The following is a 72,089-nucleotide window of genomic DNA, read 5'->3' as shown; positions in this document are numbered from 1 at the left end:
TCTGGGCCTTCAGCCTGATTGGTCCGCCTCGCAGGCCTTAAGTCTATCCAGACCGTCCCTGGGTATCTTGGCCTTCATTCTAGTCATTGGTTCGCCTCAAACCAGTAAACCATAACTATATCAATACATAACATTATCAATCAATAATAGTAAACACGGGTGGTCCTATAGATCTACCAGTCTAATCACATAACCAGTAACCACATATGTCTACATAACAGTATACAACAAATCAGGATATCTAATTCAAAAGGGCCGGCCTTGGTGCCTTTGACCCATAAGTAAAATGAGGAAAACTCACCTCTCAGACAGAAAACAATTTGAATGAATCTCTGCTCTGACAACCGGCACTACCCAACTCATAATAATCAAAACATTTCCCAATCTAAATTATTATCAATTTCCCAAAATACCCTTGGTCAAAATTGTATAAAGTCGACAAACTCCCAAGAAGACGCGAACCCACTGTTGGGACGTTTCCCGAACTCCCAACTCACACAATCCCCAATCCATACAGCCACTTGGGCCGCCTTCCTCCCCAATAGGGATGCGAAACTCATCCTAGTTTCACACCTGCTTCTGTCTTGAATACCTGAACGATTCTCCGCCACTTTGACTCGACTAAGTCCTCATAGCACACGAGAATTGAAGGATTCCCAATCCTTCTTACCCTCCAATCATCGATCTGCTGACAACCAGCACTTTCCAATGCTAGTGTTCCATCACTATCCATCCCAAAGACTGCACAACCCCTAAACACCAGTTGAACACTTCCCGAATCCCAACAACACTAATAACCCTAAATGCTTAAAATGATATCACACTCGAATCCTAAATCACCGAGGATGAATGCTCCAACCTGAACCTCAGCAACTAACCACTTCCCTCGGCACCCCCAAAATCCAATCCACACACTAATGCTAAAATTACTGAATCCTGACAATATTGGATAACTAACCTGTTGAATCCTAACCATAAACCTTCCACACAATGCCCCCGAACCGATCTCAACTACAAACCAAGATAACACAGAACACTCCAAACCCGCTATAAGAGAAACACCCCTTCACTAAACCACTAATGATTCATGGCATGCAAAAGGCATATAACTTTTCTTGAAGATATAACCCAAACATAAGTAGAGAAATAAACTAAAGATACGCTTACCCAAACCGATGCAAGATTCCAAACAACACAATTTAGATAAAACCGAAAAGAAAGCAAAAGATACATACTCGCAACATCGCCTACTGGAGTCCTAACCTCCTCTGTGTGACACTGTAAAGCCCGACTCCTCTCCGCTAGGGCTCCTTCCCTACCTTCTCGTCCATTGGTAATCCTCAAAGTAGCCGGAGCAGGCGCACTCACTGCTCCTCCCCTCAACTTCAGACAATCGTCCTTCTTGTGGCCCATCTGATCGTAGTGAAAACATAACGGGCTTGCCTCCCGAGGACAATCTCTGTTGATGTGACCAACCTTTCCACACTTGTAGCAACCGAAACCCCTGGAACGAAAAACTCCACCATGCAGATTCCTACACGTGCAGCACTGACTCCGACCCTGTTGGCCTCTCAAATGTTGATCAGAAGTCTTGGGACCCTCCACTACATGCACCTGATATGCTCCCCTCTTCCCGAGGTGCTCCAAATCGATCTCCCGCTCTCGGGCTCTAGAAACCATATCATCCAGGGTCTCGCATCCTAAAATACTCATAAACTCCCTAATGTCATCCCACAACATATCATGATATCTCACCTTCTTCATTCCCTCATCTGTTGCATACTGTGGTACCAATAAAGCCCTCTCCCGAAACTTGGCAGTGATCTCTGCCACAGTCTCAGTAGTCTGGAAGAGATCCATAAAATCTCATGCCAACTGTTGTATCTCAATCGTAGGTGAAAACTCAGCTCGGAACCTGGTCAAGAAGTCATCCCATGACATAACATCGACAACATCATCACCTAACTCACTACCAACCTCTTCCCACAAATCTTGTGCCATGTCCTTCAATAGGCTGGAAGCATATCTGACATTCGCCTCCTCGGGGGAGAAACCCATCCTAAACGTGTTAGCCATATCTGCTAACCACCTCCTACTAATAATGAGGTCACTCTCCCCATGGAATGCAGGAGATCCACAAGCACGAAACTCCTTGAAAGAAAGAGTGTGAGCTCCAACAATAGCCATAATCTCAGCACGGAACACGCCCAAGTGCTCATCCAAGATCTTTGAAATACTGCGAGAAATCTCTGATGAGATGAACTTCTGTAACTGCTTGCTAATCGACTCGGTACCTGCACCTGAGCCGGAACCCGAACCAGAACCTGAACCACCTTCCTGACTGCTCCTCTCCAAACTGAAATACAACATGTCAGCGATCAAAACATGCCCACGAGTCCTCCTTCCATAAGCTTCTTAGATTCTCCAAGACTCTCACCGGTTCGAGTATGGACCCTATGCTTTCAGTAGTACGGGCCCAATAATACCTTCCACACATATCCATATTTTGCTCAACAATCCTCCAGAATCCTCTAAGTTACTTCCTCAAACCAATGCGCCAAAACTTCCTAAAACACACTACTAACCCACTGAAGCATATCATAGGCTCTCCTAGGTTCCCGACCTTACCCTACCCTCAGTTGCTGAAGGATTCCCATTAATGTCAACTAGCTACCCCATAAATATAGTCACATGCAACAGAGATCGGATAATCCTTCGAGTAAAGGACTCAATCCTATAACGGTTGGACTCAAATGAGAGTTGCGCAATAGGTCAAAGTCCATCACTCTGAGATTATCCAGCCTATGCCACATGTAACTTAGCATATTCACTTAGTAGTTAACTCATATTGCTAAGAGTCCCATAAAGCACAAAGCAAGCAAAATTCATGCAATGAAAAATCTAAGCAGCATACACTAACCACACCATTCTATTCACTCATCAGGAATCCATACTATCATGCAATTCTACAGCTTATATATATATATATATATATATATATATATATATATATATATATATATATATATATATATATAACACCCGAGGATAAGGGCTAGTCAATTTAGAGACGAAAAGCGTCAAAAATGAATTTTTTTGTAGAAGATTATTTAGAATGAATAATCTTAACTAAGTTGTAGTGGTCGTGACAAGGATTCCGGATATATAAAGAATGCCGAAATCCAAGTTATAACAAAGAAGTTATGACTTGTCAAAGTTTCGTGACAGAACCGGCACGACGCTGTGTGACGTAAAAAATGAATTTATGATAAAATGTTTTTTAGCCTTATCGATCTAAATGAATGTTGTAGAGTTCGTTAAACCGAGAACGTGCATAAAAAGAACGTCCAAATCTGACTTTATATGAGGAAGTTATGATTTTTCTAAGTTTCGACTTAGCGGTATGTAGCCGAAGTTCGGATTTTAGATCGAGTGAGTTTTGGCCAAAACAATCTAAACGAGAATCGAAGATCTCATCGATAGTAGTCCAATAGTGAAAAGACAGACGAAAACTGACTTCGGGTGAAGAAGTGATGAATTTCTAAAGGAGTCTTCCTGGCCCGGCCTACTAAAAATAATATAATAAAAATAAAGTCAAAATTAGCCAACGGAGTCTAAACGAAAGTTGTAGAGCATAATCTCACCTACGCGTGGACATAAAGAACATAAAAAACAAAGATCGTATGCGAAAGTTATAAATTTCTGAAGTTCGAGGCACGCATCCCAAAGTGGGAACGCCCCGCGTTCAGTGCTTGGCTCCGGATTGGCCGCATCGATGCTGACTCAATGGATAAGGGATAGGATCGGAACCCCGCTCCTACGCACCGCATTCGAAGGGAATGCCCTGTGTTCGTTTGGGGAACGCTCTGCATTCGCGGCAGACTTCACCCTATAAATAGAACACAAAGGGTAGTCGTTTGTGGTTGCCAAATCTCTTCTCTCTCACCCTTATTTCATCGATCTACGTGCAAATTATACCCCTGAAGCCCCGGTATCATCCCGAGACCCGAAGCGAGTCCCAAAGCCCCAAAGATCCCAAGAAGAAAAGTTTCCGAGCTGAAACTCTGCCCGCGTAAAGCCTGGTCTTGGAGAAAACGTCCTGGTTTTTTATTGGAAAAGATTATTTTAAATGACGAGGTGTTGTCAGATCATCGTCTTATCAAGTGAGTGTATAGTCCCTTTCATAAACACGATTTTAATACAAGTATTGTTTGAAGGTATTAAGTATATGTTTTGGGTGAGCGTGTGGTCATTCTCTTCTAACACATAAATATGAAGTATTTGCTATGAAATACATGCTATGTGTTTATATATTGTTGTTTATTTCAGATGAGTGTGGAATGGATGTTTTATATAGTTTTAAATGAGTTAAACCGTATATGTATTTTATATCTACAAATATGTTGGGTAGAACATGGGTAGATGAGATAGTTGGTGTGTGATAAAAGATGAGTTGGATAATGAGATCAAGAGGTTAGTTTTAGATCTGGGAGTATGGATCAGGTAAAGAGATAAACTTGTTATTAGTCCGGGAGTATGGATTAAGATTAAGTTAATTGTCCCTAGTCCGGGAGTACAGATTGGGCACAGTTATTGATCCGGGAGTATGGATCAGATCAGGAGATTAGTTTTAGATCCAGGAGTATAGATCGGGTGAAGAGATTAGTTTTAGATCTGAGAGTATGGATCGAGTGAAGTGATTAGTTTTAGATCCGGGAGTATGGATCAGGTGAAGAGATTAGTTTTAGATCCGGGAGTATGGATCAGGTGAAGAGATTAGTTTTAGATCTGTGAGTAGGGATCATGTAAAGAGGAAGGTTTTAGATACGAGAGTTTAGATCGTGTTGTTGTGAGGATCGATGGGGGTGGGATAAGAGTTGCTTTTATATGGTGAAATTATATAAGTTTGTGAGTTCTAATATATATATATATATATATATATATATATATATATATATATATATATATATATATGATATAACATTGTGGCTGGGATGAAAACCCTATATGCTCACCAGGCTCCCAAGGCTGACCCACTCAGTTTTCTTTATATTACAGGTTATGGCACGAGAGCATAAGTTGGCTGACATAACGAGAGATTTTGGATTATAAAACTGTAGTTATGAATAACTGTTGTAAGGTCTATTTTGTTCTGTTTATGCTTTTGGTCTGTATTGAACATGACATCCCGAGATTTTGTTATATAATGAAAATACATTTCTTAAAGAAATGCTTTAATAAATTCTTATCATATGTTGTTTTGAGAACAAATTCTGCAACTGTTTTCTGTAAAAGAATACTCTGATTTTAAAAATAAAGCATAAACAAACCGGTCTTTTCTGGCCGTGAAATTAGGGATGTCACAGTTGGTATCGGAGCATTAGTTTAAGCGAACTAGGAATTTGTAGGATTTCTAGACTTAAACTTAGAATGCTAAGTGATGATTATGAGATGAGTGTCTACCATATTTTAGATACGAGCACTGTTATATTTTAGGAAAGATGCCTAAAATGCTTTTATGTGCTAAATGCTATTTGTTTTCCATATATGAAATTGTTTGTTCGGATCTATGGTCTGTTGCCGACCGGATCTGGAAACCTTATGTGTTTAGGATTCTAAGCGTACGACTACGGTATTGGAACAAGCATGTAAACGTTTCAGAGTGATAAGGATGATTTAATTATCTATCATGATTGAGGATCTAAATTCACCTTATTTGGTGTGTAGATAAAAATGGTAAGAACCAGAAGTGGAGTTGGAAATGTGAACGAAGACAGGAATCAATCACCTGTGGTTGAGCGAGTACCTGTTGTAGCAGTAGCACCTGAGCCAATAACAATGGTTGGTGTACAATTGATGATTCAGACGATGTAGGATCGTCAAATGGATGAAACTAGATGTCTGTCTGCTTCGGCAGAATCGTGAAGAACTTTCAATGCCGATTACACAGCTCAAGTTGAATGAAGGGCATTCGGAAGGAGGTAACTTTAGTGGGACTATTGGTCAACCCAACCCACCGTTAGTTAGACAAAACAAACAAGAGGGAGGACTTGATGGACTTGGATGCAAGTACAAAGACTTTTTGACTTGCAAACCATCGACCTTCACTGGAAAAGAGGATCCGATCGGAGTGATGGATTGGATCTTAGAAATGGAGCTAGCCTTCATGACGTGTGGTTGCAGAGGCAAGTTGCAGACCATGTTCACAGTACGTCAATTCAGAGGTGGCGATGTTCTTTGGTGGAACACTCTGGGGAAGGCCATAAGCCCTAATGAGCCACTGCAACTGACTTGGGTAGAGTTCTTAGTGCAATTCAAGCGCAAGTTCTGCTCTACCCAAAATCTGCTAGAGTTGGAGAACAAGTTTCTGACATTAACAAAGGCAGCATGTCAGTTGATGAATACACTAAAGCCTTCACAGACAAGATGGATTTTGCCTTGCGCATCGTCCCAGACGAGCTGACTAAAGTTGACCGTTATGCAAAGGGACTCCCATGGGAGTATGCGGTGCCAGTACGTCAGGCACTTACTATGGAGGCAACTATCTGGGCTGCCAAGTCTGTTGAAGATATGATTAAGGGAAGAACCGCCAGCAAGGTTGAAGTTGGTGAGAAAAGAAAGTTTGAAGGATCCTCAAGGTCCGATGAGAAGAGAAAATTTTCGAAGTCTGGTTCGAAGAAGAAGCACAATTGTGTGATAAGTGCAAGAGGAAGCACATTGGGAGATGCTCTAAAGAAATGACCTGCTTCAAATGCGGGAAGACTGGTCATTATGCCAGCGAATGCACAAACAAAAGAGAAGCCTGCTTTAAGTGTGGAGAAAAAGGACACTTCAAGCAAAACTGCCCAAGAAGGGAAGAGATTACAAAGCCAAATGTGCTGCCAAAGCCAGAGGCAAGAGCATTTCAAATGATCAAGTTATGAAGTAGCAGTGTGAATAGTAGCTTATGGTGTAGCCTAATAGAGGCATAGTATAGGGTGAACTTGAACTTTTGTGTAATAGTTTCAAGGAGATAATATAAACCCTAGTTTTGTTATCTAGTGTGTTGAATGATTGTATGATTTTCTTGTATGGTGACTTGGTCAATTGCGGGATAATACTTGGGACGAGTATGAGTAGGTGTGAAAGGTAGTAGATGCATATACTATCGGAAGCATAGGACTCACACTTGGATCGGGGAAAGTCACAAGGTTACCAAGAAGCTAGTAATGGATTCTGTTTTGTTCAAGTGTGTCATTACCCTTGTTTTGGTAATGACTAGTAAGATGGTTGTTATTCGACTCTACAAGTCATATCAAATTGAATCCAATTACGATGGGTATGTTACATGGTTCAGAGAACCAAGTTCGAGGTAGCATCTGACTTAAGTCAGAAGATTGAAATCAATGCGATCAATTGTATCACGCTCGTTGTTAAAAGAAGTTGTAGCTAGGAATGCTACATGCTAAAAATGTGATTAGATCACGTTAGAATATAAAGGAAGGTATATTCCATTTTGGAATTTAACCCTAAAAGACATGAGTCTAAGCATTGCATCATGCGATGAGAGGTCATTTGTGCATGACCTATCGGTCTGTTACAATAGATAAAGGAAAGTATTTATCCTAAGAAGAAGAAGGAGTCCACAATAAGAACTTATTTTGTAACTTGAAGTTTATGATTGAAATTCCAACATAGGACGAAAGGCAGATGCAAGATTGAGCATCGTCTGCAGTCAAGAAGCCCTAGAGTTAGATACTCTTTCGAGGAAACATGGAAGTTATGGTTATTACCTAGGATGAAGATATAACTTATGGAATCATTATGCAAGCCCTATTTCATTGATGATTTCGGGATGTAATCATCCTAAGGGGGAGATAATTGTAACGCCCGTAGATCAGGGCTAGTCAATTTAGAGACGATAAGCGTCAAAAATGACTTTTTGGTAGAAGATTATTTAGAATGAATAATCTTAACTAAGTTGTAGTGGTCGTGACAAGGATTCCGAATATATAAAGAATGCCGAAATCCGAGTTATAACGAAGAAGTTATGACGTGTCAAAATTTCGCGACAAAACCGGCACGACGATGTGTGACGTAAAAAGTGAATTTACCATAAAATGATTTTTAGCCTTAGCGATCTAAATGAATTTTGTAGAGTTCGTTAAACCGAGAGTGTGCATAAAAAGAACGTCCAAATCTCACTTCGTATGAGGAAGTTATGATTTTTCTAAGTTTCGACTTAGCGGTATGTAGCCCAAAGTTCGGATTTGAGATCGAGTTTGGCCGAACAATCTAAACGAGAATCGAAGACCTCGTCGATAGTAGTCCAACAGTGAAAAGGCAGACGAAAACGGACGTCGGATGAAGAAGTTATGAATTTCTAATGGAGTTTTCCTGTCCCGGCCTACTAAAAGTAATATAATAAAAATAAAGTCAAAATTAGCCGACGGAGTCTAAACAAAAGTTGTAGATCATAATCTCACCTACACGTGGATATAAAGAACGTCGAAAATGGAGATCGTATGCAAAAGTTATAAATTTATGAAGTTCGAGGCACGCATCCCAAAGTGGGAACGCCCCGCGTTCAGTGCTTGGCTCCGGATTGGACACGTCGATGCTGACTCAACGGATAAGGGATATGATCGAAACCCCGCTCCTACGCACCACGTTCGAAAGGAACGCCCTGCGTTCGCGGCAGACTTCACCCTATAAATAGAACACAAAGGGCAGCCGTTTGTGGTTGCCAAATCTCTTATCTCTCACCCCTATTTCATCGATCTATGTGCAAATTATACCCCCGAAGCCCCAGTATCATCCCGAGACCCAAAGCGAATCCCGAAGCCCCGAAGATCCCAAGAAGTAATGTTTACGAGCCGAAACTCTGCCCGCGTAAAGCCTGGTCTTGGAGAAAACGTTCCGGTTTTATCGGAAAAGATTATTTTAATAGACGAGGTGCTGCCAGATCATCCTCTTATCAAGTGAGTGTATAGTCTATTTCATAAACACGATTTTAATACAAGTATTGTTTGAAGGTATTAAGTATATGTTTTGGGTGAGCGTGTAGTCACTCTCTTCTAACACATAAATATGAAGTATTTGCTATGAAATACGCGCTATGTGTTTATATATTATTGTTTATTTCAGATGAGTGCGGAATGGATGTTTTATATAGTTTTAAATGAGTTAAATAGTATATGTATTTTATATCTACAAATATGTTGGGTAGAACATGGGTAGATGAGATAGTTGATGTGTGATAAAAGATGAGTTGGATAATGAGATCAGGAGGTTAGTTGTAGATCCGGGACTATGGATCAGGTAAAGAGATAAACTTGTTATTAGTCCGGGAGTATGGATTAAGACTAAGTTTATTGTCCCTAGTCCGGGAGTATAAATTGGGCACAGTTATTGATCCGGGAGTATGGATCAGATCAGGAGATTAGTTTTAGATCCAGGAGTATGGATCGGGTGAAGAGATTAGTTTTAGATCTGGGAGTGTGGATCGAGTGAAGAGATTAGTTTTAGATCCGGGAGTATGGATCAGGTGAAGAGATTAGTTTTAGATCCGGGAGTATGGATCAGGTGAAGAGATTAGTTTTAGATCCGTGAGTAGGGATCAGGTAAAGAGGAAGGTTTTAGATACGAGAGTTTAGATCGTGTCATTGTGAGGATCGATGGGGTGGGATAAGAGTTGCTTTTATATGGTGAAATTATATAAGTTTGTGAGTTCTAATATATATATATATATATATATATATATATATATATATATATATATATATATATATATATGATATAACATTGTGGGATGAAAACCTTATATGCTCACCAGGCTCCCAAGGCTGACCCACTCAGTTTTCTTTATATTACAGGTTATGGCACGAGAGCATAAGTTGGCTGACATAACGAGTGATTTTGGATTATAGGTCTGTAGTTATGAATAACTGTTGTAAGGTCTATTTTGTTCTGTTTATGCTTTTGTTCTGTATTGAACATGATATCCCGAGATTTTGTTATATAATGAAAATACATTTCTTTAAAGAAATGCTTTGATAAATTCTTATCATATGTTGTTTTGGGAACAAATTCCGCAACTGTTTTTTGTAAAAGATTACTCTGATTTTAAAAACAAAGCATAAACAAATCGGTATTTTCTCGCCGTGAAATTGGGGATGTCACATTATACAATCAGGCATAAAAAGGCATATCTCCTATTATATTGTAACATCCTAATTTCCAGGTATGAGATTTATTCTTAAAGCAAGTTTTCCTTTGGAACTCAGCAAGTTGATAGCCTCAAATCGGCGTGTGGAATGGCTTTGGGTTGCGCATTTTCATGGACCAACTCGGCGAGTTGGTGTGGAGAACTCGACGTGTTGATTGTTGGGCGGGAAACCCTAAATTTTAGGTATTTGCACCCTATATAACCACCTTAAGTGCTTAAGGCTGATATTTTATCAGCCTCCAAACCCCCATATCGACCCTTGTGAACCCAAATCACTCTTCCCTCTCATTTTGTGAGCTAGTTTGTTATTTTTTGAGAAAAAGAAGAAGAAGTTGGAAGAAGGAGCAAGTAAAGCTCTCATCTTCAGTTTGGCACACTTCTAGACCTTTGTAAGTGTCCAAGATCTGATTTTTATTCCTCTATGTAGTTAGATCTTGAGTTTTGTCCCTTTTTCTCCTTATTCTTGGATGTTGCTATGGATAGATTTCACACAAGGTTGCAACCTTATGAATCTCCAGGTCAAGGTGACCTTATAGTGGTTTGGATCTGGTCTTTAGCCAAGTCCCGATGCTATGCATGGAGTTTAGGTCATATTTTCCCTTTTTGACCCATTTTTGGTTCAATACATGCATGTTTATAAAGCACCAACCTTTAGGATGTTTTTGAGGCCTAAATCTCTTTTGGAAAAGTTAAGTTTCAGATCTCAAGGATTTTGTGATTAATGGTTAAGCCCTTGAGTTTTCAAGCCTTGTGGAGGGGGTTTTTGAGCACTTGGAGTAGCCCTAAAGGATTAAGTTGGAAACTTTATCCTTCTAGACAACATTTGAGTTTAGATCTGAGCCTTATAGTCCTTGGAATCGAAGAAGCAACTGAATGTGTTAAGCTGGGGAAAACTCGACGACTTTTCCAGCAAACTCGGCGAGTTGGCCAGGGTTTTCCCGACCTTCTGAGTACTATAGAAACTTAACGAGTTCATTGGTGCACTTGACAAGTTGGGTCAACATGGACTGTTGACCTTGATCGTTGACTCTAACTTTGACCATGGTTGACCAAGTTTGACTTTTGAGGGCAATTTGGGCATTTTGAAATTTTAATGGAATTGATCATATGGTGGTTGTAGACATTCGAGTTGAGAGCTGAGATTCGGATTCATGCCTTATCAGTTCTGCACTACTAGTGAGGTGAGTTTTCCTCACTGTACTTTCTGGTCGAAGGCACCAAGTCCAGCCCATTGGTTTGATAAATGGATATCGTTGACATGCTGAGTATGGAATAGATATGCATGCTAGTTTTGATATGCTAGTTGGTAGATTTATAGGACTACCTATGATACTACTTGTTTATCTTTATATGATGCTATATGTTATATGTCGACATATTGTTGTTGCATTAATGTTTAAGTCCATAACTATAATTGGTATGTACTTGACCCGAACCGGCATGGTCCATTTGGGTTGCACTTCACCCGAACAATTTATATGGATAATCTTGTAAGAATAGTATAAGTTATGATTTATTAATATATTATAATCTCTAATATATTAATATGAAATCATATTATTTAATTAGTATTAATCTTAAATTAATTTGGAATCAATTTAGTGATCATAAGTATGACTAATTAAATATGGGCTCAAGTATTTATATAGTGTGGGCTAATGCTTATTTGGAATGGGCTAGGCTTACATGGTAAGTCCATGGATAGTTCATGGAGCTTAACTCATGGATCTCATGGAAATGAAAAGACATGGGTATTAGGGTTTACATGGATGTAACCCTAATCCACCACATTATATAAAGGAGTACTTGACACCTAAAATGGCACTAGTGTATGTGTAATACAAGGTGTGGCCGATTTCTACTTATGTGTTACTATTCTCTCAAGTTTCCAAGGTTTGTGGTGATTTGTGATTCCACTTGAGGCTTCCACACTATTGGGGCTAAGCTCTTAAATCACTAAGGAAACAACCACAATAAAAAAGGTATGTCATCTAACTTGTACTTTGTAGTATAAGAGCTTCATAATATGCTAGTTAGGATTAAAGCCTTGGAAAGTTCTTATTTGCATGTATGATAGAGAAAACATAGATCCAAGGTTTATAGGGTTGCATGTACACCATAGGAGTGTTAGAATGCTCAAAACCCAACAGTGGTATCAGAGCCAGGTTTGTTTTCTTGTTATACTTGCTTAAACTGCTTAAAAATCGAATTTTGGTGCTGTCTGCACAGCAGACTCGCTGAGTCCAAGGCAAAAAGCATCCAACTCGTCGAGTTTGTTCATGCACTCGACGAGTTGGATCCCCAGACAGCATATATTCAATTGTTTTGGCTGAAATTGGACTAGGAACATTACCCTAAGCTGTTTTTAGACTTATAAACTTATTTTTGATGTGGTAATGTTCATACTAATCCAATTTCAAAGATAATTGTCAATAGATTCATGTTTTGTATTAGTTTAAGTGTTATGCTAATTACATGGAAAGGTTTGGTTCCAATTATCTTGTTCATATGAGTTGCTTAGATTAATAGAAAAAGGTTGATTGATTATGTGTATTTGATCCATTTTAATCTAAGAATTGATTCTAAAATGTGTTTGTGTAACTTGTCCTCAAGTTACATGAAAAGTCACATTAAAGTTTCTTAAAACTTCTAAAAGTTGGCAATGGTTACAAAATGAAGAGTCTTGTCTTCATTAAATGGTTTTATGACTCCATAACTTGTCCTCAAGTTATGGAGGTTCAAGAGTCACTTCATTAAATCTTTAAAATGTGTAACCTTAATTAGTTCCATAATGTACAAAGAAGAAGAGTTACATTCATTTAATAGTTTAAAGTGTTCCATAACTTGTCCTCAAGTTATGGAACTTGAAGAGTTTTTAATTAAAAACCGCTTTAAACACATAAGTTATGGAATTAATTAGTTTTGAATATTTTCAAAACTTGCCCTCAAGTTTTGGAATTTGAAAAGTTTTCTCTTATGAATACTTTAATTCCAATTTTAGCCCTTAGAATTTTAAAAGTTAAAATTCAACCCTTATACTTTATAATATTATAAGTTAATATATATATATATATATATATATATATATATATATATATATATATATATATGTATAAGAGCAAGTCAGTCTTACTGTTAGTAGACCTCATTCACGAAGCCGGTCTATAAGGGGGTATAAGGTTACTGCCTATAAAATGGCAGTTTAATGGGTGTCCACTCTCACCCACCGCTTCCTTAACTGATGGAGGGTCGTTAGCCGAACGGGTAGGACAAAGACTATAAATTCTCCCTTCATTAAAAGTATTAATGATAAATACTAAGTAACTAAACCTTTTATAAATACCTAATCTTAGTTACTTAGGAAAATGTGAATAACGTGCTAATCCATGAAATTACACTTTGCACTTTGTTTGAGTCGGTTAGTGGAGCGTGTGTGGTTAACCGGCACACTAACTCGAATTTAACAAGGTAGGCAAATGGTAACTTAATGTTTATCATAATATCGATGGAGCGTGTGTGGTTAACCGGCACATCGATTGAGGGGTAAATATTAAGGGTACCAAATATATTTGCATGGTTATTCACACCTTGTTTTGTGATCCTCGGCATCCTAGTCACAAAACCTGAAGGGCACACTTGAGATTGAAACATGCCATTGAAAAGTTCAATGAATCTCAAAAGATCTAGGAGTTTCAAATCCAATTAAAAACCTAATAATTTATTTCGTTTTATGGTGGAAATTGGTGAATCGTCATTCACCTACCTTCAAATATTTTATAGCTTGGATTACGACATCTCTCTTCCAAGTTATAAAATATCGTGTTGGATCCTAGCCTTAATATTTCATATTGGGTGTTATATTAAGGACTTTAAATCAACTATCTTGAATATCTCCCAAAAAGATGTTTGGTTCAGACATCTATGATCTTCCCAAATCTCTTGGAACTTCTCTTCCTTTACCTCCTCCAATTATTCTCCCTAACCCACAAGTTCAAGGTCACTCAATCCCTATTGGCAAGCAAGGTCTATGTGTGATTGCATCTTGGAGATGAAGTCACATAATGACAAGCTGAGAGAGTAGGGTGTCAAAGTCTTGAGAAAGTTAGTGGTTCAATCACTTTCTAAGTCACATAGTGAGTTCCTTTGGGACTCCTATGAAATAGACTATGACAAGACCCTTAATGATCTTATCTATTTGCTTGGTGCTGCTAAATCAGCAATGATTTGGAAGGCTAGTAAATCAAATTTGATTAGAAGATCGACTTCCCAACACTTTATGGACATTGACAATGAAGACACTGGAAATCCAGAAAAAGCATTCTCTTCCCAATGGAAAGGGATCGGCCATAGTCAACTCGGTTGATCAAATGGTAAAGAGAAAAACTAAGTCTGTGATTGTCCCATGTAGCATTGACAAAGGGTCCATTTGTTAAAATTGCCAAAGGAAGGGGTACTATTTGCGAAGCTTCCAAAATTTACCTAAGGATGTTAAAGTCAATAAGTTTGACTCTACTTCAGCTAAAGTCCATTGTCTAACTCTATTAAGCTCCTATTTGGAGATTTTATTACATAATGTGACTAGGGTCACATGATGATGTTATAAGAATAAAAGAAAGAGAGAAAGCTTAAAGGAAGTATATGTTGATTCTGATCGCAAGATGGATTTCGATCGCATCAGAATTTTGAGCTATTACTTAGGAGTTATGACACGTTGCTTAGGAATAGATAACAACAAGGTTTTCATTTGCACTGTAAGGATATGTTTTTCCAGAAGTTTTAAAAAAATTAAAGGAAGAGTTTGATTTTATTTATTCTAAGTATCCTTACAATGGCATTTGTGAAAAATTCTTGCTTATATGATTCCATTGATAGCAATATTAGAAATATGAATTTGATTCTTTCATTTGTGGTAGTTTACCAAATAAGGAAAGATTCTCATCACCCAAGTTTCAATTGGACCGAAACTTGGAATCATACAAGGTGTTAAGTGTGATGTATGATAATTTTCAACTTTGGAAAATTAAGACTAGTTCCATGTTCACATGTATATGTGACTCAAGAGAAGGACTAAGGGATCAAGTACACATTCTTGTGCACTAGCCAAACTTCACCACAAAAGATGGATAAGACTATTCGTCATGATTTACTAAGGTTTAGTAAATATGATTATACTTACAAGCTTAAGTATAATTCGAAGACATTGGAAAAGTTTCAATGTATGACAGAACGAATAAGAAGAATCAAATTAGGCAGAAGGATAAAAGTTTCTCAAATCTGAAAAGATGGGAGAGTACTTTAGTATCATGTTTTAAGATCATCTTAATGATTTTGAGACCTTATCACAATTCATCCTCTAAGTGCATTCTAATAGTTAAGAAAAAGAGTTATGAATTGTTGAAGCGGTTAAATCAAGAAGATGATTCATACATCGTTCCAAAAACAATTTTTAGAGTTATACTCTAAGATTGTAACTTGAGTGACATGTCTTAAAGAAGGTTTAAAACACTTGTCAAATGTAAGAGTAAAAGTTTTCTACTCTTGTACATTTGAAATTGGTAAGTTGTGATATTTTGGATAAAACAAAGACTAACTTAGGCCAATTGTGTGAAGTGTTTGTCTTGATTAGAATCCACACTATCTATTGAATATTTGGCAAGAAAGTCTTATAAGTCAAGGAGACAGTGGGAGTCTAAAAGATCCTAAAAGGGTTTCAAGAAGTAATCAAGAATAAAAACCTGTATTTCATCACTAGCACACAACTAGAGGTTTATAACCTATCGTGTTGACATTTCTGTGCCCATTCCAGTTAAGTTGGCTATACATTTGAGGTCTACATGTTCTCAATTGCTTGCATAGCTACTTGGAAGCAATGGCAGGCACTTGAGCTGTCAGGTGGCAAGAAGTTAAGATTGCACAAGTTCAATCCATATGAGTTAGGATTTGTCACTAACCTAGTCTTGTGATTATGGTTTGACAAATTCACATGGATAAGAACACATATACCATAAAATCTAAGTGTCATAAGGTTTCTCTTCGATTCATGAAAATGATGGTAAGGAAACTCTTTCACTAAGTAGATTTTAAGTGGATAGTAATTGTGATATTTGAAGTTCTCAAAGTCGTTAGTGGAGCGTGCGTGGTTAACCGACACACTAACATTGACTTATGAGAAATGGAAAAAGGTATAAAAAATTGAGACTATGATTACGACATCCCTTTTCATAGTTCTGAAATTGTTTAGACACACCTGTGAGCTATCTAAGATAAGGTGCATAATTTTGATAAAGCCTTATCAAAGCAATCTAGTATCAGAAATCTAAAATTTGGTAAGAATGTCAATAAAGTATTGACTTCTAGAGGTCCAACTGTTTTCTGGATACATTTCAAAGCTAGTGGGAGCATAAGTGTTATGCTAATAATCATCATGTTAGTGGGAGCATGATAATTATGATAAGAATTGCAAGTTAGCAATGTTAATTATAGAAAACAAAAGTTTCAATTCGTGAGGTTGTAGGGGTTGGAAAAGTTGTTTTGCTATAATTAAGGGAGAGGAAATTATACTTCATCTCAAATCTAAAAGCTTAGATTGAGGTTTTAATTGTATTTAGTCAAGGATACATATATGAATTTCATGTTGGAATGGCTCAACATAAGGAAATTCTATATATGGGTCTATTATTTGCGTTCTAAAATTCGATTATGATTACGACATCCCTTTTCATAATCTGAAAATTTGAGAATATGGCAAACAAAAAATTATTATGGCAAAAGACTGGTCTAGAACCATGTCTTTATGTGAAACATCATGAATCGTGTCCCATTTACTTTAGGTACAAGATCGATTACGTGTGCTATAATATTTATCCTTTTTGAATTTTCCAAATGCCTTGGGGCATTAAGGAGGAAAATGTCGAGAATTGGATATGACTAAAGTGATTAAGCAATTGTCGAGGGCATTCTAAGGTTTACCAAAGATTGGTTGCTCAAGGACAGTTGGAAGTATACTGTTAATATTGGAAGGACCATATTGACATAGTCTGAAAAGAGGCAACTCTTGTTCAGAAGTGATAGTCAAAATGGGAATATAGAGTTGTCTTCATAGGTGGAAACAATCTGTGTAAGGTTAAAGAAACTTAATGCAAGAAGCATGTTCAAAGCAATGCGCTTTGAATTTGAGATATCGTTTCCGTGGAATTGCTTTCCGTTGGGATACTCTGTAATGATTGTTGCCAAGTTTTTGTGGCTTTGTGCATAATCATTACAAGAGGAACAGTGCATATAAGTTTAAAATCTAAACAAATTTCGATAAATGATAAGAATTTGGAATTCTTACATTTAAGACAAGGATTTGGGAGTGTGAAAAGAGAATCATTGAAATTATGTTCAATTGATCTAAGTTCACAAAGAAAAGGATCATAGACAAACATAGAGTTCATACTTGGTGTATGGCAAAGCTATTGTTTAGAAAACATAGTGTACATGCTTGGAGCATGGGACACCTAGTGTTTTAATTCAGGTATAAAGTTGATAAAACCGAAACAATGAAAAATGAGTAATCAGTATGGTGATAAATAGAAAGTGTTTTATTTATATTCATACGTTTTGATACCATATTAGATTCATTTATTCTTGTGTTTCACTTTGCATGTTTTGACTTCCATAATAACTAGGTTATTCTTCCGAAATGACTAAGGGGTCGTTTGATAATTGCTAACTGAGTTAGAACTGACTGAGTTAGAAGCTGACTGAGTTAGAATTTCTGACTGAGTTAACTTCTGATTGAAACTTGGTGTTTGATTTTGCATCTGACTGACTATGTAAAATGACTATATTACCCATCACAATATATTATTAACAAACTCCATTTATGCTATAATCTCAAGAACATGAAGATTAAAAGTAAAAAATATACACACAAATGATAAAAATTAAATGCAATCAACATTTAGATTCTATAAGCTATAGATCAATAATCTTCTTTTCAAAATTGATAATTTTTATTGAAAGGTTTTCGGTTTCTTCTTCTTTTATTAAAATACAATTAAACCTATTCTTAATGTCAACCAATAACTTCCCTTTAATGAAAAAATGTATTTTGCTCTCGAGACTTCACCATAAATGTCTGCCAAGTTTTGTTTTGTCATTCCATCAGATCACCATTAGTTTTGTTCCCCGGTCATCAAGGAATTGTTGCAACAGCCTGATAATATTCAAAATGGATATTTCATATGGAAATTAAGATACAACATCTTCTTGGGTTTTTGCTAATTTTACAGGAAACAAAACAATATCATTGAAGGGCAAAATAGACAACCCATTTCCCACTAATTACTTTAAAACGCAGATACAAACCCCAATGGTAACAATTTCATAGCTTTAAAATAACAGTCTTTCAACTTTGGGTCATGTAGAAGATAAAAGAAATTTGAGGATCAGAAGTGGCACTGTAGCAATCGCAGAGAAGAAGAAGGGAAGGGCACACATACCCGTGTCTTCATATGCCCTACGCTTGACCTCAATTTCATGAGGAAGATGATCGGTTTGGCTGATGGAGCTAATCGATTCAATTGAAGGAGATATAGAACATGGGTAAAGAGGGGAGGGTAAAGTGCGTCCATTTTTCTGGTCAACATCTTTCTCTAGTGGACTCAATTTCATGAGGAAGACGACCGATGGTAATGGACCCAATCAGGTGGTTGGCGATGCTGAAGACTGAAGATGATCGAGAGAGTTGTGATTGAGAGGATGGAGTGAACTCCGTTAAAAGAGAATGAGAAGGGCCTAATTGGGAAAATGAGTTTCTCTTTCCGGTCAGCTTCGTTTTTGAGGTGGACCGAGTCAGATGAAAACAGTTGACCGAGTCATCTTAGGCGTCTGACTCAATACAAATCAAACACACTGACTCGGACCGGGTCAGCTAAAATGTCTGACTGGACCCGGTCAGAAGCAAATCAAACAGCCCCTAAGTTATTCAAACCATCCACAGTCGGTCATATGTTGGAAGTAGATATGAATCAAGACTGTCATGGGTTGGCTTGTAGAGGTCCAAGTTGGTGGACAAAGCTGTGCTACAACACTCATGAGTGCTCATAAGTTCTAAGTATTGGATTCAACCCGCGCTCATTTGAATCACTTCATGGATTTTATCACAAGTGATCATGAGGCAATAATATCTTATATTCTTCAAACCTAGAGATATGAGCTGTTACTATGAGTTGGTTGTACATTGATTGCACGAAAATGCATTCGGTAACTCGGTGTTATAAAACGTGCCTTTGTGTATGATTCAACAAGTAGTAAAACAAGCCATATGAGTCGAAGTTTATCCATTCCTTTTACCTTCGGGGTAAAAGCGATATATGTGGGCCCCTCGATAATTTAGTGATGACACATGTGAGTGCTTGGCCAAGCCAGGACTGATTTGATTTGTTCAATCAGTCAGTCGTAATAAATCAGAAATCGGGAAACAACAAATGGACATAGAGAATGATTGATAATCCATGTTTCAATCCATATGATATCTAGAATGGAAGAATATATGATCCCTTATCTAATGGACAAGTCATTGACAAAGGTCAGAGTTCGTTGACAAGCTCAGAGTTCGACAACGGCTTTAAGAGCTACGATTGCCAGTTAGGTTTTGAAGTCATACTCAATAATAGTTTTAGACTTATCCAAGTGGGAGACTGTTGGATTAATGTCTAATTCCATAACTATAATTGGTATGTACTTGACCCGACCCGACATGGTCCATTTGGGTTGCACTTCACCCGAACAATTTATATGGATAATCTTGTAAGAATAGTATAAGTTATGATTTATTAATATATTATAAGTTCTAATATATTAATATGAAATCATATTATTTAATTAGTATTGATCTTAAATTAATTTGGAATTAATTTAGTGATCATAAGTATGACTAATTAAATATGGGCTCAAGTATTTATATAGTGTGGGCTAATGCTTATTTGGAATGGGCTACGCTTACATGGTAAGTCCATGGAGCTTAACCCATGGATCTCATGGAAATGAAAAGACATGGGTATTAGGGTTTACATGGATGTAACCCTAATCCACCATATTATATAAAGGAGTACTTGACACCTAAAATGGCACTAGTGTATGTGTAATACAAGGTGTGGCCGATTTCTACTTATGTATTACTGTTCTCTCAAGTTTCCAAGGTTTGTGGTGATTTGTGATTCCACTTGAGGCTTCCACACTATTGGGGCTAAGCTCTTAAAGCACTAAGGAAACAACCACAATAAAAAGGTATGTCATCTAACTAGTACTTTGTAGTATAAGAGCTTCATAATATACTAGTTAGGATTAAAGCCTTAGAAAGTTCTTATTTGCATGTATGATAGAGAAAACATAGATCCAAGGTTTATAGGGTTGCATGTACACCATAGGAGTGTTAGAATGCTCAAAACCCAACAATTGTGTGGGTTGGGTTGAGGTTGTACTGCTCCGTGCTATAGACAACAGACCCTGGAGCATACCATATATGAGCTGAGGGCCAGGGAGGACATGCCAGACTCATACTGAGGGCTCATGAGCATTCCAGATACGAGCTGAGGGCCAGGAAAGGCATACCAGACTCGTATTGAGGGCTTAGCGGTATTCAGTATGAGGACTGATCAGGCTGGGGAGCAAGCCAAACATAAGCTGCAGGCCAAGGGCAAACTAGACTTATGTTGTGGGCTCAGGGGTAATCTAGTCTGTTAGTTGTGGACCAATTGCATGCTGATATTATATTTGTACTATTTGCTATGTATTGGTATTTTGGGGGAACTCACTAAGCTTTTGGCTTACAGTTTTGAATTATGTTTCAGCTACCTCAGAGGATCGCGGTAAGGCAAAGGCGTGATCATGCACATCCTCATGTTTTGTTTCGTGATTTTTGGATTTCTCTGATGTTTAAACTTGTTTTGAAAACTACAATGTAAACAACTATGATTTTTGGTTGATTGAAAAAGTTTAAATTTTCATGTATTTTTATGAGTGTTACATATATAATACTGAGCAGATCTATAGTCCTAATCTAGCATGCAATTCTCATAATCATATAATAAACATGTATTGGTATTCTGGTAACCACTTACTTGAGCTCGGCCGATTGCATACATCACACCTCTTTCTTGATTAGAATTTTTTTTTTATTTAAATGCAATGTTTTAAAAACCGATTTTTTAGTTGAACCTGTATGGTGATCGGTTCCCGGTTCGACCGCCGAGTGAACCGGTTTCTATATTTTTCATGTTTTTTTTCTATTTTCCTACACATACATACATATATAAATTATGAATTTGATGTTTACAAGTTCAAACATTAAAAATATATATATAAATAAGTTGTAAATGAATCCAAATACATTAAAATAACAAATAACCATAAGTTTTAGTGTTTTACATCAAAACATATATGCAAAAAAGAAAAAAAATATAATACCGAAACGAAATAGAGTTTTAGACAATGTTCTAAAAGGTGCGCCATGGCGTGAGGTGTGGCTTCGCCCTTACGAAAAGCTTCATAACGTTGATGTTAGGCGTGACGCGTGGCAAGGCGTGATATGGCGCGCCATGGCGCATTATGGCGTGTTATGGCGCGTGTTTTTTCGTTTGAGACACAGCTTTTTGCTCTTTGTTATGTCTTTCCAAATCGGAGATACAAATATTGTGGTTTTTGTTAACTTTTTGTTATTAGTTATTGATCTAACACTTCTAAAAAGTAGTTATATTTAATATAAATTTATATTTGTGTGGTAATATAATTTTAAATTAATACAAAATCGCCGTCTTACATCACGCCTTGAAAAACGTCATGGCTCGCCATGGCTCGTTAAGCTTGAGGCTTGGCCTTGCCGCCACGCCACGCCTCACGCCATTTAGAACCTTGGTTTTAGATGAATACAAACACATCAAAAAACTTTATAACATTTACCATATGTTTTTATTTAGAGAAAAATACATATATTTGAAAAAAAATCACCAATGTTTATTATGTAAATGGTTCTTTTCATGTGTTTTTATTCGGTTTAATTGGTTCAACCGGTTTATTTTGACCGGTTCAACCAGGTTTTTCTAAAAACCGGCCGGTTCAATCCCGTTCAGAAATCAATGTAAAACCGGTGATAGTTCGGTTTTTAAAACATTGTTTAAATGTTTATTTTTATAAAAAATTTCACTAAATCCTTAGTTTGAGTCTAGGCACACCCGAGGGTATACCCGAATCCCTCAAACCAAGGCTCTGATACCAAATTGTAACATCCTAAAAATTGAGGGTAAGCATTTTATTTTTAATATATAGATTCAAACATCCATTTACATTTATCCAAACATTAAGGTATACCAAATTAAAACAATTATCATAGTAATTTCCAAAATCATAAGTTGCGGAAAAACATAGGTGTGTGCGTTGCGATCAAGCCGTGCCCTTCCCTTTCGAACCGGAAGTACCTGAAACCATAAACCATAAATTGTAAGCACAAAGCTTAGTGAGTTCCCCAACATACTACATACCATACATAACCATGAGTCCATGAGCCAAACATATGAGACATATCTAATCAATCAATAAAAGTGTTATGTGCCAACCATAGTCTTGCCATTATGCCACGGGCCACCTCGTGGTCTTCCTTGCCAGGCCGGGGGCCACAACCCTGGGTCTTACAGACAAGTGCCATGAGCCACCTCCGGGTACTCCATGCAAGCATCACAAAGACAACTAGCATACAATCTACATTACTTAACTAATTAACTGCCAGAGTTCAGACTTTGGTCTTGCATACAGTTTGTTAGGATTCGCCTCCTAGTCTTTTATACAAACTACCAAGGGCTACCCCCGTGTCTTCCTACAATACATAAACCAAATGGGTTGACATTGGTGCCTTTAACCCATATAACAGTGAGGAGACTCACCTCGAATGTAGAAGTTCACTGAAAGAAATCCCTAACTGCTGCCCTGACGATTCCTCCGGGCTATCAATACCAAGATAACACCCAATTAGCAATTGGGTTCCAAACTATGATCCATAATCCATACTTGGGGTAAAATGACCATTTTACCCCTAACCCAATTTGAACCAAATCTGAGGCCCAAGTCCAAAAACCATAAGGGACCAAAACCAAAAGTTCCACAAAGGCCCACTAATGGCCCAATTTTCCAAATTGGGCCCAACCCATATAGGCCTTATCCTAAAGCCCAAAAATTCCCTTAGTCCAACAGTTGATCTCAGATGGTCCAAAAGGCCTAAAGCAACAAAGCCCAAAACCGAAATGACACCACATGGCCCAAAAAGGCAAGGCACACATCCAAAGTTAAGTCCAAGCCCAACAACCAAAAACTTCACTGATCAAAGGAACGCGTTGCGTTCCCTGGAGGAGCGTTGGGCGATTTTCGCCTAACCGAGGATCAGGACCGCTTGCCGGAACACACCACGTTCCTGAGATGAGCGTGCGGTGTCATGACGTCCAAATTTCAGAATAGCATAACCTTAGAGACTTAATCCATAAAGTTAAAAGCTTTAAGCCTTTACATGGCTCAAAAAGGTCTAATCATGATTTCAAGCACTTAAACTCCACAAAGTGAGCAATAACTCAAGCATGGGAGGACTTAATGCATCAAGACTCCAACTTTATATCAAATCCAGCTCAGAAAAGGCAAGATCTACAATCCTAGGCTCTTGGAGTGACCCAAACTCATAAAGAGCCTTAAAAGACCATAACATGCATAATTCAAGCCCTAACTTAGATCTTATGATAAAGAAACATCAAGATGAGAACTTTATATCTTTCGTGGCTTGCAATTGTGATGAAGAATCTGGATCTAGAAGCTCAACTCTAACCAAGGCTTGATTACCAAGTTTCTTCTTCTTCAAGGTACAAAAACATATAAACTCAAGACCTAAATAAATCCATATGAGAAAACCAGCAAGGTTACGACTTTACACCTCCAAAGGTTAGATCTATCTAAATAAAGCTTAGTTCAAAAAGCTCCAAGCCAATCAATAACTATTGAGAAACTCCTTCTTCCTCAAGAACCAAAGCACACTTAAACCACAATAAAGCTTAAGAAATACTTAAATGGAGTCTAGGGTTTCATTCTTAGGGTTAGAGAGGATGTAGGCTGAAAGAAATGAGGGCTAGAGGTGAGTTAAGGTCTTTAAATAGGGTCCAAGACCCTAAATTAGGGTTTTAATCTAGCTTGACGAACACAACGCATTCCCTTAGGGAACACATGGCGTTCCCAAATGCTCTCACGTCCAAATTCCTGTGTGCACCATGCGTACCACCCTTGTACGCCATATGTACCAGGTTTGGTCCAAACCCTTCTAACTTCAAATGATCATAACTTTTGCTTCCCTTATCTGTTTTCGACGTTCTTTATATCCACAGAAAGGTAACGAGAAGCCCTACACTTCTATCAACTTTATTTAGCCTGAAAACCATCATAAATAAAATCCAAAATTCATAAAAGGCCCGAACCAACACCTTTACCGATACCCTTGGGCTCTAAAACACAAATCGAACCCTATCATCACATAACCAACACTACCCACATCCAAATGGGTCTAAAACTTTCTTCCCCAAGGCCCTAAGCCTTATGATAACTGATGATCGGGCCACAGTCTCGAATAATGAAGCGATTCGAAATCGGGCGTTACATTCGATCAAGGCCCAAATGTTAAGTTTACAGCCCGTGAAATTTTTAAATCTTATTCAAAGTTTATGTTAGTTTGGTTCTCATGATATAACTAATGCATATTTATACATAACATTATGCTTTGAATGTAAAACAAAAAAAATAAAACCTTGTATTTAAATAAAAATGTGGTTTTAAATGAAAAAAAATATATTTATACGGTTTAAAGTGTAATAATAATATATTTATACAATTTCAAACTGAAAATGGTAAACAATGAACAAATTGGAAAAAATGTTGTTCGGTTTGAAACAAAAAAAAAAGTGTCGAAATTGAAAGAAAAAAATAAACTTAATGTTAAAATTGAAAAAAAATGAAAACTTAGTGTCTTTTGTGGAAAAAAAATCAATTTTGACATATCAGCATGTCATGTCATCAATACTACTGAGACGTCGTTCTGCTACGTTAGCAAGTAACTGGGTTGACCGGTAAAGTGGTGAGAAATATAAAAAATCGAAAAATACAATGTTAAATTTGAGATAAAAAAAATAACACAATGTCAAATTAAAATTTTGATGTAAACTCTTTTATGCTAATTACTTTATAACAAATAAGTTAATAAGAATATATATTCGATCAAATAAAAAGTAGATGGATCTCAATTATTACTCTATAAACCTGTTTCATCTTGGATTATTTTGTGATTAGTTTTTATTATTATAATTTTTTTTTCCTCCTGGAGTTGTTGCTACCGGAGGAGGGGCCCTACTTCCACTTCCATAAGGAAATACCTTTCGTCTCTACGTCCGCTTTTTCTTCCTTCTTTCGACTTTCATCATTGCCTTTTTTACAAATTTAAGCTTACAAGTAACCTACCGATCACTAGTTTCTGTAGGGTATTTGTTTCATTTTATATACTGCTTCAGATTAACTTTCAGAGATTGCGTTAGTGTTAATTGGGAATCTTTATCGGTAAGTAACCATCAACATTCTCCGGTTTGATTCTGTTTCAACTATAATTCTGATAATTTTCCTTCGATCGTTTTTTCCATTGTAAAGTTTGAAAATGATTCGGGACGAGATTTTTGATTAATCGACCGACAACTCAACAGAACAACCCAATCATTCACTTTCCTCGGTTAATCAGCTTTAAACCTCTCACGTCCTGGTTTTGGGTTCATCAAGTTAGGGTAGGTGTCAATTCTTGTTAATTTGCCCTTTCGTATGGATATTCTTGTTAAGAATTTTTTCCATAGCTTACTAGAGGTTTGATGATGATCGGATGTTGTCATCTCGAATATAAAACTCCCCTTGACGATCTGTGTGTAATAATTTATTGATTCTTGCTATTCTAATTAAGAATTCTTGTGAATGCGCCCTTACCTGGAACTTCCATAATTTGTAACTATATAATGTTCATGTTGCAGTATGTTAATTTGTGAAGAGCTACTTTGTGATTCCAATTTGTTCATGTACACGAAGTGTTGGAGAATATGATGATGCATTAGTCTCATCAACTAATCAAGCTGTGTCTATGGCAAAGAGTGAAGGTGCTGTTTTGTGCTATAGTAATATTTTATATTTTACTGAACACATTTTTGTTGGTTGAATACATTTTTTCTTAAATGGAAGAACATAACATTTTTCCTTTAAGATTTTCTGCTTGTTTTAATTTTTTCTTTTTAAGTCCTGGATTTGACAATTATATAATTATATACATATATATCTCAGGTGATCATCATGTTGATGCTCCCCCAAACTACAGGTATTCAATAACCGACCCTAAACCTAATTTTACCTCATTTATCTTATGAACCAAGAATAAAGTAAGATGAAACATGTGGCTATTGGTATGTCCTTATATATAATTCTTTGGGCTAAATGCAAGAAATAGCAATGTACTTTCAGAAAATTTCTTATAATAGCATTTCTTACTTTCATTTGTTTTTATTACTACAATTCACTTTTGTAACTGTCTCCCTTAGGTCACTTGAGAAGGAAGGAAGGAATAACCTTGTGGAAATCAATAACATCAAAGGAGATTTAGAACATGAAAAAACTTCTGGTATACAAAGAGGAAGTTTTTTATTTTTGGTGATTTAATTCTTAGTACATTTCAATAACATAATTTAAAGATATTACAGTTAGTCTTGCACTATTTGAAGTCTGTTTGTTGTGTGAAAACAGAGGTCAATGAAACAGAGTCATGGTATCCTTGTATCAATGATTCCGATATTTGGCTTCCCCCTGAACCAGATGACCAAGAGGATGATGTTGAGGGTAGTTATGGTAAATATGACGATGATAATGATGATGACGATGATGATGATGAAGAGTTTAGTGATGACATAAAATGGGGCAAAACAAGTAATCTAACTAGCTTTGGTCAAGAAGGGAGTGTGAGTGGGAGCTTTAGTTTTAAAGAGGAAAAAAGAAAAGTAATGGATAAGGTTATGAGTGGAAAATTCAAGACTCTTGTGAAACATATTCTTAAATCAATGAATATTTCTTGCTTAAAAGACAATGGTGGTGATAATTGGGTTGATATAGTTACATCTTTATCATGGGAAGCTGCTTCTTTTTTGAAAGGGGAAGCAATGGATCCTGATGGTTATGTGAAAGTCAAATGTATTGCTACTGGCTCTCGAAGTCAAAGGTTGACTTCTGTCACTGTATTAATTCATTCCCTTTAACTTTTTATGTTTCTTGATGCTAATAATTTTGTTTTTGTAGTGAAGTATTCAACGGGTTGGTGTTTAAAAAGCATGCTGCTCACAAACACATGCCAACAAGATTCAAAAGACCAAAACTACTACTGATCAAGGGTACACTAAGTGATTCTGATGGATTTTCATCATTTGAGTCGATGAACCATGAAAAGAACAGACTTGATTCTGTTATTGGGATGATAGAGAAATGCAATCCAAATGTTATTTTAGTGGAAAAAACCGTTTCACGTGATATTCAAGAGTATATTCTTTCAAAAGGGATGACATTGGTTTTGGAAATGAAAATGAATCGGTTAGAGAGAATTGCTCGGTGTACAGGTGCATCAATCTTGTCATATGATCAATTGAGTGATGAAAAATTGAGACAATGTGATTCTTTTTATTTTGAAAAAATTATTGAAGAACATGGTGCTCTTTGTGAAAGTGGAAAGAAGCCAAACATGACTTTAATGTTTCTTGAGGGATTGCCTAAACGTATGGGCTGCACGGTAATTTTCATTAGCTTGTTTATATTAGTTTAATATATTCTCATGGTGATGATCTTAAAAATAGAGTTAACTTCAAAAATGGTCATTGTGTGTTTTTATTTTTCCGGTGCTTCGTCCAAAATTGATACCTTTTTCAGTTTTGGTTCTTATTTCAAAATTTTATATCGATTTTGGCATGTGGAATCTCAAATAAGGACCAAAATCAATATGAAACCTTGAAATATTGACTAAATTGAAAAATGTTTTCATTTTGGTCTGAACACGATAAAAATCAGAAAGCATAGGGACCATATGTGTAGTTTAAAATTTTAAAAGGAGTAAATTACATTTTTGGTCCCTGAGCATAACTGATTTTGCAATTTCGGTCCCCAAATGTTTTTTCGTGCAATTTTGGTCATGATTTGACCAAAATTTGAGGTTCTTGTAACGTTTTTTGGTCCATTTTCCAATTTGTCCCCGAGTATAGCTAATTTTGGTCCCACAAATAGTCATTTTACTAGGAACAGGGACCAAAAGGGTTACAAAAAGCTCAAATAAGGACCAAAACTGAAACAATCAGATATACTCAGGGACCAAAATGGTAATTTTCTCAATTAAAATTTTTTAGATTTTTCTGATGCTTTGGGGATTGACTTGCAGATTTTGCTGAAGGGATCTCACAGTGATGAACTTAAAAAAATCAAAACTGTTGTTCAGTTTGCAGTTGGTCTGGCATACCATTTGATCCTGGAGAATTCGTTTCTTCTAAATCAGAGAATAATGTTTTCCACCATTTCCCCTGATATATTTTCTACCAAAATCCCCACCGAAGAGATCATTCCATCAATCAGCAATCATGCTCTTGATTTAGGATTTGATGATTCAGATATTCCAGTTTCCAAGGAGGATTCTAATGAAGAAATCGAGAGTATCCCTATCTTTAAGGAACCATACAACCCGGTTTTCCTCTCAGGGTTATCATCTCTCACAGCTTCATTAAAGAAAGTAATTGCAATTCGTTTATTACATACTGCTCGTAGTATATCCACATACTTTGGATTTAATTGTATGAGCCCTCATCGTCAAGAATTACGCTCTTCTGAGGCTGTTGAGACTACTGCCAATATGGGTGAAAAGGTCATTTCTGATGAAGAGAAGACAGTTAATGGTGATGGAGTGAGTAATGATGATTCTTTGGAGACGAACAGTATAGAAGAAGAGATGGAAAGTAAGGATGATATGAACACAGTGTTGGAATCTGAAAGTATTTTGGTTTTGATGTCAAAGAGAAATGCGACAAAAGGGATCATTTGTGAACAGGATCGTTTTTCTTGTATCAAATTCTACCGATATTTTGATGTCCCTGTTGGAAAATTTTTGCAGGATTACTTGCTCAATCAGGTTTCTTCTAAATTCTTTAGACTGCGTTTGTTACATAATAGGATAGGATTGAACGAGCTTATATCTTTCATCTTTATGCAACACTCTTTTCATCAGAAGGCTAAAACAGTCATTTACTCTCATTCAGACGGGTCAGGTTCATTTTTTGTCCGTACATCACTTCTTTAAGACAGACATCAATTTCTACTGACCAACAAGGCTGTTTCGTTTTTTGATTGAATGAACTGAATAGTCAGCGAGAGAGTAATTCTGTTGAAAAGTGTGTTGCATGAACAAAGATTTTTTCTTTTTCCTGAGTGACATTAAATGACCATGTTACCCTTCTGTCTGTCTCAAATGCTGTCTTTCTAGTGTTGTATGAACAAAGACTTTCTTTTTTTACTGAATAAAATGAGAGTATTTGACCGTTTTAGTCTTCTGTCTGAAAAAAGTGTTGTATTAGCAAAGCTTTCTTTTTTTTTTTTCATTAAACTAAGAGTAAATGACCGTTTTAGCCTTCTATCTGAAAGAAGTGTTGCACAACAAAGGCTATTACTTTCCTTTAATTAATGGAAGTTCTGTCTTGTCATGTCTAGAACTTGGTATTTGAGTGCTGTATTGTTGAACTTGAACTATTTTAAGCGTAATTTTTTTTTTCATTTTAACTTATACAGAAACTCATGTGTACAACTTGTGGTGAAACACCAGAAGCTCATTCTTACTACTATGCACATCACGATATGCAACTCACAATTCAAATCAGACATCTTCCTGCAGACAAACATTTAGATGGTGAAAACGAAGGGAAGCTTTGGATGTGGAGTTTCTGTGGGAAATGTAAACCCTCCAATGGAAGCTTAAAATGTACAAAAAGAGTGTTAGTTTCTACAGCTGCTCGCAGTTTGTCATTTGGCAAGTTTTTGGAGCTTGGCTTTTCAAACCACTCTTCATGTGATATAACATCTAGCTGTGGACATCTCTTTTACAAGGACTACATCCACTTCTTCGGGTATATGCTATACCAATTTTTGTAAATTGATAACTTTAATAGGTGTGTAAATTATTGTGTGATTTGCAGATTAGGTTCCATGGTTGCAATGTTTAGATACTCTTCGGTATCTACTTACTCTGTGTCTCTACCACATTGGAAGGTGGAGTTCAGTGACTCAGTTGGGGAAGAATTTTTGAAAAAAGAAGTTGAAGATGTATGTATTTACGCAGTGACTTAGGAATTAAGATGATTGTGGCATTTGTATGTTGCTTACAGATTTGTGGTATTCAGGTGTATTGGGAAGGGCTTTCAGTGTTTGCTGAGGTTGAAAGCTCTTTGAAAAAGATGGAATTTGAGTTCGTGGGATCAATGTTGAAGCTTCAAGGATCATTGAAGAAGTTCTGTTATGTTGAAGAGATGCTGAACCAAGAACGTGATCGATTCCAGGTTAATCACTTATTGATCAGATCAAATCAAATCAAATATGCCAATATGCAAATTCAATTTTAACTGAAACTGACAAATTGTAGGATGAGATGAAGAACACAGCTAACGATGGTGGTTTTAGGAATAATTGGGTGTACAAGCCTCTGTGCTTAAATCATCTACAATGGGAACTTCTTCTTGAATCATGTATCTGGGACCACCGTATTCATTCACTTTTATCGTCTGATCTTAAAGTAGTCGACACCAAAACCATCGATAACACCTTGCCATTGAAAGAGATCTCCATTCAAGGAGATTCAGAAATCAATACGAATGGTGAATTTTCTTCCTCGATGTCTGCAAAATTATCCGATCCAAACGGATGGATGTGGACGCCGTTTCAGAAAATCCAAAGCTATTACACGAACGATCTTCAAAGAGGTTACTTACCGGAATTCGAACCGATCAATAGGTACACCACCGGATCAAAAATATATAAGAAAATCACCGAAGAAGGTTCGAAGCTTCATTTTCCGGTGGGTCCCGGGAACAATTACATGGTATCGGATTATGAAGAGGAGTTATCAAGTATAATCGCGTGTGCTTTGACTTTTCTCAAAGATCAAAATATCTCACCAGAAGGCCAGGGTGTCACCGATCGGAATATAGAATCACATTTTTTCAGCTTCGATGGACTTGAATTGTTGGATTCGGTGGATTCTTCAAGGCATCTTCATCCGGTGGTGTCGATGGGCCGGTTAACTAACAAGGTTAAATACTCGGTGGGTTGTTTATACGCGAATGAATTTAAGGATCTTAGAAGTCGGTGTGGTTTATCGGAACTGGATTTTATTGCCGCTTTAAGTCGCTGTAAACATTGGGATGCGAAAGGTGGAAAAAGTAAATCTTTTTTTGCTAAAACTTTTGATGGCCGGTTTATTATAAAGGAGATTAAAAAAACCGAGTTTTATTCTTTCTTGGAATTTGCTTCCAGTTATTTTGGGTACATGAAGGAGTGTTTTATGGCTGGGAATCAGACCTCTCTCGCAAAAATTCTGGGGATTTATCAGGTTTGTGGTTGATTGATTTTTGTTTATTATATTTGTAGTGTTCTACTTTTCTTATTAATATAAATTGCAGGTAAAGAAGAGGAAGAGTGGTGTGAAACATGATCTAATGGTGATGGAGAACATTACTTATTGTCGAAATATGATGAGACAATATGATCTGAAAGGAGCTCTGTATGCTCGTTTCAATTCTGCTGTTGGTGTCGTGGGAGATGTGCTTTTGGACCAAAATTTTGTGAACGATATGAATGTTTCTCCTTTATATGTTAACAGAAAAGCAAAAAGAAACTTGCAACGGGCCGTGTGGAATGACACTGTGTTCCTCAATGTGAGTTTACTTTGTCACAGTCTGAGTCTTAGTCCAATGTATGCCAAACACAGTATCAATAATGGTTTATATTTGTGAAATGCAGTCGATCAATGTGATGGATTATTCGTTGTTGGTTGGAGTGGATGTGGAAAAGAAGGAGCTTGTATGTGGCATCATAGATTATGTGAGACAGTATACATGGGACAAACAAGTGGAGAATTGGGTAAAGTCGTTTGTGGTTCCTAAAAACCAGATGCCAACAGTAATATCTCCAAAAGAGTATAAAAAGAGGTTTAGAAAGTTCATAGACACCCATTTTTTGAGTGTGCCTGACGATTGGTGCTCTCAACGCCCATCTAACCCTTGCACTCTTTGTGCCACAGACACAGAAGCAACTTCTCCTCATGCTTGTTCACATTCAACACAACCCTCACCTTATGTCTGAAAGTCACCTAGCGTGTACCTGATTTAAACCTCCGTTCATCAATTTTTGGATTATATATATCGTACATATATATAATTATTGCGTTCCCTACCCATATTTTGCAATTTTGAGCAAATTTTTGGGGTTTAGTGATAATTTGACTGATGTAGTTAGCTTATTAGGTGCATTTGTTGCATAGTTATTACTTCTATTTGGGTTTTATATGCTTTAAAGGTTTCTGTGATTGTTTGCAATGAATGAGAGAAATTTATGGTTGACCATTTCCTACCTTGTTCACAGGCCTTTCATCTTATTTCTCATGGTTATTTTGTTATTTATTTATTATTATTTTTTTTGACAATTACAAATTTGGTTATTTCTCTATTGTTTGTCAGATTTATTTATTTTGTTGATGATGACAAATTGGGTTATTTCTTTATTGTTTGTAAGCCACTTAGCCGTGGTGTATCAATGATTTTATACAAGACGATCCAATATTATTACGAACTTTTTTACATTTGCTGATTGCTTGAATTGATTTCGCCAACGTTGAAATCAATTATGGTGGAGGTTGCAATGTTGGTTCAAGTAGGTTAATTTGGGTGATACTTGTGAAATTAATAGTTATGCAAAATGACTTACACTAGTATGATAATTAATAGTGATTTAAGAGTTGTTTGATATGTCTTTGGATCCGGTAAGAAGTTGGATCTGACTCGGTCGTATTCAGACTGTTTGATATCACAATTAGAAACATTTGATTCGGTTTTCTAACCTCTGATATGTCTTTTGTTGGGTTTGATAAAATGTTGGGTCTAACTCAATCAGATTTGAATCACCATTAGAGGAGAATTTTTGGTTCAATGTATGTTAGAGAACAAAGGTGAGGTTTGTAAGGATGTCCTTGAATGATTGGAATTCTAAATTTTCATTTGCCAACTGAGTTTACGTATAAACAACCACCAAGTTATGCTACTATACATATACTCTTGAGGTAAAGTAAAATTGTTTGGGGTAAAACATTCCAAATGAGTTTCACACATGTTATACTCTCAAGGCTTTACTATCGCGTGAGGTTTATACTTGTTTTGTTTTTTTTTTTTTTTTTTTTTTTTTTTATTTATTATTATTTTGTTTTGATTAATCAATTCTTCTAACAACAAAATTAACGACATTGATACAACATGTTATTCCAAATAAAACCTTAACATAAATTTTTTAAATTCAATAATATTATAATTTAACTATTGAAAATCATACAATATTTGTTTGTTTTCTCTTCATAGATATATATTTGTAGCTATTCTAATGTTTTTCTTTCTCAATTTACTAACCGTTATTTGAATATAGTTATGATGTATTCCCTAGAATCACGCTTTTTATGTGGTTACAAACTACATCCAAATGGAACTCCAAATTAAGAGTTCTAGATAGAAGCTTATACGTCTTGTTTGGGCCAACATCCATGTTTTATTTATTATTGAAAATGAAAACTACCATTGGTCAAAGGGAATTAAAAGCTTTCCTCATATGGCCAATTTCAAATTTCATGACTTTAGAAAGGGATTTCACTTTCAGCCTATTATTCCTTGGGAAAAGACCAAAATACCATTTAAAAACCTAACTTCTCAAGATTACACATTTAAAAACCTAACTTCTCAAGATTATACTTTGTAATGAAATCTAAAATCAAATCAAATTAAAATTTAATTTATTACTAAACGTTGTAAATAATGTTTACTAATAATGCAACCAAGTCCATAGAGTGATATTGTATGAGGTCCTTCTGTGATATGTGAAGATATATCTCTGATACTTGGAATCACTAAATGAAAGATTGTATAACTATAATCCATGATGGGCACGAGATTGCGTGCTGACGCCCAAGTTAAATTATGAAGACTTAGAGGATATATCAACTAAAATCGCTCATGAAGATGATATTTATATAGTACTTTAGGGGAAAGAACTAGAATGTGTATTGGTCTTTGAAGTTTGTTGGTGCGGTGTGCTTTTAATAAGTTGTTTGATCTAAAAACTATAAATAACGATGTTAGTTGTGTCACTGCTCAACGTTTATCTTCTTAATATGACATGTAGTTATGACGTCTACTAAATACCAAACTTCATACTAGTGCGACAATGTTCTCACTAATCTTTTCATCTCTTACACACTTTCATTTTAGTAAAGGTGAAGATGAGATTTGAATAGTGGTGATGATTTTTGACTCAATCCGTAACGGATACGAAAATAAACGGGTTTGGCTTGAGATTTTTGACCCGCCAACCTGCTTATTTCATGGGTCGGGTTGGGTTATGTGTTTGGGTTCGTAGGTCAACTCGTCAATATATATATATATATATATATATATATATATATATATATATATATATATATATATATATATATTTAAATTAATATTTATTTATGAATTATGACTTACGAGAGCAGCGTGTCATACTCAATCAAAAACTCAATCTTTGATTCCTTGTTACTCAAAAAGACAATATACTACTCCTCATCCTTGCATTGCTACCTCATCGTCGCTCACCCCACTGGTATCACCTCTTATCAACGCCGTACACCACCAACCCACCAGTGCAAAGTTGCAAACCACTTGTATACCTGCGCTCCACCCAACCGGCCACCGCTCATTGCTCTATCCCTAAACCACTATCGTCGGTGAAACCTATCTATGAACCCACGAACTTATATAATTAAGCGGGTTATATGAGTTAGGTTAGGTTGATATTTGTGACCTGCCAACCTGTCAACCTTAATACATATATGGGTTGGGTTGGGTTGATGTATTTTTATCACAATTCATGACCCTCAAACCCAAACCATATCCATTTGTCACGTTTAGATTTGAGTATAGAAATGTAATAAGAAAAATATTTTGTTGTATTTAAGGAAAAAAATAATAATAAACTTTACAATTGCACGGACAGAAGGCCCCACAAACGCCTTCAAGTCAAACAAACCTCACAGTCAGCTGAACAAACTACACCAATCTTGATTCACATTTCACAATCGGCGAAGTAAATCACAAATGTTTGATTGATTTATCCTTCACGCTTTCCTTGGATTCCAATCCAATCAACATGGCGGATACTTTCTCAGATTCAATTGATGCATCGGCCCACGCCTTCAACCTCATCCTCCAGGGCTTGACATTGATACCAATAATCCATTATGAAATAGCTTTTGTGTGTTTCCTCATAATTTTCATCTACAATTTCTTAGAGTTCCATTTCTTTCATGATGTTCTCACTCTGTTCCGAGGGTCTCCGGTGTCCCTAACATACAATTCGGCTTCTGAGATTTACCACGGTGTGGCTTCAAAGTGTCGCCTTCTTCATGGCAGGTTCATTTTTTTTCTCTCCCATTTTATTCATGTTTCCCCCTATTTCTAGTGAACTGAGATTCCAAGAGATTTCGTATCCATTTTTTGAATAAAAGAACAATTACGTGCTGTGTTTTGTGCATGCTTTGTTTTTCAAAAGGAAAAAATGTCAATCTGTAAGCGGCAATGCAATTAGTGTGTAAGAAGACAACTGGCGGGTATAAAGCTGTAAATTAAGTCACAAACGGGAACAACAGCACACGATTGATTATATTTACTGATTAGGTTCTGCAAAGAGTAACATAAATTCCATGTTCATTCCTTGAATCCTTCTAATAACACATCTAAATGCTCATGTATTTGAAGTAGAAATTCGGATGATTATCACATAGTAAATAACTAAATACAAATAAAACATAAACTTCAGAGGAATTTTTTATATTGCAGAATAATTTCTAGGAATACAGTAGGTCCTTACCTTCATTTGTACAGCCATAATCTTCAATGTTCAAAATTATGCCTAAATAACTAACGTTAACTGCCTAAGATAGCTAGTGATTGACAGAATCCTCGATGTCACACTATATACATATATATTAAAAACGAAATAAAATAAAAGGAAAATAAAATTCTAAAATACAAAGTAATATTTGTTCCTCATGAAATTCATATGTCATGAGAAGTTTGATCATGACTTAGGCATCTTTGGGATCCTAAAACTACTCATTTAAAACGTTCTCTGTTATGAAAGAGTAAGATATGAGTTTTATTCTTAGTTCATTTTGTCATTGAGAATGTGAGGTAGATGTGATGGAGTTAGTTTGTCCTTATTTGTTCACATATATAGTCACATTTAATATAAACACTTTATTTTGTGGTGCTATGGATAAAAAGGGTAAATCACAATGTCCTAAGAGTAAAGAAGGTGATTAACCTGAGAACTCACTTATGGATTTTCACTTGTGGTGCTATGGGTTTCAAGGAATTTAACATTGTTTGCACATGATTATAGTTCAAAAAATTTAAGCATCTTGTTGTATTAAGTCAAAAGATTTACTCGTTTAACGATTCTTAACCTTGGCTTATATAAGTCAGGGACTTATGTTGTTTTGTGCTGATTGCTTCATTAATAAGGTACATGGCTACACCTTGGCTTTCAAGTCCTCACATTCAAACAACTTTTCTGAATTTCCATGGAAGACCTCCTGCAGTAAATTATAGAAGGTATGCCTTCTTGCTCAGGTTTTGCCAGATAGACCTAACTAATTGAAAAAGATGTTTAGTGAAAAGTATTTTTTGACAAGTGTTCACATGAAACACCTGAATAACTTGAATTTACCATTTTAACCCTTTGAACTATTTGAAACAAAGTTATGTTTGATAAAACTAAGTTATATAATAGAACGGACCTAATTATTGCCCTTTAGTTAAGATCTAAGCCTTGAATTCCTGAATGTGGGCATATTATCTGGTAATTTTTGTTTGCAGTTGTTATCATCTGATATTTGTTGCACAATTTTTGAGAGTGATAATTAGGAGGATGAATATTTCTTTGAGTAACTAGGATTTATACTCGGTGGATGAAATGAAAAGCAAGAAGTTGTTCCAAATAGATAAAAAAGAAAAAAGAAACTTAATTGAAAATGAACATCATCCAAGTTTTGTACTGGAAAGGATAATTACTAATTTATGTTTTATTTACAATTACAAAAAAATTAAAATATTTTTTGGTCAAACTAAAAATGAAAAGTACAAGTAGTACTGCAGTAGGTACAAGTAATAAAAAAATTGAACAGATGATGGTAGTGGGGTAAATAATTTTTTGTCGGGTATTGAAATTACTTTTTTTACTATATCAACAGATCAATGAAAGTAGCCAAAAGTTATATCACTTTTATTGACCTCATCAGAAATGGATTCTATATGTTTTGGAACAGAATTCAGTTTTTTTTTATATTTTGGTTATTCTTGTAATGTTTTTCTACTCTTTCAGAAAATTATTCCATGCATCTGATGGTGGAACTTTTGCTCTGGATTGGCTAAAGAGTTCAGATGGTAATTTATTTACATATAACATTTCTTCTGTACCTGATCAGAAAATATCCATGTCATTTATCAGTTAATAATACATGCCAAGATTTTAATATTATCTTGTAAATCTTCTTGTGATTTAGTATGATGCAACTCATAGACCATTCAAGAAGTTACAAAAAAGCCTATAAAGGGTAATTTGAGAAGTTCATTTTCAAATATGTAAATTATAAGTAATTCATAATCAAATATGCATAAAGTGTGTCTATCATGTTGTTGCTAATTTATATCTCATTATGTACTAAACATACATGCTCATCAGTAGCTCTAGCCTCTAAGATACAGGTTTTTAGCCTGAAATTCAGCTTCTATGTCCTAATCTAGGGAAACAAAATATTCATAAATATTGATGATAAAAAGATATGAGAAACTAAATATCCTCCTACCTTTTGTTCCCACCCATCTTCCTACTCATCAGATCAAGACAAGTGTCAAAATCAAGAGAGGGGATTAAGAGAGAGAATTAGTGGATTCCACATGTCATTATTTTATGAGTAGGAACAAAAGGTAGGAGGATATTTAATTTCTCAAAATATATGTTCTGCACATTTTGAATTATTGATGAAATCATAGCTGATATCTTTGAAAGTTTTATTATTACTGTTTTCCTAGGATGTAGTGGTTATTTAGTTGTAGAATATGTCTTGCTTCCTCCAATATAGTTGGTATGATGTTTGCTATTAAAAATTGGGTTAAATGCAAGAAATAGCTATGTACTTCAGTTGATATTATAGCAACCTGTTTTCATTTCTTCCTATTACAACATTGTACTATAAAAAATCTGCCCAATTAGAGCAATGCATACAAGAGAAATTGTAATGCAATAATTGGGTAAAATTTTCCAAGTACAATGTCTTACTAAGAAAAAAACTGAAACTATAATGCTTTAATAGAAAGAAATGAAAGTAGGTTTTTATAATACACAAATATGTGAAAGTACATTGTTGTTTGATGCATTTAGCCCTTTAGAATCTTTGTAGGAGGAGTTATCATTAGTCTTGATTCTAAAAAAATGTATTCCATGATGAGAAGCTTGTAAATTGAGTTGCAAAACATGCATGCAATATTTTTATTTATTGTGGTTTGAATTTTGTATAACTTTGCAGTTTTAGGAGATTCAACATGTGAAGAAAGTGCTGCTTTGAGGCATGATAAAACCCCTATCTTAATTGTAATTCCTGGATTAACTAGTGATTCTTCTTCAGCTGTAAGTCCAAATTCTTGCCAGCAAAACTTGTTCATTATTACTGAACCTGCTTTTTTTTTCTTTTGGTTATAACACCCTACTTTCATTTTTCTTATGAAAACCTTATACTTTGAAAAATCTACACAATTAGAGCAATGGCATTAAAAGTATTACGTCCTAATAAGAAATAAATTGGAATTATAATGCTATGATTGGGCATATATTATCCGTAGTAAATCTCTCAGTAAGAAAAAAATGGAAGTACAATGATGTAATTAAAAAAAATTGAAAGTAGGATGCTATTATACTCGCATAAGTAAAAGTATGTTGCTATATCATGCATTAGCTCTAGTTTTAGCAATATACCAGACTATCCATACCTTATAAGAATTAGATGGTGGAAAAAATATACATGTACTTGGAATAGCAACGTACTCTTACTTATTTGTTTATATAGCATCCTACTTTACAGGAGCAACGTGTAATATTATTCACTACTATTCCAGAAACAGAAATGTAATAAATTGTGCAAGCAAAGCAAAGCATTCTACGAAAATAAATTTAAATTGTATTTATGTTTTATATTGAGAATATTGAGAATATGAATTGATTGTAGTACATCAAGCATCTTGCTTACTCCACTGCTGAACGAGGGTGGGATGTTGTTGTTTGCAATCACCGTGGACTTGGAGGAATTTCTGTTACGGTCAGTACTTTATTATAATTAGATTAATATGTATTTTAATTAAATTGAAAAAGAACTATTAACTAAATTCAGTCTAAAACCTATATATATTATACCATTTTTTTAGAATGTTACTTTATCAAGAGCTTTGAGATCATCAAGTTGGTATCATTTTGTGTTCTGTTGTGGCGTTATGTATCCTGTCATATTGTTACATTCCTTTGTATAACATAACATTTTATAAGCTTATGTATGTACCCTCTGTAGTAATATTTTGTGTTTATATATACAGTCTGATTGCTTCTATAATGCGGGGTGGACAAAAGACACACGAGATGTCATCAATGATCTTCATCGTGAATATCCCAATGCTCCTCTTTTTGTTGTTGGAACTAGCATCGGTGCCAATATTCTGGTACCTTTAATCTTGCAATATTTTTATATTTTACATTTTCTTTCCTAATTATTATTGTTATGCCCTATGTTACAAGCTATGCAACAGAACTACTCTCTGTTCTTTTTATTTCTTAAGTCCATGCTTCAAGTTGTTTTGTTGTTGAAACTGAAAGATTACTCAAAATTAAAGATTGGGTTGTTGATGCATGTATAAGGGTTAGTTTTTTGTGTTTTGTTGACCAAAACTTTGTTTATGATGAGTTAGTTAATTGTGTATCAGGTGAAGTATCTTGGAGAAGATGGAGAAGATGTTCCTATAGCTGGTGCAGTTGCTATCTGCTCTCCTTGGGACCTTTTGGTTAGTGATGTGCTCTATTATTTATCAAGATTCATCATAAATTATATTTTAAACATTGCAAATTAATATACGTATGTCACTGTTTCTTGCATTTAACCCTTATATCTATCATGATTTGACAGAAACTGTTTATTTACATATATCTTCTGTTGGCTGGCAGATTGGGTCGAAATTCATATGTCGAAGGACTGTTCAAAAGTTCTATGATAGGGCTCTTACTGTTGGTCTTCAAGAATATGCACAACTGTATGTACTACTCATTTGCTCTCTTAAACAGAACAGACATTATACTATACAGTGTTTTGCATATTTATTGTTTTTTTGTTCTTTAAACATGAAGTTACAAGTATTCGTGTTTGCCAATTTGGTTCTATCACTTTCATGTTAATTTTAGTTTCTGATTGCAGGCATCAAACTCTTTATTCTCGCCTTGCAGATTGGGATGGTATTGTAAAGGTACATAGCCTCTATATCTTTTGAACTTTTGGTTATTCAGAATATTAACAGAGTATTTAACTTATAGTGATAATTTTGTCTTTTTTCTAGTCACGTAGTATAAGGGATTTTGACAATTATGCTACTCGCCTAGTTGGCAAGTTTGAGGTAAGCAAACATGTTAATAGTTAATGTTCTTGCATAATAACTGCTCGTTAGTGATGGATTTTTTTTTGTTGTTGTTAAAGAGTGTGGATGCATACTATAGGCATTGCAGCAGTGCACAATATGTGACAAAAGTTGCAATTCCTTTACTGTGTATAAGTGCTTTAGATGATCCAGTCTGTACCTGGGAGGCAATCCCATGGGATGAGTGCAGGTATGCTCTACTGTGCTCCCTCATTTCATCCTCTTTGGTCTCATCTCATCATCATCTTTAATTTATGTATGTTTATTAGAGCAAATAAAAACATTGTGCTGGCTGTAACACGTCATGGAGGACATCTTGCCTTCTTTGAGGGTCTTACTGCATCTACTTTATGGTATTCTCTTAATTCTTATTTCAAGTTTCATTCTCAAATCTTGACCTTATTTAATTTACAATGTTAATTTGTTTTTCTTGTTGCTTCGATTTCCATAAGGTGGGTGAGAGCTGTGAATGAATTCTTTGGTGTTCTTCACTGCAGCCCCTTCATGCATACACAAAAGAAGGTAAAAAAGTTAAAATAAAACTTGTTATTCCTCTTTAGTGGTGATTTTATGTTATTGTGATTTATATCAGTGTAACAATGTGTAATATATTATATATTCTGTTGTGGCAGAATCCTCCGCATATTGGACCAGAATCTTCTGTGGATCAAGGCCCATATGTGAATGTTTCAAATGGAATGGTTGCTGCAATCACAAAAGATCCATCATCATCTACTGATAATGTGAAACTAAATGATCAAGATCCATTGGAAAGACAGAAAGTCAACGATGAAAGTGATGCTGCTGTACGTGTACCAGATGCAAAAAATATAGTACCCCGTTCGAGTGGTCAAACATCGGTCAAAGTAGCTGATTTGAATAGCATAAAAAAATGGTTGGAGCAGCTGTTCCAACAAAACAGAAGATCAACATGGATGCTTACATACATTGCTGTCATATCAACATTGCCATTGATGGGTGCCACTCTTTACATGCTCTTTAGAAAGAAACTCAAGCAGCCAAAATCACTTAAGTAATATGTTAAAATAAATTTGTTCAACTTGTAGCTCAAGGGGGCTTGTAGAGTATTATAAATAAATTTGTAATAATAGCCAGCCTTAGCTAATTCGATATGAGAATACAGAAATCTGATCCCAAAAATTATGAAATTTTGGATATCGGAAAATTCAGCTATCTAAAACTTAGATATCCGCAATTTTGGAAACGGATTCGAGATAGTGATTTTTCAAAAATTTCTGATACTCGTATAAACCAAAAAATCCAAAATTATTCTTTTTATTTTTCTAATGTTTTATCTTTTATGTAATATTATCCTTTGTAATTGCAATTCCTTGTATATTTGGTTTTAACATTTGGCAACACCGACACTTAATTGACGTATATTTTCGATGGTTCCTTCTTTATACGTGTTTGATACCTTTGTCTAAATCCGTTGGCTTATGTAGAGTATCTATAATTTTAAGTAAGATACTATGTTGATAAACCAAATATACAATTCTATTATGTGGATGAGAAAACATTGTAGAACTTTTGGATGAAATTTTAATATACTATATTCATATAAAAAGTTTTGAGGTTCGATTTTGTATCCAATTTTTGGATGCGGATCCGAATATCAGTCTTAGAAACTCTCAAAGTATCCAAATTTTTGGATAACCGATTTTGTAAGGTCTTGTTAGAACTTTATTATTGGAAAAGAATTATGTGATAGAAAGGTGAAACTTAAGCTTATCTTATGAAATGTCATCCATAACAAATGAACAAAATAATGAGTTAGAGTCTTGGGGCTAGAACTTTTGGCTTTATAAGTGAACTTAAAGTTTTGATGTTGTTAGAAAGCGTAATTAGGTTGAATCAAGATTTTAGTATCAGTGGACTATATTTACCAAGTTTGGGAAACGTGTGCATAACTCGGACTTAACTTGTGAAACTATGTTTGAGGATTAACTTGTAATAAATTAATATGTAATAGTTTATGTTATTTACCAAGTTTGGGAAACTTGTGCATAACTCGGACTTAAGTTGTGAAACTATGTTTGAGGATTAACTTGTAATAAATTAATATGTAATAGTTTAAGTTATAGCTTCTACGTTGGAAATATTGGTAAATGATTTTTTCGGAAAAGTTATTGATAGATGAGACTTAAATCTGTCAATTTGATGAAACTTGGGTTCAACATTGTCTTGACTTCAGGGGCGGATCCACCTTGGAGCTCCGGGTAGCTCGGGATGCCCCTTAAAAATTTTCAATAGTATAGTTGCGGTGATCGAGCTTGAAGTGTCTTTTTCCTCACTAAAACCCTACCTGACCTCACTTATTTTTCAGTCTTTTTCTCTCGGGTTTGGTAACTAAGAGAAGGGAGAAGCGATTCAAATGGTTTAAGGGAAGGTTACTAAGGGTAAGGGTTAAGAGGCTTTCCCAGATTTGCGTTCCTGCTAGCCTGAATCGATAAAAGGTCTTTAGCGTACACTACGATGTTGCAATAAATAAAGAACAAGCTCCATATTTCGGCTTTTGACACAAATGGTCCCTCGTGTTTGGCATATAACCTAAATCTACCTTACATTCCACTTATTTTAACTAAAATAGTTTTTGGAAAGTTACCGTTGACATATATATTATGTTTATTTAAAAAATAATGATTTATTTTTATTATTACTATCGATATTGCTTTTATTGTTTTTGTTTTTGTTGTAGTTATTATTATTATTATTATTATTATTATTATTATTATTATTATTATTATTATTATTTTCTTTTGAAAAAAATTACTTATCGGAATCAAAACGGATGTTAAAGATATCTATTATCACTTTTTGCTCCATGATAATAAAATTTCAACTTGAAGGGAATTGTGGATCTCTCGCGTTTGGTGGAAACTGAAAAACACCTCTCTTTTTCTTTGGTTTATACATTATTAGAACTAACTTTGGTTTTGGCCGTCGCAACCGAAAACGTTGAAGTTGAACTTTATGTCTAATGAAATTGCGGTTTTTATTTTTTTCTTATTTTGTATTACGTGATGTTTTTAGATACCACTTTATTTTGACCATGGTTCCGTCACTGCTTGACTTAGTTGGGTTAAATAAAGTTAGTTAAAAAGACGAGTAAGAAACTTAAAACATGATAGACAAAACTATATGATGAAACTTGGGTTTGACCTTGTCTTCACTTAGTTAGGATCAATAATGTTAAGAATCTAATTCCTCATATATTTCTTGTAATAATATTATAACCTTTTGGGTTAAATATACCAGTAAGAAACTTAAAACTTGATAGTATCAATAGAGAAAAGATTGAAAATCAAAGCCCTAACTCTACCCTTTCCCTCTTATGAATGGTTTTGGGAAGACATTGGAAATCTTGATGGTGATTTTAGAGTTAGGGGGAAAATTAGAGGTGAATTTAAAGATTAGTTTAATATTAGAAGCTAGAATCACATTCTTGAGACACAATATTATAAAGTCGTTTCTTCTGCTTCATCTAAACTCGACCTAGGGTTTGGGGATTTCTCTAAATTAGAAGTTTTTATCTATTATGAGCATATGAAGTAATTTCTAACTTTGTTTCTCTCATCTAATCATTAATGTAAGATCAAAAAAATTTATTCATTACTTGATTTGGAGCTTTAACGTTTTTTTTGAGTTTTCAAACTCTAATATTAGAGTTGTGATAAAAAACCAAAACCGAATAACCGAACAAAACCAAATGATGTTTGGTTTATTTTGTTCGGGTTATTCGGTTTTTGGTTAATTTTGTTTGGTTAACCGAATAAATATATCTTATTTGGTTTAGTTTTGATTAAATTTTTATTATTTTGATTAATTAGAAAAAACCAAAAGGCTATTTGATTAATATAATTTTTTATAGTTTATATCCAGAAATTAATATTTTATATTTAAATTTATAGATTAGTTACTAAAAAAAGATTTTTATAATTCATGATTTAATTATTAACCATTATAAAATTAGAATTGTTTCTATTTTGTATAAACAACAACAACCAATTTGCCAAATGTCAATTAACAAACCTTGTATGTGGCTACAATCTTCAACAAGCATCTTTACAAGATTTCCAAAGCTCAACATAAAAATCCCCTTGTTAATTAGCCAAATCCTTTTTACTTAATGTGTTCTTTGAGGTCAAACACATCATATTTTCGGTTACATTTGTAGCAGTTGACAACAAATGTGGAGTCAAAATCTGCAAAAACCAGAGTAAACCAAAAGAGCTACGACATCACATAAAACACACAAGAATAAATTTCAAGGTACCATATGGAACACCTACATGAGGAATCAAAACCGTGGATTTCATCTGGACATGTAAGAAGAAACAAATGTGCAGACAAACACCTTTCATGCTATCACCAATCAGCATGCTAAATGTATCTTTCTCTGGTTTCACTCCATCCAAGATCATATGATCATATACATTCCTCAACAGATAAATCCTATCAATAAACATCTTTATTAGACTCATCAATTGTGAAATATGAAAAATTCGGATGTTGTGCTAATTTCATTGTTTGTATGAATTTGTGAAAAGCAAGAAGAAAAAACTGAAAATGGAAGTACACTAAACTAGTTTTCTTTATTAAAACGAATTGAGAGGTGCACCTGTTTGTTTGAAGAAGCACAACAGACAGTAGAGAATGGCCTAATTTCACGCCAGAAGTCCGTGTTTTCTCTCAAGTTCTTGCAGATGGGGAGAGAAGCGGTGGATTCTGTGCCTTACTCATCGGCGGCGACGTATGATGAGAGAACAGGAAACTCGATGTCGGATGACGACAGCGTGAGGAAGGACATCGGCGGCGACGTCAGCTGCCCGGAAAGATGTAAGCAGGCGGAAGATGATGGACGGGCATGGGCGGCGAGAAAGAAGACGCCAATCATGGCAACTGGCAAGGGTAGGACTTAGGAGCAAAACCCACCATGAAGTCTCTTGCGTCAGCCTGAGGCAAGAATGACCGGATGCAAGCAGGCAGGAGACGTCGCATGAGATAAGCATTAGTGGCTATGGGCGGCGGCGGGATTCCGATTGGGCGAGAAAAGCTGCCCATCGACGTGGCCTAAAGCTTTCAAGGCTTCCAATTAGAGTGACAGAAGGCCCCACTAAAGTCAAACAAACTCTCATAGTCGGCTGAACTACTACACCAATCTTGATTCACAGTCGGCGAAGTAGATCACAAATACTCCTTTCTCTTCCCTGAATGGGTGATTGATTCATCCTTCACTCTCTCCTTGGATTCCATTCTGAATTTCTAATCCAATCAGTATGGCGGATACTTTCTCTGAATCAATCGCAGCATCGGCCCAGGCCTTCAAGCTCATCCTTCAGGGCTTCACATTGATACCAATAATCCATTATGAAATAGCTTTTGTGTGTTTCCTCATAATTTTCATCTACAATTTCTTAGAGTTTCATTTCTTTCATGATGTTCTCACTCTGTTCCAAGGTTCTCCGGTGTCTCTAACATACAATTCGGCCTCTGAGATTTACCACGGCGTCGCTTCAAAGTGTCGCCTTCTTCATGGCAGGTTCAATTTTTTATTTATATTTTTTCGATTCTTAATCTTATATATGTGAAGGTCTGAAGGACTTATGTTGTTTTGTGCTGATTGCTTCATTACTAAGGTACTTGGTTACACCTTGGCTCTCAAGTCCTCATGTTCAAACAACATTTCTGCATTTCCATGGAAGACCTCCTGCAGTAAATTATAGAAGGTATGTCTTCTTGGTCTGGTTTTGCCAGATATAACTAACTGAATGAAAAAGATGCTTAGTGAAAAGTACTTTTTGATATGACACACCTAACATTAATTTACCATTTTAACCCTATGAACTTCTTGAAACAAAGTTAAGTTTGATAAAATAAAACTAAGTGATATAATAGAGTGGAGCTAAGCCTTGAATTCCTAAATGTGGGTATATTATCTAGTAGTTGTTAACATATGATAGTAGTGATTGAAGTTACTTGTTTTATTATATCAACAAGCTTATCATACGTAATATTTAGTGACAGAATTTTAGGCTACTTGCATGATTGCTACCAATTACCAAAGTGTTAAATGCAATAAATAGCAATTCACTTTCATCTATTTGCTTATTATTATCACATCCTACTACAGCGTTGTACTTTGAAAAATGGATTCTAGGTGTTTTGGAACAGAATTCAGTTTTTTTTATATTTTGGTTATTCTTATAATGTTTTTCTACTCTTTCAGAAAATTATTTCATGCATCTGATGGGGGAACTTTTGCTCTGGATTGGCTAAAGAGTTCAGATGGTAACACATACATTTTATAACATTTCTTCTGCACCTGATCAGAAAATATCCATGTCATTTATCAGTTAACAATAATACATGCCAAGATGTTAATATTATCTTGTGATTTAGTATGATGCGACTTATAGACCATGCAAAAAAACCTATAAGCTAGGGGTAACTTAAGAAGTGCATTTTCAAATATGTAAATTATAATTCATGATCACATATGCTTAAAGTGCCTGTATGTTGTCACTAACTTTTATCTCGTTATAATACTAAATAGACAAGCTAATTAGTAGCTCTAAAATACAGGTTTTTTAGCCTGAAGTTCAGCTTCTATGACCTAATCTAGGGAAACAAAATATTCATAAATATTGATGATAAAAACATATAATCTGCAGATTTGAATTCTTGCTGAAATCATTGCTAATATCTTTGACAAGTTTATTATTACTGTTTTACTAGGATGTATGATAGGAATCGATAGCATAATAATGAAGAATAGAAATTGAATGCTTGATTACTATGAACTTCACGTGGAAATAAGAGAATAACAATTCAGAGAAGTTAATCAAATGATTGTTCTTCCTGACCTAAATCAGAGAGGATCTCAAAGAGATGACCTCCTGCCCAAGCTAATGCCGAAGACTCAAAATACAAATGCAAAATACTCAATCCCTCCCAGTACTGCTATGACTCATGCTATTTAACCTTCCAAAGGATTATTCTAGAGTGAGGTGTAAAACATAAAGTAATAAAAATTACAACCAGGTCCCTCCATTTTTGCCCTTTGTTAATATTTGACACGTTCTCTATCAATGTAATAGTTGTTTAGTTGTAGAATAAATCTTGCTTCCAGTAGACCTGGTATGGTGTTTGCTAAGTAGTTGTGTGAACTTATAGATTATGATGCTTGGTATGGTGTTTGCTATTTAAAATTGGGTTAAATGCAAGAAATATCAATGTATTTTGATTGATATTATAGCAACCTATTTTCATTTCTTTCTATTACAACCTTGTTCTATAAAAACATCTACCCAGTTAAAGCAATGTCATCCAAATACAAAACAATTTTCAGTGCTATAATAAGCAAGACAACAAAAAATATAATGTAATAATTGTTTGATGCATTTATACCTTTAGAATCTTTCTAGGAGAAATTATCATCAGTCTTGATTCTAAAAAAAATGTATTCCATGATGAGAAGCTTGTAAATGGAATTGTAAAACATGCATGCAAGATTTTTATTTATTGTGATCTGAATTTTGTATAATTTTACAGTTTTAGGAGGTTCAACATGTGAAGACAATGCTGCTTTGAGGCATGATAAAACTCCCATCTTAATTGTAATTCCTGGATTAACTAGTGATTCCTCTGCAGCTGTAAGTTCAAACTCATGTTCATGGCTTAATTATTGCTGAATCTGCTGCTTTGTTTCTTTTGGGCATTTCTTTTAGTGCAAATGCCATTTGGACAGTCCATTGTTGTTCTAATGTTAGTTTCAAGGGTTAAATGCAAGAAATAACAACAAACTTTCATTGATCTTGTTTATTATAACACCCTACTTTCATTTTGAAAATATTGAGAATATTGAGAATATGAATTGATTGTAGTACATCAAGCATCTTGCTTACTCTACTGCCGAACGAGGGTGGGATGTTGTTATTTGCAATCACCGTGGACTTGGAGGAGTTTCTGTTACGGTCAGTAGATTAATTAAACTGAAATACAACTCTTAACTAAATTCATTCTACAACCTATACATACATAGATTGATTGATCATTATACCAAAAGAAGATATATATATATATATATATATATATATATATATATATATATATATTTTTAAATGTTACTTTATCAAATGCTTTGAGATCATTAAGTTGGTATCATTTTTTGTTTGCAGTCTGATTGCTTCTATAATGCGGGGTGGACAAAAGACACACGGGATGTCATCAACGATCTTCATCGTGAATATCCCAATGCACCTCTTTTTCTTGTTGGAACTAGCATTGGTGCCAATATTCTGGTACCTTTATTCTTGCATTATTTTTATATTTTATATTTTCTTTCCTAATCATTATTTTTATGCCCTATGTTACAAGCTATGCAACAGAACTATTCCCTATTTTTTCATTTCTTAAGTCCATGCTTCAAGTTTGTTTTGTTGTTGAAAGATAACTCAAAATTAATTTACAATGGTACCTTATATATTGAAATATGAATAACTATAAGCAAGTATCTAACTAATGACTAGAACATGTTAGAGGACTTTGTTACTTGTTAGGGTGAGTTTTCATTTTATGTGATAGTTGCAATAAGAAGTCTACTGGTGTACACATCATCTAGACTAAAGATTGGGTTGCTGATGCATATATATATATATATATATATATATATATATATATATATATATATATATATATATATATATATATAGATGGGTTTTTTTTTTGGTCTTGATTGACTAAAAGTCTGTTTATATATGATGAGTTAGTTGATTGTGTATCAGGTGAAGTATCTTGGAGAAGATGGGGAGGATGTTCCTATAGCTGGTGCAGTTGCTATCTGCTCTCCTTGGGACCTTTTGGTTAGTGATGTGCTCTATTATTTTTCGAGATTCATCATAAATTGTATTTCAAACATTGCAAATCAATATACATATGTCACTGTTTCTTGCATTTAACCCTTAGAAATGTATATGAGCCTTTTTGTTCATATGTATCACTTTTTGACAGCAATTCTTTATTTGTATATATCTATCTGTTGGCTGGCAGATTGGGTCTAGATTTATAGGTCGCAGGACTGTTCAAAAATTCTATGATAGGGCTCTTACTGTTGGTCTTCAACAGTATGCAAAACTGTATGTAGTAATACTCATTTCCTCACTTAAACACAACAGACACTCTACTACACACTGTTTTGGCATTTTATTTTATTTTATTTTATTTTGATGAAAAAGCTTTCATTGTTAATTTTAGTTTCTGATTGCAGACATGAAACTCTTTTCCATCGCCTTGCAGATTGGGATGGTATTCTAAAGGTATGTGAATAAAATGTGTAGTTTAAAATTTTAATCTGATTAATGAAATTTTCATTTACAAAACTAAAAACTTAAACATAATAAAAGCTCATTAAAACCCAAGTACGATTATATCAAAAAATATACATTCTACTTATTTTTAGAAAATAAAGTTTTATATTAATTGATATTGTGGAACTTCAAAAATGATTTGTGGCATTAAAAACAACATAAGGAATCAAATTCCTTCCACATCTGACAAAACAAACAACTTTGTTTCTTCCAGTGGAGTGAACCATTTCTTTCCTGATTCCCTGTGTTTATGTTCTCATATTATTCGTTTCTGATTGCAGTAAATCATTGTTATTTCTTAATTTTATCTTTTCAGTTAGCTAACCACCGTATATTTTTTTTTAACTTTTTGGAATATTAACAGAGTATTTAACATAAAGTGATTATTTTCTCTTTTTTCTAGTCACGTCGTATACGGGATTTTGACAATTATGCTACTCGTCTAGTTGGCAAGTTTGAGGTAAACCTATTTAACCCTTTTAATATTCCTTCTTGCATAACTTGTTAATTTGATTATTTATTTATTTATTTGTTGAAGAGTGTGGATACATACTATAGGCATTGCAGCAGTGCACAATATGTGACAAAAGTTGCAATTCCGTTACTATGTATAAGTACTTTAGATGATCCAGTCTGTACCTGGGAGGCAATCCCATGGGATGAGTGCAGGTATGCTCTACTGTGCTCCCTCATTTCATCCTCTTTGGTCTCATCTCATCATCATCTTTAATTTATGTATGTTTATTAGAGCAAATAAAAACATTGTGCTGGCTGTAACACGTCATGGAGGACATCTTGCCTTCTTTGAGGGTCTTACTGCATCTACTTTATGGTATTCTCTTAATTCTTATTTCAAGTTTCATTCTCAAATCTTGACCTTATTTAATTTACAATGTTAATTTGTTTTTCTTGTTGCTTTGATTTCCATAAGGTGGGTGAGAGCTACAAATGAATTCCTTGGTGTTCTTCACTGCAGCCCCTTCATGCATGCCCAAAAGAAGGTAAAAAATTTATAATAAAACTAGATACTCCTCTTTAGTGGTAATTATATGTTATTGCGATTTATATAGTGTAAAAATGTGTAATATATTATATATATATATATATATATATATATATATATATATATATATATATATATATATATATATATATATATATATATATATATATTCTGTGACAGAATCCTCCACATATTGGACCAGAATCCTATGTGGATCAAGGCCCATATGTGAATGTTTCAAATGGAATGGTTGCTGCAATCACCAATGATCCATCATCACCCACTGATAATGTTAAACTAAATGAAGAAGATCAATTTGAGAGACAGAAAGTCAACGATCAAAGTGCTGCTGCTGCTGCTGCTGATGTACTTGTTGTACCAGATGCAAAAAATGTGGTATCTTCTTCAAGTGGTCAAACATCGGTCAAAGCAGTTGATTTGAATAGCATCAAAAAATGGTTGGAGCAGCTGTTCCAACAAAACAGAAGATCAACATGGATGCTTACATACATTGCTGTCATATCAACATTGCCATTGATGGGTGCTACTGCTGCTCTTTACATGCTCCTCTTTAGAAAGAAATTCAAGCAGCCAAAATCACTTAATTAAGTAGTATTTATTGTGTAATATTTTAAAATAAATGTGTACAACTTGTAGCCCAGGAAGGGGGATCATCTTGAGTTCTATAAATACATTTGTAATAATAGCCAGTCTTAGCTAATTCGATATGAGAATACAGAAATATGATCCCAAAAATTATGAAATTTTGGATATCATGGAAAATTTAGCCATCTAAAACTTGGATATCCGCAGTTTTGGAAACGGATTTTGGGTAGTGATTTTCCAAAAAATTATGAGACCCGTATAAACCAAAAATTTTAAATTCTTAATTTTTATTTTTCTCATGCTTATATATATATATATATATATATATATATATATATATATATATATATATATATATATATATATATATATATATATATATATATACACACACACACACACATTGTGGAAATGCAATTTGTAACGCTTGATGACACTGACACTTAATGGAGGTATATATTTTCGATGGTTCCTTCTTTATACTTGGATGAAATCGATGTTGCTCAAAGGGATATATATGGAGTTTCTTGGATACCTTAGATGAGATCGATGAATAGATGTTTTCCATTTGAAGTTGACTCATAAGATAAGAAATAAGGTGTATCATTAATTTCTTCACTATATATTGACATATTATAATATATATATTCTTGTTACAATTTCACCAACTTTTTGAGGCAGGCAAGCATGCAGATTCTTCCACGTACTCAAGGCAAATTGTTATGATCCAAGGCATGCATCATGCGTGACCAAAAGAGGTTGGCCAAGTTATATATATACAAGGAGCATCTTAGACACTAACTGATTCTCAATGTTATTTGTCAACAATAAATAGAATCCTTTAATGATATCGAGCTACTACCTAAAGTAACTAATAAACTCAAAATAAGGCGGACAAAACCAATTTTGGAGCATCTACTTAGAGCATCGAGATAAATAAATATACTATCATTTTTTAATGCCGATAATAACATGTTTTGTGGCAAGTGATGATCATGATAATACTGTTTATTTCAATAATCGAGTTGTATATCCTCAAAGTGATAACAATGACACATATCCATTTTCAAGTTGATGCAATCCTTTCGTTGGTGAATGAAGCTATTATTTAATCTTAAATGTTGTTGAAACACCATTGACAAAGAGACAAATAGTTACTAAGAAAGAACTGAATATCAACCTTTTATAGATGTGGATCTATATGATTTAGAAAAAAACAAACGTGTGTTGGTATCAAACAATATTCTTGATAAATGAATACATGGTTAATTAGCAACGGATTCGATCCTCATTATCTTGCTGGGTGATCTAAGTCCTATAATTTTGCATAATTAAATAAATATTGCTTATAATTATCAAATATAATTGTTATGCTAAATCGTTTTCCTTTTTCTTAGAAAGTTGAAGTGATGAAATACAAACCTTTTGATCCATCAATGCCTGACATATAAAACAAATTAGTTTCATCTTTTTACATGTCACCTCACAGTTGAAGCATGAGAGATTTGAATTGAGATCAATTCCATTTTGAAAAGTTTCATACTAAGTGATCACCGATATTAACAACTATTAACAAGTAACAATGGCTTTAACAAATGATCTCCAATCAAATGATTCAACAAAGTTATCCAAAACCCATCTAAAGTATGATTGGTGTAGTGACCCAAAACTCAATATTTGCATTATCTTATATAAGATGTTATATATTTATTTTATTCATTATTTGCTATGTTGAGATTTACATGTTGAGTTCTATTATTCTTTATCTCCAAACACAATAATACAATGCAATACATAATACAAGGCCAACGAACCGACTAGGCTAGGCTACAAACAAGGGGCCTGAGTAACATACAAACATATAATCATTTACATGTTGAGTGCTATCACTCTCATTATCTTGATTTGATGTTGGTGATGCTAAAAAATTTGTTAGGTTGAGGTGTCTGCTTTTGTCATGGTAATCAGAGAGAACACGTGAGATGGAGAGACAAAGTCATCGCTAACGTGAGGGAGAGGAAAGATAGAATTTGGTCAATAGGGTAAGGGAGGAAGTATGAGGAGAAAGAAGGAAAAAATGATCAAATCCACAAATTGTAAGTTTAATTGAAGAACGAATGAGGAGATGGCAAATCTGGTTATTATTCAATGGATGAAACTCTACCAATGTAAGATATCATGCTATGTTATAAAGTTCAATGCATTATAGAAAAAAAATTTAATAGATTTATATGGAATATAGAATGATAATGTGACAATCCATCACAATCTATTAGGGGTGAGCAGCAGAACACGGTACCCGTTTAGAAACCAGAACCGTCTCGGAACCGTCGGTTCCAAAACCGGAGCGGTTCCGGTTCCGGTTCCTAAAGTTTTGGAACCGCCGTAAGCGGTTCCGGTTCCGGTTCTCATTTTTTCAGATATGAATAAACCAAATTTTTTTATATATACCAATAATATACATATTTATGTCCCCACATCATTTATGAATAAAAAAAACTTCGTGTATTCGTATCCTCGATCGATGATATTTTAATTTATGCTCTCTTATTAATTTGCACTTGTGTTCCACCTTTCCCTCGCTAGGCATCATGCATGGCTGCTCAAAATTAAGAGACAATGAGTACACAGTAATTGTTGAGCGTGTTCTAAGTAATTGACAGTACTGGTATGGATTTAAGGTTTCGGTTTTAGGAAAAAGGGACTGCTGGGATGGGGATAAACAGTCGTTGCAGCAGCTAAAAATATGAAACAATATATAATAACCCTAACTTTTATGAAGTACAAGCGTAAGATGCAAAAACATGGAATCTAGTTTTATGGAAAAAATTAATGTTGCTAAAGGAATATACGGAATTTTTTGGATAACTTAGATGAGGTCGAATGACAGATGCTTTAATTCCATTTAAAGTTGAGTCATATATAACATAAGGATATTATGGTGCTTCATTTCTTCACTAGCGACAAATTATATTCTTGTTAGAACATCACCAACTTTTGGGGCAGGCATGCAATATTATTCTTTTAATCAAAGGCAATTTGTCGTCGCCCATGACCAAAAGAAGTTGGCGAAGTTATATATATACAAGAAGCATCATTAGGTAAAACCGGATTCTCTATTTGTCAACAATATTTTGTTTATAGATACGGGACGATTATGAAAGAGTCAACATTTGATTATATAGTTGTGTTTTCGTTTTCTTGGCCGGAATTCTAGCCCATGCTCTAAGTTTAAAGTTAGTATAGTAGGATAACTAAGTGGCTTAAAAATCCTTAAGTAATTAAGCTCTAAATTTTTGTATTTAATTGTGTGTTTGATTTATTTATAATAATATCTAATTAGTTGTTTAAAAAAATAAAACTTGCCAACAATAATAAAATAAAAATAAAATTGCAATAGAGATGCTCGGAGAAATTTATGGGAGAAAAAGAAAGATACAAGGGTAGAGTGTGATGGCATCTTATACTTGGATAAGACAAATCCATCTTGAGGTTGGTCTATATGATTCCTCTTACCTTAATTTGGCATCAAAAGATCCTTTCTTGAAATACCCGAAGCATCACAGCTAGCTTTTCAAAGGCATGAATTTATTAATGTTAGGTTCAACAATTCTAACTTATTCCCATGGTCATAAGATCCTTTTTGTTCGTAACTTCCCATGATTCTTTTCCTTATTTGGCTATATAAACAAACGGCGATTCATAAACTCCCTCATTCACTTCAATCTCTTCCTACTGATCATCAGAAGTTCACAACTTGTATAGATATATGGAAGGCGTACAAGATGAGCAGTTGTTGCGTCTTGGGCTTGCAATCGTGATCGATTCTGGTAGTGGTCGTGAAAGAAAGGTGAAAAGAAAGAGAAGAGAAGAATTTAAACCTTTGGATACGAATGGAGTTTCTGAAGGAAATATCTATAGTCTTTTGGAAATGAGGGAAATCATGTTAAAGAAAGAAAACAAGACACCAGAAATAAGCACGGGCGAAGATGGAAAAGGACTCCGTTTGATCCACTTATTGCTCGTTGCCGCTACCTCCCTTGACGAGAATAACCTTGATTCCGCTGTCGATAATCTGAGTGAATTGTATCAAAACGTATCACTGATAGGCGACTCAGTGCAAAGGGTGGCGGCTTATTTTGCAGATGGATTGGTGGCAAGGCTTCTCACACGCCGATCACCTTTTCACTCAATGATAATGAAGGAACCAGCACCCGAAGATGAGTTCTTGGCATACATGGAACTCTACAAAGTATCCCCGTATTACCAGTTTGCTCATTTCACCGCAAACCAGTCGATCATGGAATCATTCGAAAGGGAAGAAAAAAATAACAACCGATCATTGCATGTTGTCGACCTCGATGTGGCGTATGGTTTCCAGTGGCCATCATTAATGCAATCATTGTCAGACAAGGCCACTTCTGGAAACCGCGTGTCTCTTCGAATAACAGGGTTTGGAAAAAGCTTGGAGGAACTCGAAGAGACAGAGGCAAGACTAGTCGGCTTTGCCAAAACCTTCAGGAATCTAATCTTTGAGTTCCATGGTATGCTGAGATCAAATTCTGGGCTGAAATCAATAACGAAGAGGAAGAACGAAACGGTGGTTGTAAACTCAGTCTTCTATTTAAATTCCTTGTGCAACTTCACACACATCTCAGAAACGTTAAAATCGATACACAATCTAAACCCTTCCCTAGTTATTATGGTCGAGCAAGAAGGCGGCCGAAGCCCAAGAACCTTCCTATCAAGATTCATGGAGTTCTTGCATTACTACGCAGCCATGTTCGACTCACTGGATGATTTCCTTCCTCTGGATAGTCTCCAAAGGCTTCAGATCGAAAAGAACCATCTCGGCAAAGAGATCAAACGGCTAATGGATTTCGATAAGGACGAGGAAAATTCGCCAAAGTACGAGAGGATGGAAACCTGGAAAGGAAGGATGGAAAGTCATGGATTTTCAGGAAGGCGTCTAAGTTCCAAGTCGATAATTCAAGCAAAGCTCCTGTTGAAAATCAATAGCCATTACTGTCCCATTCAATTTGGTGGGGAAAATGGAGGGTTTACTTCGTTTGAAAGAGAAGAAGGCAATGCCATTTCTCTGGCTTGGCAAGACAAATGTTTGATCACAGCATCTGCATGGCAATGTGCACGAGGAAGATGACGAACCATGACTCAACACAGAGTACTTTTGGTATAATTAGTAGCCTATAGTTTTGTAAATTATCTATAATAACATGTGTGGAGTGAGTATGTAATATACGTTTTCGACACCACGTTGATTATAAAAAATATCTTAATTTTTATCATTTTGATGGCAATAATCTTATATGCTTCCATCAAAACAAAATTTTTTGGCGCAACATTTGTGATTAGTTGCGGTATAGAATGCCATCGATCTTATGGAGTAGTTTTTTTTTTTTTTTTTTTTTTTTTTTTTGTCCCGTTAGTTTTCCATTAACTTTATCAAACACAAACATTTTATGTCCTGTTTTGAAAAAATAAATTAGTTTATTGTAATTAAACATAAGGTAAAACTACCAAAAAAAATGTTTATTGTAACTTATAAACTAACTTTTGATAACCTAGTTTGAAATAGCTTATTAATAAGCTAATTTATAAGCTAACCACTAATTTTATTTATAAGTTACTATCTAGCGTCAAATATAGTCAATCCAACTTAAACCGTCACCAATCATTCACCATTTTAAAAAACTTAAACCATCTCCGATCTTTTACAATGTATCTTTTATTCTATATTGATATATTTATATTGAATTTAATATTTATTATCATCTTTTTATTGTATTTGTATATATAATTTTAAACTATAATTGGTATTTAAGTATTGGATAATGTCTAATTAAGTAGAATTATTTCTAAAAGAATATTGTTTTTACAATGATGAATATGATTATGTGAGTATCATTGTAAAAGATGATCGATACTCGATATTTATAATATTGTATCGGTATGGATGGTGTAATGGATGCTCTAATGTGTTGTTCCTAAAAATTTAATAATAATAATAATAATAATAATAATAATAATAATAATAATTAATAAGTAGTAGTAATAATAATAATAATAATAAATACTTTAATGGAAATGATGATTTCCTTTTGTAACAAGAATCTTTTTGTAACAAAATAGAGAGTTGGAGATGTTCGTAGAAACTTATGTATGGGAAAGAAAGAAATAAGGGTAGAGTCAGATGCCATTCGATACTTAGAATAGACAAATCCATGGTGAGGTTGGCCTATTTGATTCCTCTAACTCCAATTTAGCATCTTAAAATCCTTTAATTGGAAAACCCGAAGCATCGCATCTAGCTTTTCTATTGTATGACTTAAACTAATATTAGGTTCAAAATTTCTAACTTATTTCCATGGTCATAACTCATAAGATCCTATTTGCATTGTAACTTCCCATGGATTATTCTATTCCTTATTTTTTTGAACAGCAACTCTTTGGCTTTATAAACCATAATCACAACCTCTATTATTCACTTCAATTTCTTCCTTTCAATCAAAACTTACAGATAGATGGAAGGGCTACAAGATCACGAGCAACTTTTGAGTCTTGGGCTTGCAATTGTGATTGATTCTGGTCGTGAAAGAAAGATGAAAAGAAAGAGGAGAGATAGATTTTTGTCTTTGGATACGAATGGAGTCTCAGAAGGAAAGATATTTAGTCTTCTGGAAATTAGGGAAATCATGTTAAAAGAAAAAAAGACGGGAAAAGGGAACATTGGTGCAGATGGAGAAGGGCTTCATTTGATCCATTTATTGCTAACAGCCGCTACCTCCCTTGATGAGAATAAACTTGACTTAGCTATTGAGAATCTCAGGAAATTGTATCAAAATATATCTTTGAATGGCGACTCTGTGCAAAGGGTGGCAGCTTATTTTGCCGACGGATTGGTGGCAAAGCTTCTGACACGTCGATCACCTTTTCATGCAATGATAATGAAGGAACCAACACCCGAAGACGAATTCTTGGCATACATGGAACTTTACAAAGTATCCCCATATTACCAGTTTGCTCACTTCACAGCAAACCAAGCAATCATGGATGCATTTGAAAAGGAAGATATTCAAAACAAACGAGCCTTGCATGTGGTCGACCTTGATGTAGCCTATGGTTTCCAGTGGTCATCATTAATGCAGTCGCTTTCAGACAAGGCCACAACTGGAAACCATGTGTCTCTTCGAATAACAGCATTTGGAAGAAGCTTGGAGGAACTCGAAGAGACAGAGAGAAGGCTAGTCGGCTTTGCCAAAACCTTCAGGAACCTCATTTTTGAGTTCCAAGGTATACTGAGATCAAATTCTTCTGGACTGAAATCAATAAGGAAGAGGAAGAGCGAGACGCTTGTCGTAAACTCGGTGTTTTATCTAAATTCCATGTGCAATTTCTCACACATATCCCAAACGTTAAAATCAATAAACATTCTAAACCCTTCACTCGTCGTTTTGGTTGAACAAGAGGGTGATCGCAACCCAAGAACCTTCCTATCTAGATTCATGGAGTTCTTGCATTACTACGCAGCCATGTTTGACTCACTAGACGACTTCCTTCCTCTCAATAGTCTTCAGAGGCTACAGATTGAAAAGAACCATCTTGGTAAAGAGATCAAGCGGCTAATTGACTTCGATGACGAGGCAAAGTCACCAAAATATGAGAGGATGGAAACATGGAAAAGGAGAATGGAAAGTCATGGATTTTTAGGAAGGAATCTCAGTTCAAGGGCTTTAATTCAAGCAAAGCTTCTGTTGAAAACCAATTGTCATTACTGTCCTATTCAATTTGGTGGGGAAAATGGAGGGTTTACATCATTTGAAAGAGAAGAAGGCAATGCACTTTCTTTGGCTTGGCAAGACAAATGTCTAATCACAGTATCTGTATGGCAATGTGCAGCAGAAAGAAGATGACAAACCATGACTCATGATGGAGTTGTTCTTTTGGTAAAAATTAGTATCACAATTTTGTAAATTAATAGATACTATCTATGAATAATCTCCGTTTTCGACGGCACATTGGCAAGGATCTTATTATTCCTTCAAAACGGATTTTTAATTTTGACCCATTATTTACGATTAGTTCTATTGAATGCAATTATGGTTTATATCTTCACATTGCATTATATTTTTATTTTGTCTTATCGTTCAAAGCATAACTCTAAAAAAAATAGTCACATACCTACCTTGTGGTGTTGCAACAAATTGAAAGAACATAGTTATCTAGACATAACAAATAAAAAAAGTAAGTTGTTATTTTAAAATATTAACATTTCAAGAACCATTGTAAAAGCAACAATAAGATCAATAGCATGTTAGTAGGTTCTCGTGCTCGTAGACTTACTTGTAAGAATGATAAATAAGGATACAAAACGTTGCATAAATAATCAAATCATATAACTACACTATAGAAAGTGGTTGTAATATATTAAGCTTTTGTTGTTGACAGAATCACAACATGTTGTTAAAGACCAGTATATTGTTGTAACAACCAAAAAATTTCCAAAAAATTTTTCAAATTTATTTTAGCAAAAACCTCCAAGTATCATAAAAACCCAAACAAGGAATCCTAGATATATCAATACAATTATCCCAAATCATACTATCAAAATGCAGAAATCATAAAAAGATCCGCAAGCCGGAGTGTACAGTCACGCTTTCACCTTCATGTGATCATCTGAGGTACCCGAAACACATTTAATCCACAACTGTCAACATATAGTTTAGTGAGTTCTTCCCAAAATATTCATACAACACGTCATAATAAACAGTTATGGGTTATCAGCAACCCTAAGGATTATCAACAATCCCAGTGAGCTAACAGCACGCCCTGTGGATTAACATCATGTTTAGGGGTTATCAGCAATCCCAAAGTATCAACAATGCAATTCAGACAAAACAACAAACATCAATAAAGACCCAGATAGTCACAAACATAAATACCACACAGGTAAAGCAGTGAGAAGACTCACCTTGCAGATAGCAGCTAGAAACACAACTCTTACATACATGGTTGACAGGATCAACAAGATACCTAACAACAGTAAAGTCATACCATACCATCCTACACTCTTAAAACCCTAGCTTGACCCAAAACTCAACCATGGTTAACTCCAACCAACGGTCACGTTGTGACCACCCATAGGTCACGTTATGACTGGAAAAAGACAAAACAGTCGCGAGCACTACATCTCACGATGTGACATGCTATTGCTCACGTCGTGAGATCCACTTTGGACATAATTGAGCATTAAGCTCTTAATCTCTTAAGCCATTCCTTGAGACTTTCCATAGGGTCTCCCCCAATCCTAAGGACCATAAAAATCAAATATTTACAATCATGCATGTCCAATGCATGACTTGCACACCAACTAGGTCAATAAGAAGATAATAGGATCAAGACTCATGCTTGGAGTCAAAAACCAACACCAAACTTCAGATATGAACTTGATAGTTTCATGTATTTACTTCTTTTCATAGTTTATTTTTAGTTAAAGCCATATCATTTTAGTTAATCTTCATGCATATTTTCTCTTTTTGTTATTTTTCTCCTTTACCGGGTGCTTTCCAGTCTTTTGAGCTTATTTGCAGGATTTATCGAAGACTATTTGTTATTGGAGGTGCGGAAGGAGTGCGGGACTTATGGAGGCTTGCGGTTTGCTTGTGGACTTGAGGTGGTACAATTGGACTCGGTGTCAGTATAAGCAAGAAGCACATTGGACTTAATCTTTGGACACGAACTCGAGCTATGGGAGATTGAAGGAGCATTGGATCGATCATTAGAGGCTTTGGAATGGTACAAATGGGCTCTAAAGAGTTATGCATGTGGGCTGAAGTGTGAATGAGAAGATTGGGCTAGATTGTATTTTAAATGGCCCAAGTCCCACATTCAGCGTGACCCACGCGGTCCGCGTGAATTGTGTGTAATTGATTCAGGGTTTTGACTTGTTGACTCTATTTGTAGAAGGTTGGTGGGTGGCTTTTGGCACCCTTTTGAATCCAAAAACCAGCTCCTTTTTGCCGGAGATTGGAGGTATTATGGCACATTATCACTTGAAGAACACATACAATTTTCTCTTAAGAAGGCTTTGGAGAAGATTTAAAGATTTTTGAAGATTAGTGTAATTTCTTTCCATCTTGCAACTAGAAAAATGTTTGGTACCACTAAACTATATTGCATTTCTTTTACTTTGGCCATGCTTGGATAAACTTTCATATGGTTGATTAGGGTTTAACCCATGGATGATTAGTTACTTTGAAGACTCATTATTATCTTGTGTTTGAAGTTTATGGAAATGTTTTCTAGTTAAACATCATGTTGTGTTTATTTATCTTGATCATGAGCTTGGATGAATGAATGCTTGTTTTTGTTGACTAATTTATTGGTTAAGTAATGGACCCTCAAATTAGTAAGCAACAAATGGTTTATATGTTTGTTTTCATTTCATTTAGACCATGGAAATGTTTCCTCCATAATGATAATGTAAGCATATGATTATCTTTTGGACTTGATAACTCTTAGAACTTAAAGCTAATTGATTTTCACAAGATTATATGTTTCATTGATTTTGTGATTTTAATTAAGGAAATGTGTTAAGAGCTCCTCTAGCCATTTTAATAGCAATGAAGGGTTGAGGTAATTTGTGCTTATGGATTACTATAGCCAAGTTAAATTAATTCACAAGTGTTGTTCTATTTAGTCTAATGATAAGTCAACCATGTCATCCATGTGGTGTACCCAAAATCAACCAATTTCACTTCATTGAATTTAATCAAATCTTTTACTTGTTTACTTGTCATATTTACATTCTAGCTAGTGTTAATTTTGTCAAACAATCAAAAAGAACTAACCCCCCCCCCCTCATTTTACTTTTACTTTTGTTTTACAAGTACTTGAACAAGTGATTTACATAGAGATTTAAATTGAACCAATCTCCATGGATACGATCCTTTTACTACTATACACTATTTTAGTGTGTAATATTTAGTGTATTTATTTTGTTGGCCTCGACAACCACCAGAACTCATACTAAAAGGAAATGCCTTATTGATCAATAAAGGTTCTAACTTCATGGATCACATGCATGCTACTTGTAACATCCCAAAATTTAAGACCAAAAATTTCATTTTTAATTAAGTTATTATAAAACCAACAGTATAAAAACATCCATAATAACATCACATGTCAAGATCAAAGTGTCAATAATCAAAACATGTTATCATAAAATAATATCAGAGTGTAATCTCAAAGATCTCATGTGCGGAAAATCATAGTGTGATGTATTGCGATCAAGCCGACTCTTTTCCTTTGAAAATGAAGTATCTGAAACCAAAAACTGTAAACCATAAGCATGAAGCTTAGTGAGTTCCCCCATGTCTGGCAATTCTGGGGTGCCGACCTATCCTGTCTGCCAATTCTGGGGTGCCGACCTACACAGTCTGGCAATTTTGGGGCGCCGACCTACCCTCCGGGTTATCTCAACCGGATACGGGGACTATTTCACCCCTTACTACTACCACATAATAACATAGCATAAACATACTATCAGGCATATCTGGGGTGCCCAACCTACCCTTCGGTCCTTACGACCGTAACACAGGGACTATTCCCCCTATTACCTATTATCACATAACATCATATCATGCTAGCACATAATCATAACAGATAGCAACATACCAGATAATTATGAGGAAGACAATTATCTCTACTATAACTCTTATTAATTGGTCGGCCTTGGTGCCTTAGACCGACTTTCACTATAAGGTAACTCACCTCACACTGTTGAAGTCCCGTAGATAAAACTCTAGCTGTTGGATGACAGGTTCTCGAACTGTCAATTATCAAAATAACACCCAATCAGTAATTGGGTTCCAATATATACCCATAATTCCATGCTTAGGGTAAAAGGCTACTTTACCCCCAACTTAGCTTGACTCAAGCCCAAGGCCCAAAAGTTAACTATAAGTCAAGGCCCAAACCTCTACATGGTCTTCTCTTAAGGCCCAACCATTTAGTCCAGTCCAAACATTTGGCATTTCTAATGGCCCAATATCTCATAATCATAAAGGCCCAATTATGTCCCATCTATGGCCTAATTTTCCAAATTGGGCCCAAACCCTCACATGGGCCTTACCCTAAAGCCCATCCATAATTCTTGGTCCATATGATTGTTCTTGAATGGCCCATCAATAGCCAAATCACCAAATCTCAATAGAAAGGCCCAACTTAAGGCCCAAGTGAAATTAGGGTTTTCACATAAAATGACGATTAGGGTTAAGTGTTTCTCACTTATCCCATTAAGGACTTAATCCATTAATTTCATCACTCTACTAGACAAATCATATGGTGTGGTCGGGATTAATACATAATCTAATTCCAATGACCTAAAATGCGGGTCCCGATAAGTCCAAGCCCATAATTCCAAAATTATGGTTTTCTAAACCCTAATTAGGGTTTCCAACCAAATGATAGCCCAATAGGCCCAAAACTAAGTCTTTAGATCAGTTAGGGTTTTATTAGGTCCACTAGGGTTTCATAAGTCGGGTACCACCCACTACCACCTTGGGTAGTAGTGGTCAATGGCGGCTCACGGCGGCGGCCACCACCTCACTGTGGTGGTTATGGGTTTTTTTTATTACTTCATCACTTTTTACAATTTACAACACAAATCCCAATAACACACACACAAACTAAGGTAAACACACACACAACCACCTTTGTGATGGTCGATTGTGGTAGACGATGGTAGCCACCACCTCACGGTGGTGGTGGTTGTTCACTTTTGATTCCTAATCTCGCAACACACACACCTAAATACATAGTAGAACACGCACACATCCACCTTCCACGATGGCTAGTGGTGACGGAAAAATGGCAGCAGGCGGTGGCAAAAGACGTGACAGAAATAGCGGCCACCATGTCTGGCGGCCATGGTGGTTCTTATCGGTGACCGGCCAATAAACACATGCCAACCACTGAAGCACGGACACATACACGAGCTGGAACACGCACCACAGCTAATCTTCAATCTTGGAAGAGGACGACGATGAGACCGAGGCACTTCACCGACGAAACGGGGAACAGACATCGTGATGGCGAAGCAACGGTGCTAAGGTGGCGATCGATCTCAACAAAGTGGCGGCTGAGGCTCCATGATGGCGATCGACGAAGCAGCAGCGCCTGGAGGCTGCCCTCCACTCCTCGTCGGTCTTCGATGTTGTCGGTGACGAGGGCTACACGATGGTGCTAGGCGGTCGGAAAACGAACGAGGTGGATGGTGGCGGCGGCGCCGAAGACGAAGAAGGAGGGTGGCGGCTGCATCCGGCTCTCTTAGGGTTAGGGTTTGGACCCGGGGGGTGACGGGTTATATACCCTGATCCCCCATAAACTTATTTCCATAATAACATAATTGGTCCCTCCTTACCTCTTTTCTTTCAAAATGAGTCCATAAGTTACCCTTTTAACCCCAACCATCTAAAATCCCTTCAAATTAAGTCCAACATTTTACCAAGTAGCCCCTCCCTCTACAATTATTTTCAAATGAAGTCAAGAATTTACTCTTTAGCCCCTTATTCCATAAATCTTTTCATAATAAGTCCCATACTTACCAAACACCCCCTGTCTTTTAAAAATCTTTACAAATAAATCCCGAAATTTACCCTTCTAGCCCTCAACTTCTAAATTATGCCAGTTAACTCCTCGAAACCAAATTATTGATTTTAGGGCTATTATTCATTCATTAATTTGTTTATTTATTTATTAAATAAACGGGGTGTTACACTACCCAACCCATCCATCAAAAAGAAAGCATGAATCTTAGATCTAGCATGCATTAGAGATAAAGCAGGAGCTTTATGACTTACAAAGGTCAGGAAGCACAACAAGATGATGAGGTAGGAGCTTGATGGACAAAAAGATGCACCAAAGGAATATTTTTCTTCTTCAGAGGGCCAAAAACCACCAAATAAGCTCTTTAAGGTCACTAATGGAGGCTAAGAATGTTTTAGGCATGAAGGAGGTGATGGAGGTTGAGGGTATGCAAACCCTAGCCTCTCACTTCACTTAAATAGGGAGCAAAACACAAGATTAGGGTTAGCTTGATCTCATGAGGTTAACACCTATGTGTCACGTCGTGAACCTTAAAATGGTCATGTGTCTCCGTCTAATGTCACGTCGTGAGACACTATCTCTTACGTCGTGACCCTCTTAAATTTTTGGTTCTTCATTCTTAAGTAATTCAAACATTGAAAGTGATGGGTTTTGTATGTTACAAAAAAACAAAAAAGCTATTTTTTGGTGGAAAAACATAAACCCTAGATCTGTGTGACAACCCGAAATTTCCATTCTGAACCAACAATATCACTTCAATAGAAGTTATAACAGTCACAGTAAATTTTCAGACTTTTCGGATAAGTTTGAGTAAGTCATGGTTTACACTTCCGGAGATATCAGGAGAGTGGATGCACTAGGGTTTCATGCAACACTGTTATTCCAACACTCTGTCATATTAGAAATCATTTCGGGAATAAAAATATTTTCTGCCAAAAATATCTCAGGACTATAAATAGAATTCTGAACCAAATTCATTCATTATTCGCATTTCCAACTAGAGAAAAGCCATTTTCTCTCTCACAGATCTTCGGGTTTTTATCCCAAATCGTGAGTACCCCTCTCTAGTAGTATTATATAGCTTTAAATGTGTTCATGACATAGATTACATAGCTAAATAATTAGATTTAGGAGTTTACTCCCCAAGGTGTTCTTGGGTGGTAAACTCCCGAAACCGAGCCTAGACTGTCCCCCGTGATATACTACTGCCTTGGACTTGTATAGGAGTGTATTAGGGACATGAAATCAAGCAAGAATCACCCAAGTTTGGGAGTTCACGTCCCAAGAGTATCTTAGGCCATAAACTCCAAAATCATGCACAAAAGGGTGCTTTTAAGGCACCTAAAGCATTGGACATTTACTAGGAATTGTTCCCACTTAAATCAAGGACCAAAACACATCAAAATCACCTTTCAAGGGAGTTTACGGCCAAGACATGGTTCTTGGGCCGTAAACATGAAAGAAGGGCACCAAAGTGTGCCTAAGGCCTTCATATGCTTGGAATAAAAGTCTAGAACCTATACCACATGTGCAAGAGACTTGGAAGCATCAAAAACACCCATACTTAAGAGTTTACGGCCGCAAACTCTAAGGGAAATGCCCTTAGGGCCGTAAACTCCTAAATGGAGTGTTTCTATGCCTTAAACCCTTCCAAGGACTTAACCACCAAGTTGGAATAATTCTAGGGATTATTTAACACCTTAAAACAACCAAATACATTGATTCTTGGAGTTTACGGCCGTAAACTCAAGATTTTACAACCGTAAACTCCATGTGTGATGGTATATGAGGAGTAAACTCATATATGGGGTCCTTTGGAACCCTAAACACAAGTGCCTTGTCCCACAATAGCTTAGATGCAATCCTTAGGGCTTAAAACACTTATATAAAGTGTTTATTATGTCTAGGATGTCTTAACATTATAAATTAGTAACTTGAGACTAATTGAGTGCATATATGTGTGATTATATGTTCATTAGGATCGTAGTGTGTGTACAAGTCCTCACTTGACGCCTAACAATCCTACACCGTCCAGTTCATCAAAACTACCAACTACAAGTGAGTTCATACCCCTTAATCAATGTTTTAAATTATTTTAAACATTTTAATGGGGGGGAATACAAGTAGAAAACAGTATGTTATTAAATCAATCTTATGTATTTTATAACTGTGTTTTCACTCAGTAGATTTCACATATTTCAAAAGGTGACACATGAAGTGGTTTTCTATCTTAAAATACCTTGATAACAAAAGTATTAGTTTTGAAATGTTTATTAAAATGACATCAATTCATTCTTAATTATTGTTCTAAACTCCTATATATCTTGCAAAACCATTATTTTACCTTCTTGAATCAAACTATACTTATGCGCATATGTTCATATATATGTTAGAGATTATAGTTTTCACCCTTCATTTAGTTTCCAATACTCTTGGGTAGCAAGAGTGCATAAACCTATGTAAACAACCAATTACCTTTCAGTTAACTATCATAGGGATTGTTAGAAGATATCAAACATTGTTACTACTACAAGGAATCACACAAGAGTCAGTTCATTCATGAGTCTATACCAATACCTTACATGATACATGAGTACACTTACTTAGGATTACATGATACATGAATATGTTTACATATACTTACCTGTTACATGAACACACTTACATGAATACCATACAGGAACACTTTTACATAGGTGCATTATCCTGTATTTACTTACCTGGATACTTGTATCTCGAATTTCGAGGATGATTTATTAGTACCTTCTGTGTAACTTATCCTCCCTATCCCCCAGTACCTCGGGATATTTAGACGGGACCCTATCCCCCAGTACCCCGGGATATTTATACGGGACCCTATTCCCCAGTACCTCGGGATATTTAGACGGGACCCTATCCCCCAGTACCTCGGGATATTTAGACGGGACTTACCATTCCGAACCCCATTGATTAGCACCAGTGGTCGATGACCATCTACGGAGGTCTAAGGTTACTACTTATACTAGGTAGTTCGATAACCGAGGCTAAACCCTCCACCCACCTGCTGCTGCTACAGAGGACAAGTGGACAATCTTCGATTGTTCATAAGGTTATACTTTTCGCTTATTGCGATGTTGTGTTACTCCTAGTACCCAGCGATGACACTTACATTAATACTTGTTCTGGACAATCTTCGGATGTTCATTAGGTTACATATTTCTCTTAATGCGATGTTGTGTTAGTCCTAGTACCCAGTGACAACACTTACAGTAGTACAACTTACATTAATACTTGTTCTGGACAATCTTCGGATGTTCATTAGGTTACACATTTCGCTTAATGCAATGTTGTGTTAGTCCTAGTACCCAGTGACAACACTTACAGTAGTACATTTTCCTGTTTACTTTATTTTGTGATACTTTCACATAAACGATGAGTTAGACTAAGTACTTTAGTACTAAACAATTGAAGGAAAAACTATCATTTTACTTACAAAACATTCGGGTCTTGGTAGAAGACTACATTATCATAACAAAACATTCGGGTCTTGGTAGAAGACTACATTATCATAACGAAACATTTGGGTCTTGGTAGAAGACTACATTATCATAACAAAACATTCGGGTCTTGGTAGAAGACTACATTGTCATAACAAAACATTCGGGTCTTGGTAGAAGACTACATTGTCATAACAAAACATTCAGGTCTTGGTAGAAGACTACATTTCATACTTATAGAAAGCAAGGGATTTTCTAGGGTTTTTCATACTTACATCAACATTTTCATTAAAGGTTTACATGGCCTTCATAATAGATTTTCATGAGCCAGACAATGACACTTAAATACTTATGAATTCACCAGCTTTAAAGCTGATACTCGCTTTCAAAATAACTTGTATTCTCAAGTCATCAGTTAGACAGGTGCGATGGCCAGATTAAAGAGAAGATGGAGCACAAACAAGACTCGCCTTATTTTGATTATTCATATTATTGTTGTACATTATGAAATAACACACATGTATTAAAACTTTACTTTTAATGCAATGGATGATGTTGTTGCTTGTTTACTATTTTACATTGTTGTGATACTGTACATGACGTCCTCCACCCCTGAACGTTTCCGCCGTTCGTGGTTTTGGGGTGTGACAATCTGCACACACCCTAAGGATCTAAGTTCTCACCATTGAATGCAATAACCAATTGAATATCCATAACCCTATTCTAACCTTAGTATTTTCAAAAATAATAAAAGGTTTTAGAAAAATACCTTTTGATATGCTAGTAGATAACCAAATCAAAATCCTTCTTGAAATTGCTTGGAAGCTAGCACCAGAAATATCGTGCCTCTAATGGTTCACATCCAACTCTAGTAACAAGGAGGCTTAAAGAGAGACGACGGTGGATAGTAAAGTTTTGGCCTTTGCTTGGAGGAAAGAAGGGTCGAAATAATGAGGCCAGGGAAGAGTTTATATAGTTGAAGGAAACGTGGGGCCAAAGTTAGGGTTTTTGAGATAAGACCTAGATTAATTAATATAATAATCAAGTTGTCTTATCTCCTTATCCCAAGCCACTTGGACGATAACTCTAGGTTATCCCTAGCCAGTTTTTGTCCACCCCATCCATGAGCTTCTAAAGTCTTCATGCTTCAACTTTAAATAAATAACTAAATTGTCCCTACACTTTTAATTAATCCAATTAATCCCAAAATTAATTTCAATTAACTTATGATTGATTATTAATTAAATAATACTCTTTTCTTATTAATATATTATTTTCATAACATATTAATAAAATCATTTATTTCTATTTATGAATCATATAATAAATCAATAAATCAGTCTCTCTCTCTTTCTCTCTAAAAGTCGTCCTATTCAATTAATAGGTTTGAGGACAACCCAAAATGACTTTGCTAATAATTCAAGATCATACTAAGTTAGTTTTTGTGTTAGACACCTAATCCAATAGTCTCCCACTTGAATAAGTCTAAAACTAAATTACTAGTATAACTTCTAAATTAAATAACAAATAGTGCTTCCACAACAACTGTCGAACTCTGAACTAAACATACATTGGTCCTAAGATAAGTGATCCAATATTCTTTCATTCTACAAGATATCATACATACATGAGACATAGATTATAATCAATCTCATTTTCCAAATTTTGTTTCCTGATTTCTTATTTATGATGATGACATAAGACTTCAAATTGAACACATCAATTGAGTCATGGTTGGGCCAAGCACTATAAGTCAACACCAAATCACCGTGGGACCCAAATATATTGCTTTTCTTGTTAGGGCAAAAGGAATGTATAAACTTTGACTTATATGCTTGTATCCTTTACTCACCAAATCATACATGATACTGCGTTTTATAACATTATGTTACTGATGCGTTTCGTAATACCATTGCAAAACCGACTTGTAAATTACAACTCATATATCTCCATTTAAAGAATATAATATATCATCGACTCATAATTACTTATATTCTCTGAGCGTGGGTTTGTCCAATACTTAAATCTCCATTTCTAAGTACTCATGAATGTTGTAGCAATACCATTTCTATGTCTAACTCCGTTAGACAATCTACAATCCAATTCTTGATAGTCTTAGTTCACTACTTACTTCCCAAAGTATGAGCGACTGTGGAGTTTGAATAATTAAATTATCCAGGAAGTTAAACATGCAAAACGAAACACGAGAATAAATAATTGGAAAAGGCAATAAACAAACACATAAATAATCTTTGTTATTTAATCACCGAAAGTCAAGTACATTTATTTTGTTACAAGTTTCAAACTAATCATCTAACCACTAAAGCTAAACTCATCTCTTAAACCAATACTCCTAGCATGCTGACTATGATTAATCCTATTCAAAGCCTTTGTGAGAGGATATGCAGGATTATCTTCTGACGAAACTCTCTTCACTATGAGATGACCTTCTTCAACCCTATGTATGATATAGTAGAACTTTTTGTCGATATGTCTTGATTTATCATGATATCATAGTTCTTTGGTCAAAGCAACCACTCTATCATTATCAAAGAAAAGTTCCATTGGTTCCTGAATGGTTGGAACTACTCCAAGGTCTCCGATGAAGTTCTTCAACCAATCTGCTTCCTTTAATGCTTCACTTGCCGCTATGTA

General features: G+C 35.3%; 5 protein-coding genes and 1 long non-coding RNA gene across 10 annotated transcripts; 5 read left to right on the top strand and 1 right to left on the bottom strand.

The window, feature by feature from the left end:
- The first annotated feature begins 25,660 nt into the window (after window positions 1-25,660).
- Window positions 25,661-32,928, top strand: FAB1D (FORMS APLOID AND BINUCLEATE CELLS 1A). Of its 5 annotated transcripts, none has more exons than XR_013685889.1 (14): window positions 25,661-25,825; window positions 25,913-26,043; window positions 26,281-26,403; window positions 26,585-26,618; window positions 26,839-26,918; window positions 27,041-27,509; window positions 27,587-28,070; window positions 28,710-29,450; window positions 30,104-30,438; window positions 30,508-30,634; window positions 30,712-30,867; window positions 30,951-31,737; window positions 31,841-31,916; window positions 31,987-32,125. XR_013685889.1 is itself a non-coding variant. In XM_079004225.1 (14 exons), the coding sequence occupies exons 3-14, from the start codon at window positions 26,388-26,390 to the stop codon at window positions 32,666-32,668; spliced, it is 4,005 nt and encodes a 1,334-aa protein (XP_078860351.1). In that variant the 5' UTR covers window positions 25,666-25,825; window positions 25,913-26,043; window positions 26,281-26,387; the 3' UTR covers window positions 32,669-32,928. The 5 variants fall into 5 exon arrangements, 3 of the variants coding, with proteins under 3 accessions (XP_078860351.1, XP_078860417.1, XP_078860467.1); XR_013685884.1 differs by having other exon boundaries at window positions 30,951-31,746; XM_079004225.1 differs by adding an exon at window positions 32,327-32,928 and having other exon boundaries at window positions 25,666-25,825; window positions 30,951-31,916; window positions 31,987-32,241.
- A 2,710-nt stretch (window positions 32,929-35,638) lies between these two features.
- LOC145056747 (uncharacterized) lies at window positions 35,639-42,735 on the top strand. The gene is made up of 14 exons (XM_079004498.1): window positions 35,639-36,015; window positions 37,129-37,218; window positions 37,988-38,049; window positions 39,192-39,292; window positions 39,888-39,977; window positions 40,249-40,371; window positions 40,633-40,710; window positions 40,871-40,956; window positions 41,118-41,166; window positions 41,257-41,313; window positions 41,394-41,524; window positions 41,604-41,687; window positions 41,787-41,856; window positions 41,967-42,735. The coding sequence occupies exons 1-14, from the start codon at window positions 35,753-35,755 to the stop codon at window positions 42,369-42,371; spliced, it is 1,689 nt and encodes a 562-aa protein (XP_078860624.1). The 5' UTR covers window positions 35,639-35,752; the 3' UTR covers window positions 42,372-42,735.
- Window positions 42,736-45,455: 2,720 nt separating this feature from the next.
- Window positions 45,456-46,105, bottom strand: LOC145056391 (uncharacterized). The gene is made up of 3 exons (XR_013685811.1): window positions 45,977-46,105; window positions 45,648-45,810; window positions 45,456-45,560 (listed from the first exon to the last, which is right to left on the bottom strand). It is a non-coding gene; the product is annotated as an uncharacterized LOC145056391 (long non-coding RNA).
- A 529-nt stretch (window positions 46,106-46,634) lies between these two features.
- On the top strand, window positions 46,635-52,490 carry LOC145056232 (uncharacterized). The gene is made up of 14 exons (XM_079004190.1): window positions 46,635-46,897; window positions 46,995-47,084; window positions 47,585-47,646; window positions 48,910-49,010; window positions 49,242-49,331; window positions 49,536-49,658; window positions 50,142-50,219; window positions 50,407-50,492; window positions 50,624-50,672; window positions 51,127-51,183; window positions 51,262-51,392; window positions 51,472-51,555; window positions 51,655-51,724; window positions 51,907-52,490. The coding sequence occupies exons 1-14, from the start codon at window positions 46,635-46,637 to the stop codon at window positions 52,333-52,335; spliced, it is 1,713 nt and encodes a 570-aa protein (XP_078860316.1). The 3' UTR covers window positions 52,336-52,490.
- A 3,600-nt stretch (window positions 52,491-56,090) lies between these two features.
- Window positions 56,091-57,598, top strand: LOC145067618 (GRAS family protein RAM1-like). Its single transcript, XM_079014719.1, has one exon. The coding sequence runs from the start codon at window positions 56,102-56,104 to the stop codon at window positions 57,491-57,493; it is 1,392 nt and encodes a 463-aa protein (XP_078870845.1). The 5' UTR covers window positions 56,091-56,101; the 3' UTR covers window positions 57,494-57,598.
- A 1,276-nt stretch (window positions 57,599-58,874) lies between these two features.
- LOC145051884 (GRAS family protein RAM1-like) lies at window positions 58,875-60,263 on the top strand. Its single transcript, XM_078999720.1, has one exon. The coding sequence runs from the start codon at window positions 58,875-58,877 to the stop codon at window positions 60,261-60,263; it is 1,389 nt and encodes a 462-aa protein (XP_078855846.1).
- The last annotated feature ends 11,826 nt before the right edge of the window (window positions 60,264-72,089 follow it).

Source organism: Lactuca serriola, chromosome 1, assembly GCF_051521515.1.
Source record: "Lactuca serriola cultivar US96UC23 chromosome 1, Lser_US96UC23_V15, whole genome shotgun sequence".
Lineage (NCBI taxonomy): Eukaryota > Viridiplantae > Streptophyta > Magnoliopsida > Asterales > Asteraceae > Lactuca > Lactuca serriola.
Note: the sequence above shows the minus strand (reverse complement) of the source record. Positions and strands in the feature narration are given on the sequence as shown.

Coding starts and splice junctions, on each gene's coding strand:
- LOC145056747 (XM_079004498.1), top strand. CDS start 35,753: ATGGCGGATACTTTCTCAGATTCAATTGATGCATCGGCCCACGCCTTC. Junction 37,219..37,987: donor CCTGCAGTAAATTATAGAAG/GTATGCCTTCTT, acceptor CTACTCTTTCAG/AAAATTATTCCATGCATCTG. Junction 41,857..41,966: donor TCATGCATACACAAAAGAAG/GTAAAAAAGTTA, acceptor CTGTTGTGGCAG/AATCCTCCGCATATTGGACC.
- LOC145051884 (XM_078999720.1), top strand. CDS start 58,875: ATGGAAGGGCTACAAGATCACGAGCAACTTTTGAGTCTTGGGCTTGCA.
- LOC145056232 (XM_079004190.1), top strand. CDS start 46,635: ATGGCGGATACTTTCTCTGAATCAATCGCAGCATCGGCCCAGGCCTTC. Junction 50,673..51,126: donor ATTGGGATGGTATTCTAAAG/GTATGTGAATAA, acceptor TCTTTTTTCTAG/TCACGTCGTATACGGGATTT. Junction 51,184..51,261: donor GTCTAGTTGGCAAGTTTGAG/GTAAACCTATTT, acceptor TATTTGTTGAAG/AGTGTGGATACATACTATAG.
- FAB1D (XM_079004291.1), top strand. Junction 30,439..30,507: donor GACTACATCCACTTCTTCGG/GTATATGCTATA, acceptor TGTGATTTGCAG/ATTAGGTTCCATGGTTGCAA. Junction 31,917..31,986: donor AAATTCTGGGGATTTATCAG/GTTTGTGGTTGA, acceptor TATAAATTGCAG/GTAAAGAAGAGGAAGAGTGG.
- LOC145067618 (XM_079014719.1), top strand. CDS start 56,102: ATGGAAGGCGTACAAGATGAGCAGTTGTTGCGTCTTGGGCTTGCAATC.